Source organism: Trachemys scripta, chromosome 7 (genome assembly GCF_013100865.1).
Source record: "Trachemys scripta elegans isolate TJP31775 chromosome 7, CAS_Tse_1.0, whole genome shotgun sequence".
NCBI classification, from domain to species: Eukaryota; Metazoa; Chordata; order Testudines; family Emydidae; genus Trachemys; species Trachemys scripta.
The window spans coordinates 31,050,957-31,119,881 of NC_048304.1; the positions used below are offsets into that span (position 1 = coordinate 31,050,957).

General features: G+C 51.7%; 4 protein-coding genes and 1 long non-coding RNA gene across 11 annotated transcripts in view; 3 read left to right on the plus strand and 2 right to left on the minus strand.

Moving 5' to 3' along the window:
- The first annotated feature begins 350 nt into the window (after positions 1-350).
- LOC117880007 (phospholipase A and acyltransferase 3-like) lies at positions 351-3,589 on the plus strand. Its single transcript, XM_034775635.1, has 4 exons — positions 351-413; positions 1,368-1,506; positions 2,126-2,394; positions 3,358-3,589. The coding sequence occupies exons 1-4, from the start codon at positions 351-353 to the stop codon at positions 3,454-3,456; spliced, it is 570 nt and encodes a 189-aa protein (XP_034631526.1). The 3' UTR covers positions 3,457-3,589.
- A 4,031-nt stretch (positions 3,590-7,620) lies between these two features.
- Positions 7,621-22,311, plus strand: LOC117880008 (phospholipase A and acyltransferase 3-like). Its single transcript, XM_034775636.1, has 4 exons — positions 7,621-7,746; positions 11,821-11,917; positions 16,980-17,245; positions 22,273-22,311. Exons 1-4 carry the CDS (start codon positions 7,732-7,734, stop codon positions 22,309-22,311), a joined length of 417 nt encoding a protein of 138 aa, XP_034631527.1. The 5' UTR covers positions 7,621-7,731.
- A 12,689-nt stretch (positions 22,312-35,000) lies between these two features.
- Positions 35,001-41,719, minus strand: LOC117881116. Its single transcript, XR_004646695.1, has 3 exons — positions 37,519-41,719; positions 36,179-36,180; positions 35,001-35,500 (listed from the first exon to the last, which is right to left on the minus strand). It is a non-coding gene; the product is annotated as an uncharacterized LOC117881116 (long non-coding RNA).
- A 66-nt stretch (positions 41,720-41,785) lies between these two features.
- Positions 41,786-53,799, minus strand: LGALS12 (galectin 12). Of its 7 annotated transcripts, none has more exons than XM_034777166.1 (9): positions 53,741-53,799; positions 51,753-51,841; positions 47,143-47,353; positions 45,987-46,106; positions 45,489-45,527; positions 44,297-44,323; positions 43,829-43,917; positions 43,243-43,405; positions 41,786-42,437 (listed from the first exon to the last, which is right to left on the minus strand). In XM_034777166.1, exons 2-9 carry the CDS (start codon positions 51,791-51,793, stop codon positions 42,291-42,293), a joined length of 837 nt encoding a protein of 278 aa, XP_034633057.1. In that variant the 5' UTR covers positions 51,794-51,841; positions 53,741-53,799; the 3' UTR covers positions 41,786-42,290. The 7 variants fall into 7 exon arrangements, 5 of the variants coding, with proteins under 5 accessions (XP_034633057.1, XP_034633053.1, XP_034633054.1 ...); XM_034777162.1 differs by having other exon boundaries at positions 53,657-53,797; XM_034777163.1 differs by lacking the exon at positions 44,297-44,323 and having other exon boundaries at positions 53,657-53,797.
- A 7,583-nt stretch (positions 53,800-61,382) lies between these two features.
- The window catches only part of LOC117880009 (solute carrier family 22 member 6-A-like), an 8,220-nt gene continuing 677 nt past the window's right edge, over positions 61,383-68,925 (plus strand). Inside the window, exons 1-4 of the mRNA XM_034775637.1 lie at positions 61,383-62,642; positions 67,441-67,544; positions 68,141-68,295; positions 68,838-68,925. The exon at positions 68,838-68,925 is cut by the window's right edge and continues 81 nt beyond it. Of these exons, the coding sequence (XP_034631528.1) occupies positions 62,241-62,642; positions 67,441-67,544; positions 68,141-68,295; positions 68,838-68,925 (749 nt within the window). The 5' untranslated portion in view covers positions 61,383-62,240. The remainder of the gene's footprint in view (positions 62,643-67,440; positions 67,545-68,140; positions 68,296-68,837) is intronic.

Consider the following 68,925-nt stretch of genomic DNA (forward strand, 5'->3'; position numbering starts at 1 on the left):
TTAGTGGTGGACAATCCAAGGATGGAAGGGGTATATAGCTGAGAAGGAGGATGGCCCAGCGGGACCTAGGTGTCCTGAGCTTTGATCCCTCTCCTGCTGTAGTGCTGGGTAAATTGCTTTGGCCCTGGGTTTTCTATGAGAGGCAGCGTGGTCTATTGGGGGCAGGGAAGTGACACAAGGAAGCACTCAAAGCCACACAGCAGAGCCAGGAATGGCTCCAGGTGTCCTGAGCCTCAGTCCAGCACCCTAGCCACAGGGCCCACCTGCTTCTGCTGTCTTGGGGGTTGTTATCAATGTAGCACATGCCTTTGTTTTAGCTATGCCAATAGGAAGCCCGCAATGCGACCAAGATGAATGATGAGACGCAAAATAATTCCACCTCCTGCATCAGAGTGAAGATCCCCTCCGTCCATGTAAGTGCAGCCACACGCCCAGCCACACTCATGACTTTTGCTCATCATCTGGATAACGGTGAGCCCTGAAGTCAGTGGCACTTTCTGGGTCCTGTGCCCTCTAGTGCCTTCTGCAATGTCTGAGCCATAAAAAGTCACCCAAGGAGAGCCAACCCTCCCCGCCCCTAGCTCCACTGGGATGAAATAAATAAACAGGGTTATGGTTCCCTTGAGCTTAGGTTTCATGGGGTCAAATCCAACCTGCCAGCACCCCATTAAAGAGCATGGGATGCTGCCTTAATATGTCACCTAGCAATGTCTGCAGGGATGGTGCTCTTCATGACCCCCCCCCCCCCAATATTATCTGGCCCTATCAAGGAAACCCAAGTTACAAGACAACAACAAGATCTGCAGGGATGAGAATGGAAGCTGTGGGGAAATTAGGGACATGGGCCAGATATTGATATCAGAGAACCGTGGAGTGACTCTGCTTAAGTCAATGGAGTTAGGGTCAGATTCTCCTCTCAGTGCCGCTGGGGTAGATCCAGAGTCACCTACTGACTGCAATGGGGGTCCAGGCTGGATTCTGATCTCAGCTCCCCCGGGGTCCATCTGGAGTTACCCACTCACTGCAATGGAGTCAGTCCCCCGGATTCTGCTCTCACTTATGTCTGGTGTAAATCCAGAGTAACTCCAGTGCTAGGGCCAGCTTCTGATCTCCTGAACTCTATTTCAAGGTAGCGAAATCCCACTGAAATCAATGAGGTTGGGGCTAGATCTTGCTTTCGTTTAACCTGGTCTAAAACTGGAGTAACTGCAGATTGATAGCAATGGAGGTAAAGTCAGCGTCTTATCCCACTGGAAACCCATGGCATCCAGATTGATAGCACATTCTAGCCCTCCTTGTTCATGTGTTCTTGATGATGCACCTTTCCCCTTTGGAGAGCCCTTTCCTATGTGGCCACGATTCACCAGGACTTCCTAATGGGATCCCCATATCTCCTCTCGCAGGTGGAACTCAAACCCGGTGACCTGATTGAGATCTTCCGCTCATGCTACCAGCACTGGGCCATCTATGTCGGTGATGGCAAAGTCGTCCACCTGGCTCCTCCTTGTAAGTGCCCCCCTTCCCTAAAGGGGGAGGTGTGTTCTGCTGGAGACTGAAGGTGGGTCCCTGCCATGCGAGTGCCACTGCATGGGAACCTCTCTTAGGGGTATCTACCTGCAGAGGAGCCAGTGCTCTGTGCAGGATTTGGGGATCCCATGCCATGGGAGCTGCAGCCCTTGTGTGCCTGCCTTGGAGGCCAGCTGCATGGACGTTCAGCAGTAGTGACTGCCATACAGCAGAGTGTAGTACTGGCTGCTGGCACTGGGGGGAGCTGGAACTGCTACAGCCCTGAAGAGTGTGGTAGGGCCTACTGCCATTGGGGGACTCTGGAGGTTGCACTACCCCTGGCTGTCACCTGCTGGGGGGGAAGGGGACTGCAGGCGGCACAAGGTGAAGGCGCAGCACAGAGATTGGCTGTATGCAAAGCTTCCTGCTGCCTCTGCTCCTGCAGCCACTGGAAGGTGTGGTTGGGTGGGGGATGCCCACGTATCAGCCACTGTCCCCAGCCTCTAGGGATACAGGGAGAGCTTTGGGGAGATGCAATTTTCCCCAGGCACCGTGGAATCTCCCTGCATCATACCCAGCTCAGTGCCGAATCAATGGATCTCGTTATCCCCAACCCAAGGTGAGCACCCCATGGACGGCGTTGCCAGCGTCCTTGCGGCCCTGTCCGACAGAGCCTATGTGAAGAAGGACTGGCTGGAGGACGTGGTGCGCAAGGACCGCTACCGGGTGAACAACAAGCACGACGAGACGCACCCCCCGCTGCCGGTCTCCAAGATCCTCCGGCGGGCCGAGGAGCTGGTGGGGCGTGAGATGCCCTACAACCTGACCAGCCACAACTGTGAGCACTTCGTCATGGAGCTGCGCTACGGCGTGGCCATGAGCGACCAGGTGGGTGTGAGGGGGAAGGACAGGGCCTCACGCCAGCATGGTGACCATGACCCATGCATCGAACCTGGCACCCCCCAAAGCTACGCACCTGAGCCTCCTGGGACAGCAGCTGGTGAATGAGACTCAGCCCCCCCCCCGGGAATGTCATTGCCTTGCAGCGTGGCTGATGTACTGCAGGGTGCAGTTCCACCTGCTGCCCCAGGATCTCCTCAAGTAGCTGCAGACCACTTGTTACCACTGTCATCAATTCCCCACCCTCCCCCAGTGCTAATTACTATTTGGGATTTGTTTTGTGGTGGCGCTTAGGAACCCCGCTCACTGACCAGGACCCCGTTGCAATAGACGCTGTACAAACCCAGTCAAACCCAGCGTCGGTCCCCCTGCAAAATGAATCCAGCAAGTTCCTTCCCCCCAAATCGATTCCACACTGGAGCATCTCAGCGGCTACCTCTGTTCCCCTGCCTTGGTGCCTCTTCACAGCCCCAGTTGGCTGCCGCTGCCTCCTTTCCTTTCCGTATTGCAGCTCTGTGTTAGTAGCGAGAGGCTGTGAGGGCAGGCGGGGGAGAGCAGGATTCATGCCCCTAGGACAGAAGATCTTAACCTATCCTGTGGCTTCCCTGGACTGGGCTTGTGCAGCAAGTGCTGCTTGATGTCTCATGGGCTGGACGGACGTCTCAGCTCCTACCTTCCTTTCCACCTAGGATGACCAGATGTCCTGATAAAATCGGGACTGTCCCGATATTTAGTTGTTTGTCCCCATTTGTCCCGATATTTTGTCCCGGCCTTTTTTTTTTTTTTGTTGCTTCGGTGGCGGCACTCCGGCTTTTTTTTTTTTCTTCCACGTGTCCCTATATTTTGTTCTTGTCATCTGGTCACCCTATTTCCACCTTGCTTGCCCCAAGCCTGTAAATGACCCCACTTGGGAACCCCCGTGTCTGACCGGCACTTCGTTCTGTTCTGCAGGTCACGGAAGCTATAGCCATGGGCACTGTAGGGGTGATGGGCGTGGCGGCGGCTGTGATCAGATCCATGGCTCAGAGACGCAAGCATCGGAAGGAGTAGCGGCAGATGGAGGGAGGGGGGTTCGTAACCGCACTGGCTTGGGGCGATTAACCCGGCTCTCATCCTTTATCATCAGATTTTCAGTGCAAGATGAAAGCTACATGAAATTTCGTGAACAAAGCTGCCCCATAGATGACGCCCAGTTGTATCCCAATAAACTCATCTTGAGACCTCTGCGTCTTGTTGTCTGGGCTGAAAACATACAGAAATGTGTCTCATAGCTTGGTTGCTTTGTGCTGTGGTTCCCATCTTCTCTCCCAAGCTAAGCCGGGTTGGGCTGGCTCAGTGCTTTCACAGATGATCTCCTGGGAAACTGCATTGATTCAAGAGATGTTCTGAATGAGGTGATCCCTTTCTTATGAGGTGTAAAAACCAAGATCATAATCATGAAAGATCCCAAGGCACTTTTTTGAAAGAAGCTGTGGGGTTTTAACTCTGGTGCCTGGTCAAATTCCCACAGGGATCATTTAATTCTGTCTTCTTAAATTCCTCCCTATAGTTTCAAATGGATACAGAACTCACTCGGCTTCCTTAGCTGGCGGGTAGTATTGCTGTTAAACACTTGTAGTGTTCCACTCCAGAAGCAGCTGCATCTCAGTGCCGGATGAGGGATCTCTATAAATAACCCCCATGCCTCACCCCAGAGACGGCTTCATCTCAGCTTTGGGTGGATAAACAGCACCTGCACCCTACCAGAGATAGCCGCATCCCAGTATCAGAAAACAATCCCTGTGTCAACAGCAGTCATGTTGCATCCCAGAGGGGGCTGGATCTCAGCACTGAGAGATCCCTGTATAACCAGCTGCAGCACAAAGCAATGCCATTGAGTTGAGTATAAGAACTCACTTTGCTCATCTGAAAATGTATTATTTAAAAAATAAATCCTGATTTTTGAGCCAATCTCATATCTCTTTCAGGTGCACTCCTGAGGTTGAACATGCAGGGTTGTGGCAATACTGTAACATTTCTGTTTTAAAATTCATTTATATTATTTCTGGCTATTTCCCTGTAGTGAGGCGGTGTGGTCCCCCGCCGCCCCGGAGAGGGATGAGCCTCTTCGGACACCAAAGTGTGCAGAGCCAGTGAGTCCTGCGCCTGCCCCCTAGACGTCAAGGTGTGGGATAGGAAGTATAAAAGTCCATCCTGAGAGCTCACTCGAGAAGCAGCCACCAGAAAGGCCACCCCTCTAGCTTAGCTCCTGGTTGGGTGACCCCGGTGACCTACGGCGGACCCGAGGACTGGCCTGACCTGACCTGCTAATGCCCGATGCTGACCAGAATCCGGAGGAGCTGCTCAGCCTGCCCCTCGCCAGTTACCCAGAGGACCCCCATGGGGCTGGCCCCCCTGGAGAAGCTGCCCAGCCTGCTCCTCACCAGTTACCCAGAGGACCTCGTGGTGCTTGAACACCCCCCACCCGGAGGATACCGTCTGGACCCAGATACCTCCAGAGTGGGAGTTAGGAAGTAGCCTGGGGGCAGTTGACCAGAGTCTGGCTTCAGCACTGCCAGAGCCTGTGTCAGTGTGTTGCGGCCAGGATCCCCACTGACGCAGCAGCGGGTCTTCTGCCACTGCTAGGGCCCTGGGCTGGGACGCAGAGGAGTGGGTGGGCCTGCGTCCCCCTTGCTACCCAACTTGTGGGTGGGAGTCTCACCCTTCCCCCCGGCCGCTCTGAGCTGAGAGCCTGGGCTGGTTTTTTACCTGCTTTGCTCAGCCCCTGCCTGAGGGCCGGAGCCATTGACTCTCTGTTGCCCCACCCTGACCCTGGGCCTGGGCCTGCTAGTTAAATACTGTTGCTCAGCCCCTGCCTAAGGGCCTGGCCTTTACCTCGCTATTGCCTGCTGACCACAGGCCGGGAGCGAATAACTGTCTGTGTTTGCCTCTATTGCTGCCGCGGCGAGAGACTCCCGTGGCCAGGCTAATTCCCTGTCAGCAACTGGATGGAAGTAGCCAGCAGTGTGGTCCACCGCCACCCCAGAGAGGGATGAGCCCCAGCCACCCCTCTACATTCCCCTTACAGCACCCTGAACATTTCCTCTCTGTGATGGGGTTCCTGGGGTGCAGCCTGGCCTGTGGGACTCTGTCCCTCCAACCTGGGGTATCCTCACACACTGTGACGCTGTATCAAGTGTGACAGACCCAGACCAGTGGGGTACAGCAGTCTGGTAGAGGGCAAATATACTGGTCACTGGATGAGTAGTTTTCTATTCCCTGAGTGACCAGAGCAGGGGCTGCACTAGAGTAATCAGGAACCTGCTAGAACCAGTTAAGGCAGGCAGGCTAATTAGGACACCTGGAGCCAATTAAGAAGAAGCTTCTAGAATCAATTAAGACAGGCTAATCAGGGCACCTGGGTTTTAAAAGGAGCTCACTTCAGGTGGTGGTGTGAGTGTGAGGACTGAGAGTATGTACTGCTGGAGGACTGAGGAGCACAAGTGTTATCAGACACCAGGAGGAAGGTGTTTGGAGGAGGCCATGGGGAAGTAGCCCAGGGAGTTGTAGCTGTCATGCAGCTGTTACAGGAGGCACTATAGACAGCAACAGTCCACAGGGCCCTGGGCTGGAACCTGGAGTAGAGGGTGGGCCTGGGTTTCCCCCAAACCTCCCAATTGACCTGGACTGTGGGTTCTTCCAGAGAGGTAGGTCTCTGGGCTGTTCCCCCAACCCACATGGTGAATCTCTAAGGCAAGAAAATCTGCCAATAAGCACAGGACCCACCAAGATAGAGGAGGAACTTTGCCACACAAGTTACAAATCTCTAGCAGGTACTGCACCTATACAGCCATCCACAGACAGGGACACACCCAACAGAGTTACATGAATGCTTCTCCTAGCCATTCATATGCCATTGATAGGGACATAGGCGCTGACTCCATGGGTGCTCTGGGGCTGAAGCACCCATGGGGAAAAAATCAGCGGGTGCTCTACACCCACCAACAGCCAAGCTCCCCCCACCTCCTTTCTCCCCCAAGCATGCTGCATCCCCCACTCCTCCCCCTCCCTCCCAACGCTTCCCATCCCCCTGCCACCTAGCAGCTGTTTGGCGGCACTTAGGACTTTCCGGGATGGAGGGGAAGAAGCAGGAATGCGGCATGTTCAGGGGAGTAGGCGGAGAAGGGGCAGGGAGGGGTCTTGGGGGAAGAGAGTGGAATGGAGCAGTGTCTCACCCTGATAGATGGTATAAGCAGGTCTCAGCTCTTCAATGCACAGGCTGGAATTCTCCCTCCCTTTGACCACCCTCCCCAGGTCAAAGTCTTTGTCCTCCAAACCTTTCTTCCAGATGATGAGTTGTCGGGGGTGGGGTGAGGCCAAGCCATGATGTCACTTCCCCTCTTTATAGTTTCTTCCAGCTTACTGGAAAGATCTGTGACATGGGTGTCTGCCCCCATTGGTCAAGCATTCTCTGTCCTCTATGTGATCTCTCTGAGAAATCTCAGCTCCTGTATACCACTCCTGGGATAGTGGATTCTCTTTAATGGGCCATCAGCGTGTCTGGCTACTCCATTGTTGTACTTGAAAGGCTGGTTGTGGGTGTTCCCAACCTCACAACACATTTCAGTAACACATACATAGCAAAACTTCATAATGTCACATACAATGACAACACATACAATCCAACAGGATATTAATGTTCAACAGATCAAGACCTTTAACGTGATACCTCACAAGGCATACTTTGTGCAAAACATATCAATTATATGACAGGGGTGAGTATGGGGATTCCAGGGTGTGACTTTGAGCTACAGACTGCCACGCTCTCCTTCCTTGATGCTTACGGCAATGAATCTGCTTCACCTCTGGTCTAATTTTAGCTTTCATTTTCCAACAATGAGCTAAACAGGTTCCCCAGGAACCACAACAGTCCAGTGTCCATTCATGCTACTTAGACGCGATGCAACCACCCAAGGGGATGCCTTCACTAGCAATGTTAAAGCATTCTTGTGGCTGCGCTTTAACATGACTGTGTAGTTGCGGCACCTGCGCTGAGAGAGAGTTCTCTCAGCACTGTAAAAAACACTCCCACTGTCTAAACTGCCATTTTACAGCACTGAAACTTGCAGTGCTCAGGGGCTGTTTTTTCACATCCCAAGTGAGAAAGTTGCAGTGCTGTAGTGTGGCAGTGCAATCAAGGCCTACATCTCTTTTATCAGTTTACGTAGGATTTACGTAGGTGACACGTTTGAATTAGTCAAGGGGAAACTGAAACTGAAATCTTAATTTCTTTAAAACACAAACGCTGAGAAAATCAGCTTCAACATCAGAATTACTTAACAAAAAATGCCACTTAAAGGGGTAAGTACTTACTGAAATGGCTTGTATGCAAGTTATTCTGATATTAGCTTTGTCCTTTATGCATAGATTCATAGAACCATAGATTCAGGGCCATCCCTAGACATTGTGGTACCCAGGGGCGGCTCTGTTTTTTGCCGCCTCAAGCACGGCAGTCAGGTGGCCTTTGGTGGCACGCCTGCGGGAGGTCCGCTGGTCCCGCAGATTCGGCGGCGTTTCTGCGGGTGATCTGCCAGTCCTGCGCCGTCATCGTACCCGCCGCTGGAGCCGCAGAACTAGCAGATTACCAACTGAATAGCCGCCGGCAGGCATGCCGCCCTCACAGCGACCGGCAGGCCGCGCCCCTCCTCCCCCGGTGACTTGCCGCCCCAGGCACGTGCTTGCTGCGTTGGTGCCTGGAGCCGTCCCTGGTGGTGCCCTACGCAGCCCCCCCCCCGGGTGAGGGAGAGGCATCCCTAGGCCTCCGTGGAGGGATGGGGGGCTGTGCCCAAGGTTTGTGGTGGGCAGGACTAGGCTTGGGGGGCAGAGTGTAACCGCTTCTAGCACGAGCTGGTGGAGTGTGTTGGGGCCGGGTCACTCCACTTCCTGCCGCCTGATGATTGCAGGGTGGGCCCGACCCCAAACTCATGGGGCGGCGGGAAGTGGAGTGACCCAGCCCACTCCGCTCTGCTCCCCTGACTTCCAGACTTGGGAGGGCAGGAGGGAGGCTCCCCCAAGCACTCACCGGGAGCATGGAGCAAGCTAGGGCCTGGTCGCTCCACTTCCTGCTGCCCGGTGAGTGCAGGGTGTGCCTGACTCCTGCTGCATTCCCCCAAGATGTAGCTCAGGGGAAGGGGTGGAATTGCGCGGGGCAGGGGCAAGAAGAGGCGGGGCGGGGGCAGCTTTCCTGGCTGGCTCAGCAGGCCGGGGGATCGGCCTGGCCTCTGGAGCAGCATGTAGCTGTGTAGTTTGTGTATGGGTAAGGATGGCCCTGATTCCAAGGCCGGAAGGGACAGTTGTGATAATCTAGTCTGACCTCCTGTCTAACAAAGGCCAGCAAACTCCCACAGAATAATTCCTAGAGCAGAACTTTTAGAAAAAACATCTAATCCTGAGTTCAGCATTTTCAGTCATGGAGACTCCACCACGACCCTAGGTAAGTTGTTTCAATACTTAATTACTCACACTGTTAAGAAGGAACATTTCGACTTTGACAAATTGCCATTTGCAGCTGGAAAAACGTTGCATTGAAAAGTTCTGACCAGCTCTATTTCTAAGGAAGCAGACGGTGGCCCGTGTACCTTTTGGAGGGGATGGATTTTCCAGAGACACCAGCTCCCATTTAGGCACCTAAATGAAAGGTTCACGTTTTCAAAAATGCCCAGACAGCCAACAGGAAATGGGTGTTGCTGTGCCCTAGCCCTCTGGACAATCCAACCAGTTAATCTCTTCACCTCATTATATCCAGGTTCTGATGCACTGAAAGACCATGGGTGGGGTTAATTTAATTACTAAATTTTTATTCAAGATAAATTTTTAACAGCATAAGTGATCCATATGAAAAGAGAGAAATACACAGATAAAGGAATTCAATTCAGGCTATGTGTTATATTGGATAAACATTGTCTTCCTAGAGAAGTTTTATCCTTTTCTTTCAGCCCACCTTTTCTCAGTTAGGTGTTCAGTCATTGATCTAATTCAGGGAGTGTGTGGCTCCACTTCTCTTCATTGTTTTATGCTGGTGTGCCACACTTTTGTGGAGTATAGCCACATAGATAAAGATTCTATTAGGATAGGCATTCCATTACACCAGCCTCATAAGTTGGCTGGAGACCAGGAATCTCTGACTCCCAGGGTCATTCTGTTAGAAATCAGAAATGAAGAAAAGGAAAGTGACCAGGACCAATAGAAAAGAAGAGGAGACAGCTCAGGGCAGCGCTTCTCCCCGCAGAGGAATTAGCGCAAAATCATTATCAAAAGTCTTGGGCTGACTCTGGTGTTCTGTGATTATAAACAGCAAATAAGCAATTTTGATTCCTCTGTTTTGCTTCTTGCTGGAATTAGCCAGTGTAGTCATATAGCAACCGATATAAAAACAATCAAACAGCTGGGTGTGACATGGCTAAGTACTATGTAAACACAAATTACTATGAAGGGGCCTGTTTTGGCTCCATAGGGAAGGAGATGTTGAATTTTGCACCTGAAACAACCTGTTACACACAGAGAATATAGGGTGTTCCTGCAAAATGACCAGACCTACCCTTTGAGCCCACAGTGATTTTTCTGCGAACATACAAGGGAATCAGAGTAGCAGCCGTGTTAGTCTGTATCCGCAAAAAGAACAGGAGTACTTGTGGCACCTTAGAGACTAACAAATTTATTAGAGCATAAGCTTTCGTGGACTACAGCCCACTTTGAACTTTAGGGTACAAATGTAGGGGCCTGCATGAAAACTTCTAAGCTTAACTACCAGCTTAGCTCTGGTCCGCTGCCACCATTTCAATGGATTCCCTCCCTGGGAAGCCTTGAAAAACCTTCACCAATTCCCTGGTGAATACAAATCCAACCCCCTTGGATCTTAAAACAAGGAGAAATTAACCATTCCCCTCCTTCCTCCCACCAACTCCTGGTGAATACAGTTCCAACCCCCCTGGGATCTAAAACAAGGAGAAATTAACCATCCCACTCCTTCTTCCCACCAACTCCTGGTGAATCAAGATCCAAAGTTATGCATCCGAAGAAGTGGGCTGTAGTCCACGAAAGCTTATGCTCTAATAAATTTGTTAGTCTCTAAGGTGCCACAAGTACTCCTGTTCTTTGTACAAGGGAATGTGTTTAGTTTATGACTGAAAATTAATTTAATAATGGAACATAGGCTGTAGACTGGGTGGGACCCCCTGGGTCACTGAGTCTCATCCCTACTATCTCCAGCCAGCCCCATTATATCATCCCAGTCAGAAATGTTGCCACCTCCATCTTCAAACTAAGTGGGTTGTGTGTCCCCACTCGTCCGATTGGGAGACTGCTCAGGGTCGATCTTAGGGAAAATGTGCCCTGGTCCAATTTGTATTTTGGTGTCTCTGGACAGCGGAAAACAAAAGTTACTCCATTTTGAAACCCTTCCCTCTCCTCCCCCCCCTTACCTGAAAGCAGGCAGCTCACATAGACATGACGTCAGGGCAGAAAAATAGCAAGCTTGTGGAAAAATTGCAAACAGTGGTAAAGCAGCAGGTCACGGCATTGAGTGCAGCAGCAAGTGCTTAACCACAATGTTGGTGCACGTCCAAAGTCCTAACTATAGAGGTAAGAGCAAGGAAACCATGGAGAGACAGTACTGTTGCCAAAACTGCTAGCAAGAGCTGCTGTCACCAATAATTCTCCCTATCCCCAATGACCCATAGACAACTGGCCATTGGAAGCAGGGCACTGCTCATTCAGCATCACCTTGGATTGTATAGAATTGCGATTCGGGGTGCTTCTAGCTTATTGCAATAGGGATTTGGGGGCTAATAAAAGGCGTTGTGTGTTTGAACTGCTTGTGTCAATCACTTTTTGGATGGAGGTGCCGTGTCCTCAGGGAATTCCTGAGACCATCTCAGCATAGTGGACCCTTGTGGGGAGAGGGGGTAACACCCCTGGGTCCCACTGCCCCCCTGGATCCCCAGCACTCCTGGCCCTTGCTGCCTCCCTGGGCTTCCCCCTCCTTCAGCCCCCGCTGCCTCCCCAGGCTGCCTACCCCACTATCACCTCCAGGCTCCTCTGCCTCCCCGAGCTGCATTGCCCCGAGCTCCCTTCTGTGATCTCATACCCCAGGCCCACTCCGCTCCTTGCCTCTTGACCATGGTGCCCTGGGCGGTCACCTACATCGCCCACCCATAAGGTTGGCCCTGCGGCTGCTCCAGCACCTCCTTCCTCTGATGGGTAGAAACATTCTTATTTCCAGCCTCAGTTGACTACTTCTTTCTCCAGTGAAAGTCCCTTACCGCTAGCTTTTGAGTTACTCCAAGCCCAGGGCCTCTTTTCCTTTTGTCTCTGATCGCTCAGCAGCTACCCTGTCTCTCTGCCATTTTGACTGGATAATAACTTTTTCTCCTGCAGCGGGCACCCGAGGCCGGAGACCTGATTGAGATTGACCGAGGGTTTTACAAGCACTGGAGTGTCTATGTGGGAAATGATTACATTGTCCATATAACAGGTGAGATGGGTGGCTTTGGTTCCTTGTGTGAAGCATCCAGCAGAGAGAGATGGTGAGATACCATGTGGATCAGGCCATGGCAACTGTTCATGCTCTAGATTCTCAAGTACCTGTAACTAGCGCTGGGGGACATTTTTCATCCACACTTTGTGTGTGGGGAAAAAAATGCAGATTTTATGACACAAAAACATTTGGTAAACTTGTGTTAATTTCACCAAATTGTTTTGGTTAAAAAATAAACATTCAAAACTAAACCCTAAACATTTAGATTTTTTTAGTTTCAACATTTCATTTAATTTTATTTTAAAATATTTAAAAAAACATGTAGACATGCTTGGAAACAACCTTTAGTTTGCCCTAAATTAATTTTTTTCCACACAAACTTTGGATTTTCCAAAAATTTTGAGAATTCATTTTTGGGTCAACCCAAAAACCATTTATTTGTCAGAATTGCCAGCTAATTAAAAAATCCATCATTCACCTACATCTTCTTATAGCCCACACATTGTGTCTTTGTGTTCTGCAAAGAGGTTTATTATGAGGTGGCTAGTTAGAGCCTTTGAACTAACAGATATAGGTTCTTAAGCTCGCTTCTTTAACATAGCACTGAAAGGGGCCTCCTGGGTCATCGAGTCCAGACCCCGCTAGCACAGCCAACCCCCTCACAGAATCCTGGTCAGAAACGTATCCGGCTCCATCTTCAAACAAGCTGGGGGTGTTTGCCCCCCTCCTCCAATGGGGAGGCTGCACCAGAACCTCCTTCCTCTGATGGGTAGCAACCTTCTTCTCCTCTCCAACCTTGATTGATTCCTGGTCAGTTTATCCCCAGTCATTCTTGTGCCAACATTGCCCTTTAGCTTCAATTGCTTATCTTGCTGCCTAGTGTTCCCATAACAGTCCCACTGAGTCCCCCTCCTGCCGTTTTTGCGGTTTTACACAATCCCATTTTTCTATTTATAAAATGTGTTTAAAACTTTTTTTTTCCCCTCTCCACTCTGCTTTGATAGACCCTACACACATACGGGGGAAACTGACTACGTTGGGGGAAACAGTGCATGCAATCGTGCCATTTACTGCACAAAAGCAACAGATCGAGACAAGAGATTTTTTTTTTTCTTCTCTCCAGTCTCTTTTGGTTCTAGTCATTTTCAACTGTCATTTGTGACTAGGGCTGGTTGAAAAGTTTCCAATGAAACTTTTTCCCATCCGAAACTGGAATTTTGCCATGGGGGGGGGGGGGGGGGGGAATAGCTTTCAGTGGAAACTTCCAGAAGGAGAATCAAAACAAAGCATATTGTTTCAGGCCAACATTAATCTTTTCCTCCCTTTAATTTGCCAGGATACCTTGTGTGAGTTCTAGTTCTGGGTCTCTCCTGCTTTCCATTTCCTCATGTGCCCTGCTTCCCCAGGAGGGACAATGGCTGGCACTAGGGCTGAGCTGCAGCAGGGCATCACAGGAAGCCCATGAAAGACCTGGAACTACAACTCCCATGAGGCCCACAGCAGCTCAGATATGTAAGCGGGGAATAGTCCCGCTATTGTGGGGAACTTTCCTGGCTATACACTACCCCAACGAAATGGGCTAGTGAAAGGCTCTGAGTCCTCGCTCCCACTTGCTTTACTCAGAGCCAGGCCTGACCTAGAGGATTCCCCTTTCACTCTCCCACGTGACAGAGTCCTTGTAACCCCAACAAAGCTGGGCCCAGGATTCCTGGGGGGGCTCAGCCCCCAACCTTGTTGTGGTCACTTAGGGCAGGGGCTAGGGTGTCCCCACTCTGGGGTGCTCTCTCCGCACTGGATGCTTCCCTGACCCACTGATCACTACATACCGTTCAAAGCTAATACAATTTTTAGTAAACAACAATCAATTTTTAAAAGAAATGGGAAAGGTTAAAGGAAAACATATAACCCCGCTCTATGGCACGGGGACATCACAACCAGCCGTCTCTGGAATGTAAGGGAAGTTCCACCTGTTCCTCACAAGTCTCAGGCCTTGGCTATGCTGCAGGGACACTGCGGGTTGGACACTTGCTCTGGCGATGGCCATACGCTCTCAGGCTCCAGGTGGAAGGACTCTTCTTCTCAGCATTGCCCCTGCTCCATCGGGGTTACGATCCCCATCTAAGTCTAGCTTGCAGGGCCTCTTGGCTGGGGGCGTCTCCCTGCGCTGGGCCCACTGCCCAGGGTCCCCCTCGCTCTCTCCCCAGCTGCTCACTGCACTCAGCTCCGGATTGCTCCAGCTCCATTCTGCCTCAGTATGGTGGCGGTGGCTGCTGCTGCTCTGCCTCCAGCTCCCTGGGCTGCTTCTCTGGCTCTGGTTGCTACAGCTCTGCTCTGCAAGCTGCTTCTGGGACTCTGCTCCCAGCTCTGACCTGCTTCCTGGCTGCTTGTCTGGCCCCTCTGGCTCTGACACAGCTCTGGGTGCTCCCCAGCTCAGCCCGGGCCCCTGCTTTCTGCTTAGCTCGACCCCACTCTGTCTGACCCAGGCAATTCAAGCTCACATGGATGGGACCCCCCCCCGGCCTCCTGATTAGCCTGCCCGCCCTGTCAATCAGGCTGACCTGGAGCATTGGCCTCTCCCCATTGTTCCTGGGGACTGGCAGTCTCAGGCTCCTGATTTCCCCTTTCTTTTGGTACTGGGAGCTAGCCAACCAAAACACCCTCACTGAGTTTTAGTAAGGGGACAACAGTTCCCTTACAGGTAGATGCAGAGATTAACGCTGACCTGAAGTGAAATGTTTCCATTCAGGGATGTTAGAATTGTTTCATTTTGATCAAAAATTGAAACAAAAATATTTTGGGAATTTTTTGTTGCACAAGCAGGTTTCAGACATTTTGACTTTTCGTTCTGATTCAGAAAAGTCTGATATGAAAGCTGAGAGCCCTGTGTAATCACAGGACTCCAGAAGCTGGATATGAAATAGTTGCCAACTCTCACAATACATGTGTACACGTTGCTAGCTGATATTTGGGGCCTGGCAGGGTTGTTTCTGTTAAGGTGAGGAATTGATGATCTGAGTCAGGTGTATTCTTTGGTACAAATTTGTTTATTGAGTGCAGCAGAAATGAAGAAGCAGCTGGCAGTTTCCTTGCTCAGAACTCCCTGAGTTTGCCTGTCCACTGGGCTGTGTACCCAAGAAGCCCTGGCTCTCTGCTTCTGCTCAGTGTCATGCTCATGACTAGGTCCTGCGTGGATACAAAAATGTGGATCCGCATCTGCCAGAATCAATCTGCATCTGACCTGCCATCCACTAGCGGTCTTTTATGTGTACCTGCATCCACACCACACCCGCAGAAGCCTCACAAGGACTAGTAGCGACGGGGGGGGGGGGCAAGGGGGAGAGAGGGATGGAGATGAGTGGGCAGGGTCTTGCAGGGAACAGGTGGTGCCAGTGCAGGGACTGGAGGTAAGGGGTGGCATAGGGGCAGGGTCTCAAGGAGAAGGAGCGGTGCAGGGGCAGCGCAGAGGTGGAGTCTTGAGGAGAAGGGGCGGTGTTGGGGTGGCACATTGCATGCTGCTCCCAGGGGCTCATGAGCGATGACCATGGCAGCAACGGTACATGTTATATCACAGTGGGGCAAAGCCCTGGCACCCCAACCACTTCAATCCCTGTGACTGGGCGTGGGCCCCACCAGGGACAGCAGGTTTGTATAATTTTTGGTGGTGCCTAGAATGGGTCCAAGTCCCACCCCTCCCCACACCTGCCTAAGGCTCTTGGAGGGAGTTTGGGTGCGGGAGGGATGTGGGCTCCGGGATGGAATTTGGGTGCTGGGAGCAGGCTCTGGGCTGGGATAGGGGGTTGGGGTGCAGGAGGTGGTTTGGGGTGCTGGGTGTGGACTCTGGGCTGGGACAGGGGGTTGGGTTATTGGAGGAGGTGCAGCAGGCAGGCTGCCCTGCGGCTGGGGTGGGGGGCCAGAGAGGAGGACTCCCCCCCCCCAGCCCTCTCCCTACTGGCAGCAGCGAGCTCCGGGGGATGGGAGGTCCTTCCCTGCCCCCCCCCCCTCCCGGCATGACACTCACCCAAGTCCCCCTGGCTGCTGCTCAGGCAGTCCAGCCAGGATAAGCCCTCCCACTGCCAAGGGTGGGGGCTGCCGTGTGGCTCCTCCCCTCCTCTTCCACAGGCACAGCAGCTGCCTCAGGGACACTGCTCCCTTGTAACTGGCAGCAGCTGGCGAGGGAATGCAGCACGGAGCTGCAGGGGGCAGCTGCCCAGGGCAGGCAGGGACGCTCAGGGGAGGCATGCCAGGGGCGGCAGGCAGAGCCAGAGGAGAGACTTGGCCGTGAACATTGGTGAAGCCGGGCCCCCCCAGGCCCTGAATTTGCTGGAGCCTGGGCACCATGGGCCCATACAACTCACCGCCCCTGGACCCCACTGCCTAGGAGCTGGCGGGCTGGAAGCGCGGCCAGTGCTGCTGGACCGGGTCATGATTGGGACACTAGCGCTGCAAAAGGGGCCTGAACTGCTGGACAGGAAGCGGTGCGGTGAGCGGATGCTGGAGAGCCCCAACTCCAGCCTGCCTAGCCCCAGCCACTGGCCACTGCTCCTGAGTGCACTGCGCCCCCCCCGGCTGCCCGAGTTGGACGCTTTTGGCCAGGCACTGCCAGTGAGTAGAGCCCTGCATGGTTGTAGCCACAACTGATCCACTATCCACAAAAACGATCCGTGGATCTCTGTGGATTTGCAAGGCTCTACTCATGCCTCCTTCTCTTGGCTTCCTGCTTCCAACACCCATTGCCTAGCCCCTGCTAAGCCACTTGAGTTAGCTCTGGCCTGGCCATGTGGCTTAGCGTCTTGGGTGGAAGTCCCACTGTCTGCAGCTTGTTTAAACCACATTAAGGAGCTTCATTGCGCCTTCACGAGCCAGAAAGAAGGTGCTTGACATCCCCATTGGCTCCAATGTCATTGTCTTTGGGTCTAAGACCTGCCATGATGGCAGCCATTAGCACCATTCACCATGGCAATATGATGTAGTGGGCACTAGCAGGGACATCTGGAAGGTGGCTGTGGGCTCTGGCCATATGAATGACTTCATAGCCTGCCTTCCTGTTTTCAATCTCCAGGTCTGACTGGAATGCCTGACTGGGGCTTTGTTAGCTCTAGCAACAGCAAGGCGATAGTGAAGAAACAGCCCCTCAAATGTGTTGTAGGGGACTGCAACTATAGGGTCAACAACAAGTATGACGGGATCCGGCAGGTGTATCCGGTGACTGAAATCATAGACCGGGCAGACAAGGAGGTTGGGAAGACACGGACATATCATGTCTTCGCTAAGAACTGTGAACACTTTGCTAATGAGATTCGCTACAACGAAGCAAGAAGTGACCAAGTATGTAACTGGCCAGGTGTGGGTTATTGTTCCCTGTGTCTGTGGGGTAGGCAGGTCCACATGCTGATGCCTAGCAAGGCAAACAGGGCTGAGGGAGGAGCAGGGAGGGGACCGCAGCATGAGGCCAGGACTCCTTTGATGCATGTAAGGGACCTTTAGTGGGTAGCAGATTTCTGATGAGGTGATCATCGAGGTTGTTCCTTTGCTGACTGAAATTTCTACCAGGCCTGGCTTAAGACAATTGAGGCTCTAAAAACACTATGACCAGCACTAGCCCTTGTCCCTCTGCAGCATCAGCCTTCATGCCTCCTGCTGCCAGGCCCCAGGCCATCACAGTGACATCACACATGGCTCCCCAGCAGCCCCTGTGCACCTCCCATTGCCATCCTCCACCCCTAGTACCAGTCTTCATGCTCTCCCCCACCTCAACCCCCTGCTCCGCCACAGACTTCCTCTGTGACCTTGGGCAAGTCATTTAGTCTCACTATGCCTCAATTTCCCTAGTTATACCATGGGGATAATGGCACTGCCCTCCCTCCCAGCGGTTTGTGAGGATAAATACACTATTGTGAGGCACTCAGACATGACAGTGAGTGGGGTTGTACAAACACCTAGAAATACCCACTGAGCTTCTCTGAACAAAGCAGACATCTACAACACACACAGCCTGACGGGTGGATATTTTTCCAGCCTTCAGTTGATGCTCCATTTTAGTCTGAGCTGTTTGCCAATATTCAGGGCCTTGCTGGCTTAATTCCATTAGGAGAAGAAATTGGTAACACAAGTCAGTCTTACTCTTTGGTGCAATCCTGTGTCTTTATAAAGAATGCACAAAAAGCCCAGTTTCCCTGAACACAGTAGGAACAAACATAAGCACTGACTTCCTCTGTTCCCGCGTTGTGCTCTACCCCCACTCCACACCAGGCCCTGCCCCATTCCACCCCTTCCCCCAAGACCCCACCCCACTCCTTCCTGTCCCATTCAACCCCCTCCCCTGCCTCTTCCTGCCCCCGCTCCTCCTGCATGCCGCTGAACAGCTGATCACGGCTGGCAGGAGGCGCTATGAGGGAGGGAGAGGAGCTGATCTGCAGGGCTGCCCATGGGTGCTGAGCACCCACTATTTTTTTCCCGTGGGTGCTCCAGCCCCAGACACCAATTCCGTGGGTGCTCTGGGGGAACAAACAACATTTGGCAGTTCCCTTGTTCAGAAATCCAAGCCTGTTTCAAGCAAACTCTGTGCCCAAGAATCCCTATCTCTCTATTCCCTTTTAAGGTCATGCTCCCCCCTGCATCTCTTGGCTTTTGACCTCTCACACACATATGAAACCAATCAAGCTCCCAGCCCTCCGTGTATGCAATCAGTCCTCCTCCAACCACTTAGCTCAACTTCTGATCAGCCCTGCCTTGGACCCTGACTTCCTATTGTTTCAGCTATCACTATCTAAAGGACATTTAATTGCTCCTTCCATTTAGCGCTGCCCCAACCCCACCCGTTCCCTGCCCCCATTCCAACCCCTTCCCAAAGTCTCTGCCCACTCCCTCCCTGCCCCTTTTAGACCCCTTCCCCAAATCCCCACCCCGGCCCCACCTCCTCCCTTGAGCGCGCCGCATTCCCCCTCCTCTCCCCTCCCTCCCAGCCGAGCAAAATAGCTGTTTTGCAGCGCAAGCGCTGGGAGCTAGGGGGAAAAAGCAGGCAGACAGTGCACTCGGGGGAGGAGGTGGAGGCGAGCTGGGCGGGGGGGCAGGGAGCTGCCGGTGGGTGCAGACGCACCAATTTTTCCCCGTGGGTGCTCCAGCCCTGGAGCATCCACAGGGTTGGCGCCGCTGATTGGTCTAAAGCTCAGTGGCAGCATTAACACTTCCTGCATAATGCTGTCTTCAGCCAGCCAGGATTGTTATCTGCAGCATTGACATTCAATAGGAGAAGCCTATTGAGACAAAGTGCCCAGAAACAGGCTTTGAATGAGCAGGCTGCACTCTGGGAGATTCTTGAGTTGTCTGGAGTCTGCCTGACTAATCGGGGATTCTTTTTGTTTCCAGGCTAATACAGCTGTTGCAGTGATAATGGCAATAGGTATTCTGATTTTGTTCCTTTGACAACAGTAGCATCGTTAAACTTCTTCAGCCCAGAAACACTCCACCCTGTACAAAAGATACAGCTCAGGGCCATGCTGTGGAAACCAAAATAAATTTGAGACCTCAGAATTACCTCATTAATGTGTCTTCTGTTACCAGTCAGTGGCCCAGAGTAGATAATAATTGTTGGAGTATTATCCGAGTATCCCCATGCACCAAACTCAGGAGAACTGCTGCAGATGGAAGGAGTGGGGTTCATACCGGCTCTGCCTTGGGGCATTTAAGCCAGTTCTCAGGCTGTTTTCAGTGCCAGACAAACACTAAATGAGATTTCAGGAGTAAAGTTGCTCCACAGACTACGCCCAGTTAGAAGAGTAAATCACTCATTTTGAGACCCAAGCGTCTTGCTGTCTGGGATTAAAAGACAGAGTTACGTGGTTTATAGGTAGCTCATCGTGTACTGAGGTTCCACATCTCTCCAAAGCTAGGCAGGCATGGAGCCAGCCCAAGCCTACATGGGAGACATCCTAGGAAATTGTACTGATTCCACAGGGCGTGTTCTTCTAAAGGAGGCGCTATCTTTTTGATGAGCTCAAGCTTCAAGGTGCAGCATAACTGCACTAATTCCATTGTGTTCAGAGTCTTTACATGGACCTAAGGATTAGCCAGTAGTCTGTGATATAATGTAGTTAAAGTTTTATTCTATAGTTACAACCCTTTATTAGCGATTTACTCTTCTAATTAAAGATGAGTGAGAAGAGGAGGATGTAGCCCACAGCTACCCCAGCCATTTCCTCCTTGGAAGAGGGTCACAGGGTAACTCTGCTGCTATTCTATGCCTTGGGGAGTGAGACGGGGTGGAGCGACCCCATGCAGTGCGGGGTGAGTTCACTCCATCCTTCAAGCTGCCCTCTGTCTCAAGACCATGAGACCTAAGGGCAGAAGTCCATAGAGTTGACTTGATCCGCAGGGCTTTAAGGCCCAATGACTGGAGCCTATGGAATCGCCTTGCTCCACAGGGCAATAGGGTCACATGACATACGTCTGGGGGGAGGGGGAGCCCTAGTGGCCAGAGTCCATAGAGATACCCAGGGTTGCAAGGCAGTAAGGCCCGACGGTCAAAGTCAATAGAGATACCCTGGGCCTACAGGGTAGAAAGGCCTAGCGGCCAGCATCATTAATGATACTTTGGGTTCACCGACCGCAAAGTCTAGCAGCCAGAGTCAATGGAGATACCCCTCTGGGAGTGGCTGTATAGCCTAGCAGCTGGAGTCAATAGGGTTGATCTCTGGGTGGGGCTGTATAGCCTAGCGGCCGGAGTCAAAGTCACCCTCCGGGAGCTCACCCCGTCACACACCCTCCCCATCAAAAGGGCACCCAGTGGGGGCTATTGTTCTCCCCCCTCCCCACCTATCCTCGAAAAAAAAAAAAAAAATTGGCATTGGCATGTGCTTTCCCAGGGCGATGTAGTACCTGAAAGTCATATCATTGTAGAGCAAGATACCAGCGCATGATTCATGGGTTTGTGTCCTTCATACTATTTAACCATTGCAGGGGCGCATGGTCAGTGATCAATCCGAACGTATTTCCTAACAGATAATACTGTAGAGCTTTTATGGCCCACTTAATGACCAAGGCCTTTTTCTCAATAGTGGAGTAGCTTATTTCTCTGGGGAACAGCTTACGATTTAGGTACCGCACAGGGTGTTCTTCCCCAGCTACTTCCTGTGATAATACTGCCCCGAGGCCCACTTCTGAGGCGTCGGTCTGTAAAATTAAGGTTTTCTGAAAATCTGGGTGTATTAAGACCGGTCCGCTGGTCAGTCATTCTTTCAAAGTCCGCAGGGTTGCCTCACACTGGGACCACCATTGGACCCTCTGAGGTCGTGAATTTTTAGTTAGGTCCGTCAGGGGGCTGCAAAGGTAGCAAAGTCTGAGACGAAACGCCGGTAATATCCGGCCAGGCCAAGGAACTGCTGCACCTGCCTCTTCATTGTTGAGTTGGGCCAATCATGCAGGGCCTTTATCTTGTTGAGCAGGGGCTGTAGTTGTCCTCCCCCTACAGTGTACCCTAAGTACGTCACCTCGCTCTGCCCGAGGTGACATTTTATAGGGTTAAGCATGCTGGACCTACGGCCAAGGGCTTGGAGTACCTGGGTTAGGTGTTGGAGATGGTCTTCCCAACTGGTGCTGTACACAACAATGTCATCAATGAAGGCGGTGGCGTATTGCTCCTGGGGTTGTAACTACCGATCCATGAGCTGCTGGAAGGTGGCTGCAGCTCCGTGGTGCCTGAATGGCATCATGATAAACCGATACAAACCAAAAGGTGTCGGGAAGGCTGTGTTAGAGTGAGAGTTCAGCGTCAGGGGGATTTGTCAATATCCTTTAGTCAGGTCTAGAGTTGACAGGAACTTGGCCCCTCCTAGATGTTACAAGAGTTTGTCTATTCATGGAATGGGATAGGTATCGAAACGGGAAATTTCATTCACTTTCTGGAAATCGATTCAGAAGCGCACTGAGCTGTCTGGTTTGGGTACCAGGACTATTGGGCTTCATCATTCGCTGTGCAACTCCTCTATTACCCCCAGGTCCACCATAGTTTCTAATTCCTTCCGCATGACTTCCCACATCTTCTGAGGCAGGAGCCTATGGGGATTGCGGACCTTCTGACCGGGTCTGGTAGCAATAGGATGACTCGTAATCACTGTTCACCCTGGATGGGATGATAAGACATCGGAGAAATCCCGCAGTGTACCCTGCAATTGCTCCCATTGGGCTTCAGTTAGGCCCGCTCCCATTGCCACTGGTGAGGCCTCCAGCGGGTCATCAGCGAGCGGTCCCAGCTCTGGCTCGGGTGGATAGGGATTGATAAATAGGCTCTCTCTAGCCTTCCACACCTTTAGGAGGTTGACATGATATGTGTGAGTTGCCCACTGTTGTCCTGATAGTCGGACCTCATAATCAACCGGCCCGACGAGCGACCTTGAAGGGGACTTGCCATTTAGCCAAGAGCTTGGATTCGGCCGAGGCCAATAGAAGCAGATCCCGGTCTCCGGGATCAAAATCCTGTAAGCGGGTCCCCTTGTTATATTGCTGTGCCTGAGCCTGGGTGATTGCATCAGGTTCTCTTTCACGAAGGTCTCTGCAACTGCAGCACATGATGGGCCAGTCCCTTTGCCGAGTCTCCTGTTCGTCCCATCCCTCCCCGAGGAGGTCAAGGACACCCCAAGGTTGCCTTCCATAGAGGAGTTTGAAGGGAGAGAACCCGGTTGATGCTTGGAGTCTCTCTCCTATGGCGAATAACAAAGTGGGGAGTAGAGCATCCCAGTGGTGGGGATCTTCCTCCACGAATTTCCGTAACATATTTTTTAGTCTTAATAAACCTTCCCACCAAACTATCCATTTGGGGATGGTACATGGAGGTTCAGAGGTCCCTCCGGGTGTGGCTGTATAGCCTAGCGGTCGGAGTTACTAGAGTTGCCCTTCAAGCAGGGCTGTCTGGCCTAGCAGCCGCTTGGTAGATTGTAGGCCACCATCCGGGGGGGGAAGGAGGGTGACGGCCAGGTAGGGGACCTGGGCCCTCCCTGCTCCACTGGGTCCCAGCCCAGGGTCCTTCCAGTGGTGAGTGCGTCCGCCACTAGGTCAGCGGGGATCCGTCTGCAACACGCTGACTGGCCTCGGGATGGCTAGCCTCCCCTCCCCCGGGCTACTTCCTACCTTGTCACTCCTGTTGGTGAGCTGCGCGTCTTCAGGGTCTTTGGGTTCCTCGGCCAGTGCAACTCCCTGTAGTTCAGACCTCCCTGGGGCGTCCATTTGGGTCTCAGTGCCTCTGGCTTCCGTAGTCCGGGGGTTCAGTGGTTCCCGGGCAAGAAGCATCCTTCCTCCAGTGATCAGCCCAGACTGAGCCGGGCTGCTCTATACTGCTGCTACACCTGGAGCATGTCCAGTAGGGATGTGGGTTTGATGTTCCCCTCTGGTGTTATCTGGACCAGAGATCTGCTAGGTCACTCCAATCCCTGACTCTGGGAGCCAGCCTTACCCTGCTCTACTGCGAGAACCCCCACTCCTGGGCTGTTCACGCACAGCCTCTGGCATGTAAGCTGCTCCCAGCTACTTGCAAGCGAATGACACTAGCCACTATCTCCGCTCCCAGACACAACCCTAGGAACCTCCATCTTGAAGTGTCAATTTATACCCTCTGGATGCTGCAAGCTTATATGAGTTCATCAATTTAACAAAGAAATTGATATGTACCAGGCTTGTTATCCCAAGGGGAGCCTCTGACACGCTTCAAACCAAACGCACTGCTTCAGGTAGAATAAACAGACAGATTTATTAACTAGGAAGATAGATTTAAAGTGATTATAAGTCAAAGCATAACAAGTCAGAGTGGTTACCAAAAGAAAAGAAAATATAAGGACGCAGTCTAAACTCTCAACCCTATTAGACTGGGCAGCAACTAGATTAAGCAGCTTTTCTCACCCCTCTGGATATTGCTGTCCTTTATACAGGTTTATTCTTTAAACCTAGGACAATCTCCTCTGTTGGAGTCTTGTCTTCTTCTCAGTGTCTTGGTTTCTTGCAGCATAGGTGGGGGCAGGAGAAGGGCCCAGTATGTGTCTACTCTGTCTGTTTTATACTCTCAGTCCATGTGCTTGTAGAACACAAGTCCAGGCATGTCTGGGGGGCATTGCTGAGTCTCCCCAAGCAAGGTTGAGCAATTCCCCTGTGTGGCCTCATGCAGGTGAGTCATTGCATTATAGCTGTCTTGCTGGAGAATGGCTGTTGATGGGTTGACACTCCACCTGGGTGTTGGTTACTTTCCTTGCTCTTGCCTCTGGGGAGTGAATATCTGATTCCTCAACTTACAGCATGTTTTAGTGACCACCATACAACACAATTCCCATAACTTCATATTCATTAATGATACACATATATGGATAGAGAAATGACTTTCGGCAGATCATGACCTTTCCCCTGATACCTTACAAGGCATGCTTTATATGTAAGATCACAATTATACAAAAATGAGGAATATGGGGCTTACAGTACACTCCCCCAATGTATAGAATGTCACAGTAGGGTCATGGCTTCCTCTGCCCACAGTGCGGCGATAACCCTTCCCTGTCCTGTGTGGGGTAAGTTTACCCTGTCATATGAAGATTCCTGTCCTTCTGGGCCCCTTTGGACCTCTTCCGAGCTAAGCCCATGTTCTGAGACATAGGCTTTGCCCCTGTTACCAGTAATGCTACATTCCAAATCCTTCCTGCGCCGTCAGACTTCCCTTTGGGCTCCGCCATCCCCGTCAATCATGCTGGTTACTAGACGAGCTACCTCGTTGTGTGTCTATAACTTACCTTTTCTCTGAGCATTAGCTGTTGGCCTGTCACTCTGCCCCCAAGCTGGGGGACCAGTGGGCTGTTTTCCGGTCCCTGCCCTTTGACCAGGGGCTTGAGTGGCCCTGCCGCGGGCATAGCTCTCAGGGTCACTGGAACACACACACCTTCTCAGCAGGCCAAGGCACCGGCCCCAGGCAAGGGGTAACTTGGAGTTACATTTGTCCAGCCTCCCAGTCCAAATATTTATACTAGTGTAGCCAGTCTGCCAAGTGTCATTGGCAATAACAAGGACCAGGTTCAACTATCCAGGGCTCCTCTTACAATTAACAAAATACAAGTGCTCACGTGCCCCCCAGAAACCTGAACACCTGCCCTGGTGTCCTTCACAAGCAGTACTTGCCGTCACAAGCTTCCAGTCTGGGTATGGAATCAGGAAAGCTGGAATCAGGCACAGATCTACAGGAGTTTGTTACCCTGGCCTTCACACAGTCTTGGGAGGACCCCTAGTCCTCCACTAAGCCCTAAGGTTAGGCTTTCACAAGGGAGAGCTTCACAGCTCTCCAAATCAGAGACTGGGCCTTCTGGCTTCAGACACACTAGATCACCCGGCGGCAAGTCCAGCTGACTTTAGAGACTGATCCCCCTGCAGGGAGCCTGCAAACAGAGAGAATCTGTAGCCACACCATGCAGCCTTTTCAGAGCAAGAGAGCAATTCTTAGACACGAGGAATCCAGCATCAGCATTGATTCCTTTGGTAAGCATGGAAAAGCCAACCTTAAGAAAATGGCCATATGGGCAGAAGCAACTGGCCCAATATTCCAGGCTTTCCTGGGATCCAGCCTGGCTCCCACTCTGTGCTTTTTTCTCTCTCTCTGTCTGTGTGCGCGCTCCCTTAAAACACAATTACTTGACACCTCCTGTTTGATCCCACTTGCAGCCCTGCTGTTTCCGCATCTCCTCCTGCCGTGACTGCCAGTTGTTAAGATCTCATTGTGACAGGTTGCCCCCCGATGTACTGGGATATCGCTGAGCCCACCTGTCCTGCCAGCCTAGGCACCCTTTTTACCTGTCTTGATGAGCCAGGCTATTAAGCCTCCTCCAGCACACACACAGGCAGGGCCACACCCAACTGCAGAATGACACAGACACTGAGATCAGCTCTGGGAAGACTTCGCTAAAGGGACTTGCCCCAGCACTCCGGTGTCTTCCTCCCTTGGAGTGCAGACCCAAAGGTATATTGTGAAATCCTCCTCCTCCCTCAATGTGGAGGAAGGTATGCACAGCCTCGTTCCCCCCTCCCCCCCACATTACGAATTGCACAAACTGGGTTATATTATAAATAAGAAATAAGTTTATTTACTACAAAAGGTGAATTTTAAGTGGTTAAAGAGAGAGCCCACAGAACAAAGCAGATTACTAAGCAAATAAAACAAAGCACGCAAGCTAAGCTTGTTTCACTAAAGAAATTGGTTACAAATAGTAATTTCTCACCCTAGATATTGTTGCAGGCAGATTACAGAAAGTCTTGAAAAGCAGCTGCACTGGACCACAGCTTGAGACCTCAGGTATTATTACTCACAAGCTAGACGCCCTTCCAGCTTGGGCTCAACCCTTCTCCCCTCCCAGTTCAGTTCTTGCTTCCAGGTGTTTTTCAGTGTCTCTTTGGGTGGGGAAGCAGAGAATTGCGATGATGTCACTCCCCTGCCTTATATAGCGCTTGTGTAAGGTGGGAACCCTTTGACTCCCAGTGGAAAACCACTGCCATTCCAAAAGGGGAATATGAGGAAACTACACAGATGCCATTGGATTCCAAATAACTATATGTACTAGCTATACACAAACACGTAAGACCTAGCTACACATCTATAATGCTGCTCTGGATGGGTTCTGGAATACAGAACATGTCTAAATACACAAAGGAAGGATTATCATCTCCATTTTACAGATGGGGAAAACAACACACAGAGATTAAGTTACTCACTCACGGTTAAAAATCTGTAGTAGACTCAGGAACTGAACTCTGCTCTCCTGAGTCCCACACCTGTGCCATAACCACAAGGCCAGTCTACCTCTGCTGTGACAAGGCTCCCTTACTGCTAACCCTCCACTGGAGCTGGTCAGGAATTTTTAATTTAATTGGAGGCAGGGGGGTTGGTCAAATAAATATCAATCTCTAAAAACCAAAACAGTTCGCAGAACACGACTGGCTTTGATGCATTTCCCAACGTGAAACAATGCCTAGAAACAAAGTTTTGAATTTGCTGAAATGTTTTGCTTTGACATTTGTTAAGCAAAAATGTCCAGTTCTCCGTTTCCAAATGACTTCTTGTTATGAAATCTAAGCGAGATTGAAAACCGGGTGAAAGAAAAGAAGGCTGAAATTGATACTAAAGTTTTGAAATGATTGAAATGAAATGTTTCAATTGACCTGAAACAAAAAAAGTCTAAATTTTCAGCGGGGGATATAAATATTCACTGATCAGCTCTAGTCCTGGGGTCTGACCCAACCCAGGCTCGGTAGATGAGCCGCAAACCCTAATGCAAAATGAGCTGGAGGCATTTTGGAGGGACTGGGGATTGAACTGTTACAGACACTGGCCTTAGAAGAACCTCAGGCTGAAGGTTGGGCTAGGATATTGAGGGAAACTTGTCCTGATGTTGCCTGGCCAGGGAGAATAAATGTGAAGCTGTTGATTATTAATGAATGCACCAAAATCCTCTATTCCCCCCATACAATGAACTCTCCCTTTGCTGACATGCTAGGAACAGGCTCTCAGTGCCAGGAGAAGGGCAGTTGCCCTTCACGGCTGCAGCTGCCTCCCATTCATTCTCTTTTTATGGCCAGAGATAATGGGATTGTGAGGACACCAGCAGGGAGGTCAGGCAGGGAAGATTAGGAAAGGCTGATTATACAGCTCTGGGCCAGAGCCACCCAAGCCCCATAGAGCGGGATGCTGCAGACAGACTGTAGGGATTGTGGGGGTAGAAACTCCACAGAAGGGCAATTCCTGTTGCCCCATCTCCCCACACCCTTTCCCTGCCAGGCCTCTCAGGACATGGGTCATATCCCCTTCCCCTGGATAGCAGGTGCCTGTAGTTACTCAGTCTCTGTAAGAGCCAATATCAAATGCCCCCAATCTCAGCTGAGGTCTCCTACTTGCTTCCCTAGTACATGTAATATTAACAGCTTTGGGGCAGAGGTGCAGGTGCCTCGGAGGTTTGACTTAGAGGCTGGCAGAGAGGAATCATTTCGTTCAGTGCTGGCATGCAGTTGCCTCGGATTTGGGACATGGGTTGTTTTATACAGAGAATCCATTGCCTGGGGCTGGGAGGCAGCCACCTCTGGGACAGGGTGCAGTAGCCATAGGCGCTGACTCCATGGGTGCTCCAGGGCCAGAGCACCCACGGGAAAAAAATTGGTGGGTGCTCTGCATCCACTGGCAGTCAGCTGCCCGCCCTGCCCCAGCTCACCTCCGCCTCCTCCCCTGACCGCGCCGCATCCCCACTTCTCCCCCTAGCTCCCAGCGCTTGCCACCGCAAAACAGCTGTTTTGTGGCGGCAAGTGCTAGGAGGGAGGGAAGAGGAGCGGGAACGTGGCACGCTCAGGGGAGGAGGCGGGGCCAGGGCAGGGATTTGGGGAAGAAGTCCAATGGGGCAGGGAGGGGGCGGAGTTGAGGTGGGGACTTTGGGGAAGGGGTTGGAATGGGGGCAGGGCAGGGCCAGGAGGGGGCGGGGCCGGGTCGAGCACCCACCGGCACCAGGAAAAGTTGGCACCTATGGCAGCAGCTGTTCATATGGAGATTGCTCACCCAGGGCTGAGATGCAGCAGCCTCTGGAGTGGAACCTGGCTGCTGTTTAACAGCAACTCAGCAAGCTCCATGTCAGCCTGAGTTATTGGTAGGGTTGGCAATAGGGTGACCAGATGTCCCGATTTTATAGGGACAGTCCGGATTTTTGGGTCTTTTTCTTATATGGGCTCCTATTACCCCCCAACCCCTGTCCGATTTTTCACACTTTCTGTCTGGTCACCCTAGTTGGCAACGTTGTAATATTTAAAAAACTCCCCACCCCAGAGCCCACACCCCCAGCCAGAGCTCTCACCCCAACCCCCTGCTCAGAGCCCCCTCCTGCACCCTGAAATCCTCATTTCTGGCCCCACCCCAGAGCCCACACCCCCAGCTGAAGCCCTCACCTCCAATTTCATGAGCATTCATGGCCTGCCCTACAATTTCCATACCCAGATGTGGCCCTTAGGCCAAAAAGTTTGCCCGCCCCTGCCCTAAGAACTAGAAATTCCAGATCTGTTATGTTTATATTGCGTCCAGATACTGGTGTCTGAAAGCAATAGCTCCTACTAGCAGTGGTGGAAGGCGGGAGCACTCAAAGCTAGCAGCCACTCACTGTGTGGGCAATTTACCCCTAAAATTTCCAAGCCCCAGCAGGGTACTTGAAATCAGCACATAAGAGTCAAACCCACATGGGGTGCATGTTCTACTCGTGCAATAAGGCCAAAGAGGCAGTGTATTCCCAGGTGAGCATAGCAAATCTCGTTGTATTACAGTAAAACCAAAAGGTCCCAAATGACTTAGAGGTCCTCATTATGACCTGTGCATTATTAATAGTATTATGATAGTGTCTCTAGGCCCCAATTAAGATCGGTGAGCCCATTATGAGTTCTGCATTATGGTAGCGCCTAGAGATCCCAGCTGAGATTGCGGCCCCATTATGCTGGGTGCTGCACAGACACTCAGTGAGATACAGTCAATGAATTTACAATCTAAATAGATGAAGGATTATTATCCCCATTTTACAGATGGGGAAATGGAGGCACAGACTGGCAAAGTAGCTTGTCTAAGATCAGGCAGAAAGCTAGTGGCAGAACCAGGACCAGAGAACTCAGGAGTCCTGACACCCATTGTCCTGTTCCTCCCAGCGCTGGGAATAAAATCCAGGAGTCCCAACTCCCAGCGCAACTTTGCTCTAGCCTCTAGACTTCCCTCCCCTCTCCCCCGGCCCTGGTGCCTATTAAGCATGTAACACGTCTATTTGTGCTCTCTAAGCTTAGATCCAATAACTCAGCAAAACTCAGGTGAATTTTCATGTGTGAGGGGGCCAAAAGCACCTCCATGACCCCAGGGCAACCCCCCCACCTACTCCAAACAGCTTGTCAAGATTGATGCGTCTGTGAATTGCACTTAAATATAGCTATCCTTGAAATGTGCATCGTAGCTGGAGGGATAATACAGCAAGTCTCAGCCAAGCAGAGGTGCGGTCCCCACGTCATAGCCTTTCCCTGCTCTGTGCCTCACTTTCCCCATCTCTCCAATAGTACCAACCCAGCTCCCAGCATGGATGCATGAGTTGACGTCTGTCCAGGACTAGGTACAATGCTATTACGCTGTTGTATCCCATGCACTCTCCTCCCCTCCCCTCCCAAGTGGACGCAGCAATCTGGGACGCAAGTCCTCCGAGCTGGATGGATTTAGCCCGTGTTAATCCGCCTGCTCAATCTGCTGCTGCTACTTGGCTTCTCTGCATCACTGGACTTGAGTCACTGGCTGGAACGGTGTTACTGAGCTGATCGATCGAGGGCCTGGCTTCACACCCCTATAACCCCCTGGGCAGAACCTGAGCCCCGGCACGGACCCAGTCACTCGCCAGCTGCCTGACGATCGGAAAAGCTGGAAAGATTCTTCCAGTTCAACAGCTACTTCAGGCCCAGCAGCCCGGCTGGTGAGTGAGCCCTTCCCTGGGATCCTATGGGATGGGGCAGGTTGTGGGTAGGCATCCCAGAGACCCTGAGCTGCTAGGCTTCCCCAGGTCAGGCCCGGCCCCAGAGCTACTGTTCTGGTATCCTTCCTGGGGTAGAATCCAGGAGTCCTACTTTACAGGACAACCCCTACCCCCGGTCTAACGACTAGATTCAACTCCCTTCCCACAGGTGGGGATAGAACCCAGGAGTCCTTAGTCCCAGCCCCCTCTCTAAACATTAGACCCCACTCCCCTCCTGGAGCTGGGAAATGAACCCAGGAGTCCTACCTCCCAGACCCCACTGGTTCTAGAACCAAAGAGGAAGAAACTCCCACTGGGGCCTCCCCAGGCTGGCTTGTGATTGCAGCAGCTATGGGAGGAGGAGGACAGGGGGTGAGGAGGGCACTGTTAGGGGTAGTTATGTCAGCGCCTCCCTTCCCCATGCCTCCCCGTCCCCTGAAGATTGCCTGATCCCAGCTGGGCCTGGGCAGAGAGGGTGTTTCTGTATTTACAGCAATAGGATGGGGTGGGGTTTTATTGCAAAGGTTTAGAAATTGCTGCCTGTGAGGGGGGCCTGGGCTGGGGTGGGGAGTGGGTTGAAATAGTTGGTGCCAGTTCAGTGATTGGTAGGAGAAGGGGATTATAGAGAACAGGGCCTGCCCAGGAGCCCTGAGGCTCTACAGGCAGTGCAGAGTATATGTACCGTACCTGCAAACACTCACCTGCGCCCCAACACACATGCCATCTGCAGGTGCTCTCTACCCCCACCTATACTTTCTGCACTCACTGTCTACCCCCCACCCACAGAGTTTATGTGTTCACCTACCATACACCCCGTCTGCAAATACACACCTCCCCCGTGCTGCTCCACACACAATACACTGGCCCCACATCCCCCACCCAATACCTTTCCACAATCTACAGAGCATGCAAATATACAATCCACCAGCACACTGCACACACCCATTATATACACACACCCACACTAGTACCCCAACAAATCAGACATACACCAACATGTTACACAGCCCTTCACCACCACCCCATGGAATACACTCACACCCTTTTGCTGGTGGCACATCAATGCATTACACACACGCAACCCCCCCCCCCGACATCATGCAGGGAATGGCTGGTAGGAAGTGTTTAAATGCATCTCCTGCTGCTACTCCAGCTTTGAAAGGGGAGTGGGGGTCTAGCGGTTAGAGCAGCAAGGGGCTGGGAACCACAACTCTTGGGTTCTACCCCTGCCTCTGAGAGGGAAGTGGGATCTAGGGGGCTAGGCAGGGGGCTCTGGGAATCAGGATGCTGGAGGTCTATTCCCACCTCTTACAGTGGAGTGGGGTTGAGTGGTTACTGCCTGGGAGACTAGGAATCAGGAGTGCGCAGTTTTGTTCCCAGCTCTGGGAGGGGAGCGGGTCTGGGTTATTGCAGTGCTTTGAGAACTTAGCTTAAAAGGGGTCAGTGCATTAATGATCATTCTACAGGGCCAAAGTCTGCACGCATGTCAGCCTGTGAATGTCCATTCCCCGGGTGCCTAGGGGAGAACTGGCTACTCCCAGCAGGGCTACTACATGAGAGCATTCCTGGAGCCATCAGTGGCTCCTTAGTTACTCTGAGGTGTGCAGGGGCCAGTGTGGGGAAGCCCTGGCCAAGGGGTTCTCAACCTTTTTCTTTCAGAGCCCCCCAGAACATGCTATAAAAACTCCAGGGCCTGGCCACGGGGAAAAGACTTGGGAAGGGGGGGGAGGAGGGAGAAAGAGGTGTAGCTTGACTTCTATTGGTGGGGCCCAGGACTGGCAGGGCTCAGGCCAGCAACGCACAGAGTGGTCCAGGAACGGAGTACCACCTCCATCCCTGACTCACCTCAGCAGGTTACCCGATAGGGGCTGGCATCCTAGAAACCAGGCAAAATTCTATCGACCACAATTCCACCCTCCCTCAAGCCAGCTTCCTGCTTTCCCAGAATTCCCAGCCCTGGGCTCAGTCAGCTTTCAGGTTTGGACCCTCTGTCCTCATAGCCCTCCCACTGCATTAGTCAGTGTTAAAGCCGTTGTAGCGACCTGCATGGAACTTACAGGGAAGGAGGGAGGAGCGTTTGGAGGAGGCACGGGGAAGTCAGTCTGCGTGCACGTGGCTGGAATGTTAGCTGCAGTTGCAGACAATTCTCTTAACAAACAGAGATCCAGTTCAGTTTTAAAAACACGGAGCTCTCATGTTATTATGCAGCACATGAAACAGCCATAGGTGGAAACTGCACGTTCCAATCCCATTAGCTGTAATGTGCTCTTGGCACACAGAGCCACTGTCCAGCTCCAACGCTTATTAAAGGTCATCTCATCAGGGAACGTCCTGTGACCTTCCAGGGGTTTAAGCGATTGAGCTGGCCATGGAAGGAGGGGCTCAAAAGCAGACCCATACATGTCTTTAAAGCAGACTGGGTTGCAAACAGCAAGAGGAGGGAGGGGAGCCCTAATGGGACAGTTGGAATGGAATCAGCTCTCTCAGGGGGGGTCTAGCACTGGCATGTCTTAGATGGAGGTAGTGCATTAAATCAGTGCTTTTCAAAACTTATTTTCTGGCGACCCAGGTGAAGAAAATTGTTGATGGCCGTGACCCATCGGAGCTGGGGATGAGGGGTTTGGGAGTGGGAGAGGGTCAGGACTGTGGCCAGGGATGAGGGGTTGGGAATGGAGGAGGGGGCTCCAGGTTTGGGGGGCTCAGGGCTGGGACAGGGGATTGGGGTGTAGGCTTACCTCAGGCAGCCCCCAATCAGTGGCACAGTGGGAGTGCTAAGGCAGGCTTCCTGCCTGTCCTAGCACCGTGGACCACACTGCTCCCCGGAAGAGGCCAGCAGCAGGTCCGGCTCCTAGGCAGATGCACCCAAGTGGCTTTGTGTGGCTCTTGCCTGCAGGCGCTGCCCCCTCCCCCTCATGGGAGTTCGGAGCTGGTGCCCGGGACAGGGATAACGCACGGAGCTTGGTGGCTCCCCTGCCTAGGAGCCGGACCTGCTGCTGGCTGCTTCCAGGGTGCAGCGTCAGAACAGGTAGGGATTAGCCTGCCTTAGCCGGGCAGCACCACCAAGGGACTCCTAACGACCTGGTCAGCAGTGCTGACCAAAGCTGCCACAACCCCGTGCCTTACGTTCTGTGACCCAATACTTGGTCACAACCCGCAGTTTGGAAACCACTGCATTGAATCATGTGCATAAAACATCACACACGGAGCTAGTGTAACCCTCTGGCAAGCGTAGGCCAGAGTCTCCCTTCTGTGCGGATTCACTGAGCTGTTACATAGGGTTACCATTCGTCCGGATTCCTCCGGACATGTCCGGCTTTTCTGAGTTAAAAATAGCATCCGGGGGGGGGGGGGGGCATTTGTAAATGTCCGGCCTCCCCCCCCCCCATGCAGAGTGCGTGCGGCTGACAGGGCGGGCAGCCGGCCGGATGGTGCCACTTGCACTGGGCTCCCACAGCCAGAGAGAGCCCCTCCTCCGCTTCCCCTGCAGCTGAAATCACTCCCTCCCTCCCTGCATTCGCAGATCACTGGATGTTCGGGCCTCCGGCAGTCTGGAGCTCCTCCCCCTGCCCAGTGCGCTGCTCCGCAGCACTTTGAGAGGGCGGGAACCGGGCTATGCGCTCCGTGGGGGAGCGCGGCAGCGTGTCGGGCTGTGCATGGAGCCCGACACGCTGTTCTGAGCGGCACAGTAAGGGGGCCAGGGGGGTCGGAGAAGGGGCAGGGAGGTTGTGGAGGGGGCAGTCAAGAGACAGGGAGCAGGGGGAGGGTTGGATGGGTCAGGAGTTCAGGGGGAGCTGTCTGGGGGTGTAAGGTTTTGGGGAGTCAGGGTACAGGTAGGATCCTAGGAGGGGGCAGTCAGGAGCAGGTATCCTAGGAGGGGGCAGTCAGGGGACAGGGAGCAGAGGGGTTTAGATGGAGCGGGAGTTTGGGGGGGCTGTCAGGGGGTTGGGAGTGGTTGGATGGGGCGTGGGAGTCCCTGGTGTCTGTCTGGGGGTGGGGGTGTGGATAAGGGGTGGGGCAGTCAGGGGACAATGAGCAGGGAGGCTTAGGTAGGGGGTGGAGTCCTGGGGGCAGTTAGATAGGGTTACCATACGTCCGGTTTTTCCCAGACATGTCTGGCTTTTTGGTCCTCAAATCCCCGTTCCGGGGCGGGGGGGAATTGCCAAAAAGCCAAACACGTCCGGGAAAATAGCTTTGCCGGCATCCCTGCCCCAGTCCCCTGCTTACCTTGCGGCTCCTGCAGGCTGTGAGCTGCAGGCGGGGTCCCCTGCGGCGGCTGCTGCTGCTCCCCCCAGACACCTCAGCTCTGTGTAGCTGAAGAGCTGAGCTGCCCGAGTGCTACCGGCTTCATGGTTTGCCGGGCAGCCCCCAGACCCTGCGCACCCGGCCGGGTGCTTCCCCAGAGCAGCCGGAGCCCGGGAGGGGAAGCGCCCGGCTGGGGGCGCAGGGTCTGGAGGCTGCCCGGCAAACCGTGAAGCCGGTAGCGCTCGGGCAGCTGTTTCGTAGCTGGGAGGGAGGAGGGGGAATGTGGGGCGCTCAGGGGAGGGGGCAGAGTTGGGGCAGGGAAGGGGGCAGGGCCAGGGCCCCATGGAGTGTCTTCTTTTTTAAAAATGAGGAAATATGGTAACCTTATGTTACAGCCTCTAGTTGTGGAGCTTTGATTCTTTAACTCAAGCTGTAGCAGCTGATGTTTTGGTCTCTAGAAGTCCCTGGTTTGATCCCTGGGGTGCTGCCAAAAAAGGGTGACTGTCAAATTAGCACAAAACATGGCAGCCACCAATCCACTTACCATAATTCTCGGTAGCAGCCCTTTGGTGTGGGGTGGGAGCAGTTTCCAATAAGTTATATCTTCATTCTCAGGCAGGAAGAGGATTTAGCATTATCCTGAAGAGACCTGGTTTTCTGGGCACGCTGGCTAGCTCAGAGATACAGCAGGATGATCGGAAGAAGTGTCACTTTCATGCATATGGGGTAGCTGCTCCTGCTCCAAATACTATCCAATGGCCAGTGGAAACCATGAGGGGAGACCATGGTGCATCATGGGATATGTAGTCTGACCAGGAAACAGCTAATAAAAGGAGATTGGGAGTATGAGGTGCCTGAACTACAATTCCCAGGAGGCACCATGGCAGCTCAGCAAGAAGGAAAACCATGCCTCATGGGAATTGTATCCAATCAGGGAATCTGGCCTCTAAAATCTTGGGAACTTGTAGTATTGCACTAGCATTTTAGAAAAGAAATATTTGGGGTTTTGGATGAATTTTCCATTTTTTTTTTTTAAATCTTGAAATTTTCCATGGAAAACTGACAGACATTCTTGTCTACATTTTCCACAGGAAAATAAAACCCGAACATTTTCCAACCAGCTCTTGTTTCCACATTTCAAAACAAAAAAAGTGTTTCATGGCAGAATGGTTGGATTCAAAACAAAACAAATCTTGGTTTTGAACTGCATTTTGACGTAAAATTGCCATTTTGACTTAAAATGGCATGCCACGTTAAAAAATTTTGTTCAAATCATTGTTTTATTTCAGAACGTTTTGTTTTATTTTATTTATGTTGAATCCAAACATTTTGGTTTTGAGTCCCCCCCCCCACCCCAAAAGGGAATCTTTTTGATGAAATCACGATTTCTGATGGGAAAATACGTTGTTCAAACAAATTTCACCCAACATTAGTTATTGTCTAGTAACTGTTATTTCAGTCCATATAAATGCTGCTACTGTTATACAATGGGCCAGATCACAGCTGGTAGAAAGTGCTACACTGATTTATGGCCACTGAGAATCTGGACCCATGTATTTTAACTATCTGATCACATGTAACAATAATATCTAGCTCTTATTTAGTGCTTTTCATCAGTAGATCTCAAAGCGCTTTACCAGTATCATTATCCCCATTGTACAGAGGGGGAAAATGGAAGCACATAGAGGGGAAGGACTTCCCAAAAGTTACCTCACAGGCCAGCAGCAGAGTAAGGAACAGAACCCAGATCTTCAGAGTCCTCAAGGTTTGTCTGCACTGCAAGGCATAGCTACGCCTCTGCAGCTGAGCCACCATAGTGTAGACACTTTGTACAACAATGGAAGGGGATTTTCCCATCACTGTGGTGATGTTAATCCAGTTCTCTGAGAGCTAGTAGCTAGGTTGATGAAAGAGTTCTTCTATCAACCTACCTGCCTCTAAACTGGAGGTTAGGTTGACCTAACTACAATATTCAGTTGTAAATTTCACACCCCTGAGCAACTTTGCTCTAATTTTTAAGTGCAAACCAGGCCCCACTCCAGTGCTCTATCCATTAGATCACACTGCCTCCATGTAACAAAATAGTAGTTAATATCGCAGACTAGCTGGACAATGATTCCCCTTCCCCCGCCATGGAAAAACCCAAAGCAATAGTCCCCCATCCCCTGACGAGTTCAACTTTCTACTAAAAAAGTGAAGTGAAACTGGAACTATTACCATTTCCTAATTGAACTCGGGTGCCTCATGCTCCCGTTTTCCCTTACGGGCCAGGCTCTCTGGCTGGACTATATTCCCCACAATGCACCATGATATCCCCTCTTGCTGAGGGCAGGCAGTGCATCATGGGATTCCTGGCCATAGTGAATTTTCAGCCAGCTCTTGTCACAGATCCATATGCTCCCACGGTCAGCCCTTTGTAAAGGGGCCAGCACAAGTCTTAGTCTTAAGTAGTACGTAAGATTTGTGCTGGAACATGGAGTAATCCATACCTGTCCCTGATCCACAGAGGCTATGGTTCTATTGCAGCTCTACATCTGAGAGATTCTCTCTTCAGCTCACACTGTAAAGACGTGTGTTTAGCCATAGACGTCCTCAGTTCAACCCTTTGCGTTGGTCAAGGTGGTGGGGCTAATGGCTAAGTGGGGGCTTTAAGGAGTGTGAAATTTCACCTTTAAAGGAGTATATGGAGCTTCAGTATTAACTGCTATAACATTACGTGTCATCCTCTGGAACTTATTGCCACATGATTTCACCAAGGTCAATTTCTTCCTATCCAAGCCACAGTGAAACCAGATTGACTCTGAACTTGGTTCGTATTCATCCTTTCCTGCCATTGCTTACCTCACACGATGCCTTTCCTTCCCGCCCCAGCCATGTCCAGGGAGCAGACCGAGTCAGTGGTGAAGACAGTGGAGACCTTGCTGGCTGAGGCGGAGCAGCTGAAGAACCACTGCCGGCGCCAGAACGAAGACATCAAGCTGATCATGGAGGAGCTGCAGCGGGAGAACAAGGAACTGGCTCAAAACTATGAGCAGGCCGAGCACGAGATGGAGGAGATGCGCAAGGCCCTCAGCGAGCTCATGGACACCAAGATAGCCTTTGAGGCACGTGAGAGGCAAGTGCGCAAGCTCAGCAAACAGCTCTGAGGCAGCAGGACATTTTCACCCCAATGGGAAGCACCATCTCCGTTCCACTCAGGGACATGGATTCCCCCCGACCAATCACACTTGTTTTTTCTGCCTGGTGAGGGCTCATCACCTAGGCCTCAATTCATCCCCAGTGTCTCACAGCCTCCTCATGGGACCATCGCCGGCTTAACTGCCACCCACCCAGTGGCTGACAAGGCCTCAGTTCACCCCCCCCCCCTTGTGTCCATCACCTCAGCGGTTCAGTCTCCCCTTAAGGCTTCCATTGATGTATTGTGTGGCCATAGGAGGCCTCAGTTCAGCCACAGTTGCGTCCATCACTTCTGGCCTCCTAATTGATCCAACCTGTTGTCAATTAGTTGCATTATGTTAGCACGCCCCTACTGAGATCAGCCCCTTCAACCAGCACTGCACACACCCATAGCAAGAGTCGTCCCTGCCGCAGTGTAAACAAGAGAAGGAGTCTTTTACCAGCCCATTTCACAGCTGGGGAAATGGAGGCACAGAATTGGCAGTGACTTGGCCAAGGCTGCACAGGAAGTCTGCAGCAGAGCTGGGAACTGAACCCAGGCATCCTGAATCCCAGCCTATTACCTAGCTAGCAACTAGAGAGGAATGGGGGCTTTAAGTGCAGTGTGGGGTTTGCTTATCTGGTTCTAGGCATGGTGACTAACTCCTCAGCCATTGTAAATCAGATTTGGTGTCAAGGGTGTGTGTGTCAATTTATACCAGCCAATGAGCTGGCCAACGGCCACACAAGCATCCACCCCACACCGAGTCAGGGCGATAACATGGTTTGCTCATGCATGGCTGAGACCAGTCTGTTACAGTATTGAAAATATGAGGATTGTAACAGGGGTTGATCGTGCAGGTACAGACAGGGCCAGCATGCTGCAATGGTATGCTGCAGTCCTTTATAAGGATCAGGGTTACAACTGGATCTTGTGCACATGGATAGGACCAGCTTATTATAGCAACCTCTTATAGCCACGTCTCAAGAGAACGTATATTGATCCCTGTCAAGCTGTCCTGTGGGTCTCAGGAGCATGAGTACCAGCCTTCGGCCAGACTGCTAAGAACCAGGGCACAAATCCCAAACCGGCAAGGGGTTCTGCACTCCGATTTTGCCAACCAGTTATCAAGTGTGCACTCCTCACACACCACGACAGCCTAAACATGGAGTCACAGACAGTCCCCTCGAGTACTCTGGTCTGTCTTGCCATGCACATAAGCTTACCTTTGTGATAGATGGTCCTATACACCAAGAATCACAACAATATTCAGGTCCCCAGGACTAGTCACTTACCCCAGATCCACTGCACTAAAAGACAATACTTGTAGCCAGTCCTATAATAAACTATTATACAGGAAAAGGAAATGAGTGTTATTTACAAAGTTAAAGCAGGAAAACAGATACACACAAGTGAGTTCCAATCTCAAGGTCAAAAAGGTAATAGAAGTATCTACAATAAGCAGGCCCACCCCAGGGCAGAACAGTCAATGGGCCCCCTAGAAAGAGATGGGGGGTGCTGAGCACCCACTGGCAGCCCCCCTACCAAAACCTCCCCCTCGTGCTTTCTGCCTGCCAGCAGGCCCCACCAATCAGCACCTCCCCCTCCCTCCCAGTGCCTACCGCACTGTTTCGTGGCATCTGGAGGGGCTGGGGGGAGTAGCGAGGGCACAGCATGCTCGGGGGAGGAGGCGGAACTGGGTGGGGAAGGGGAAGGAAAGAGGTGGGTCAGTGGCGGAGTCTTGGGAGAAGAGGTGGAGTAGGGGTGGGCCTGGGTGAAGCTGGGGGGGGGTGGGGGAGGCACCCCCCAGCAGATTAGAAACTTGGCACCCCAGGATCTTTTGCTTATGTCTGGTAATTCTTGCCCCCCAGAGTCCAAGCAGTAAGAAGATACAGTTCCTCCTTGTTAGGGCTTTTTATTCCCTTCCCTACTTCTTTGAGCTGCAAGCTCACCTGATGGGAGGAATTCACTTGCAGGATTAATCTTCATGGGGGGAGGGGGAGGGGAGAACCAGAGAGTAAACAACGTTTTTTGTCCTCTTTAAAATGTTCCACTCTAGTCTGACTGGCATGGATGGGCCTTTCTTGTCAGGCAGGACATAACCCCTTCCATGGCCACCAGCATTTCACACTAATTAATCCAACGTCTCTCCCTTGTCTGGTGATTTACCGTTACAGAGGCTTAAACGACAAATGCTTAAACGTGACCTTACAATATGGGATACAGTGGCTCCGAGCGAGATTGCTGTATGCAGCCACTCACAAGCACTCAAAGTCTAAACACTACGCATATTCTTACCAGTCGAATACCTATTTTCACAATACTAACACAGAGGTGAGGCAGATTGACAAATACATGCCTGGAACCAATGTCCACTGAGGCATGGGGACTGTGGCATGAGCTGGCACTTGGTCTGCCAGCATCACAATCCCATCGATACAACCAAGCCCCTGTATTCTTCTGTTCTACCTTCAATTTTGCTGCATACACTCTCCCTGTGTAATTGCAGCAAATTGCAGACTTACAGCAACCACAGTGGAGATGCCACAGCAGCTCAGACCAGTGGGACCAGCTAGCCCCACATCCTGTCTCCAAAAGCTGCTAGACACAGCTGCTTCGGAGGAAGGGGCAAGGAATTTCCATCTTGATTTTTTTTATTCGGTGTCCATTTAACCCCTCAGAGGCCTTCCCCTTTTGTAGGTGATCAGCAAATAAAGAGCCTGGTTTCTCAACTGGAGGCAGGGTTTGCTGCTGCTTGTGTGAGGAAGGTGGCAGATAAGTGGGGGAAACCAGTTCCCAGAGTGCCTCACTCTCCCTGCACTTACTCTGCCTTTAGGCAGCCTGGCTCTAAGAGACCAGATCAGCATGTGGCTCTGGGAGCTAACCTCATGCAAAGCCCCAGTAATGCTTTTCCTGGGGAAGGCAGGGGATTTGTAACACCACCACTTAGGGAGAAGCCAAACTAGTGCTAATCAGGGGGATTAGCTCTGTGTACAAGGCCTGTGTGCTTAAGGAAGGGGGAGGGGACACTAAAGCCCACATCCCCCAGTGTAGAGGCAGGGCCTGATCCACAGCTACACCAAGGCATCTAAGCCCCTCTTGCAGGAAACCAATCCTCTGAGAACAGCTGCTGGTGGAACTGGATGAGAGCTGGACAAAGTTCGGAATTTTCTGATAGAAAATGAATTTTGAGTAAACTGAAACTTAGTGAAGTTGTTTGGATTTTGATGAAACTGATAAAAAAAAAAAAGTTGACTGTCAAAATGTCCTGTCTGCCAAAGAAAAATTTTAGATCTTCTGTTTCACAAATTTGCTTCTTTTTAAAAAATACAAGATTGAAAATAGTGGAAATAGAAACAAAATGTTTCCATGGACAAAAAACCCACCACAACCCCACACAGCACAAAGCTGGTTTTGCAATATCTTTGCAAGTTTTGGCTCTGTCCCAAGGCAGGAGGATTTTTCGCAGGATGGAGAAAACGGTTTCTGACCAGCACTCAACAGGCCATGCCTGAGCTATGCAGCAAGGACCAAACTTGGGATCCCCAAGCAGACACTTCTGCTGCCTGAACTACAAGACCAAACTGAGTTAGCTGAGGCTGTAATAGGTTTGTCAACTTGCCCGTGGCCCGTCCATCACTAGCAGAAGACAGACCACCACCCTAAGTGGGTGCGGGTTACACCTGGGAGGGGGTGGATTGGGGATGTGGCCAGTATGCCCTTCACTATGGCTGGTCTCTGCTTGCCTCAAGGCCCATAGGGCCACAGGGAGCCACCAGGCCCCACAGTACAGGTGGGAAAAGGACAAACATGTCTTAAAGCTACAAGCACAGGAACTGGGAATCAGAGGCCAAGAGGCTCAAGGCACCAAGGTGTTTAACTTTTCACGAGGGACAGCTCCTCATCTCCCTCCCCCTCCCCCCCCACCGGTGGCTCAGCAGAGTCAGGGCATTGCAGAAAAGGGACTTTATTACAATTAAAATAGCAAACAAACTAACCTTGATGAAGAGCAAATATACATGTCAAGGGAGAGCTGGTGTCCAGAGACATTGCCCTTTAGAGCAAGCCATATAGCAGTTGGAGAGAACCAGTTAGTCCCACTAGAACTACTGGGTGCATGCCCAGTGCTGGAACCTGTCACTCCACGCAAGGAAGAGTCCCGTCACCATTTTGTGCCACTCAGGAGGGCACTGGAGGATGCCTCTAGAACTGCCCCATGCTTACCTGCTTCTGCCACCCTGTGCAAGGAAAAGTCCATTCCTTAGCATTCACTGTAATCTTCTAGCCAGCCCAGTCCATGGGGGTTCAGGTAAGTGGAGAGTCAGTCAGAAGGAAGACTGGATTATCTCACTGGGGCAGCCCCACCACCCCATGCAATAGTTCCTTCAAACACACAGGGCCCAGTCCAGTCCATTCAGTTTGAGCAGAGCCCACAAGACTCCTGGCAGTGAAGGGGTCAGGAGAGGACACTGTAGAGTGTGACGTCACCCTCTATCCACAGCTCTGTGATCCGGTCCCAGGAGAGCCAAGGCGTGTCATACTGTCCCAGGGGGATCCCGTTGAGTGCCAGTTTGAAACTCCCCTCCTCACAGACAAGCAGCAACTAGAAAAGGATTGGCAGAGAATGTGATGGCAGGTATGGACCAGATCCCCAGCTGGTGTTAATGAGCATCACTCCCTTGGAGTCAATGGAAACAGGACTACCCAGCTCAGGATGTGAGCCTGTATTTCTGTAGCAGTTACAACCCCCCCACTCTCTCCCCAGTTGGCTTGCTGAGATGCAGCCACCTCTGGAGTGGCACGCCACGCCACTCCCCCTCCCCCCCCCCCACATAGCTCTGCAGAGCTGCAGCCACCTGTAGGGAGGGAGGACAAGAGCCAGGGAACTATAACATGGGGTGGGGGGGGAGAAGATGGAGAGAGGATTCTGATCACAGGCAGACAGCATAGTTCCTTGAAGGACTGAGGTAGCCCAAGGGATGTAAGAAACTGATGCTCTGGGCTCCAGGTTCAACCCACCCTGCTTGAAATTTTTCAGGGGCAGTGGACCTGGGAGGAGGGGGCTTTCAGTCCTACTGATGAGCCGACAGGGCATGCTGACGGCAGCTACCCCAGCGCAGGTGATGGGGCTGCAGAGAACACGTGCAGAAGCCCTGTACTCTGTTCCTCCTCCCTGAGCTACATGCAGCCCCAGGTGACAAACAGGGGGTGCTGGATCTCCAGTGGCTGGACCCCCAGGAGATCCTCCAGGCAGTATTACAGCCATAGCCAAAGCACCCCCAGTGGCAGCAGGCAGTACTGCATCCTGTACTCCAAGTTACACATGATGATGTATTAGTCAGCCTGAGCCTCATCTGCTACCCTTGCAAGAGACAGACCCTGCTCCTTCTGTGCCAATAGAGCGTTACCTCAAAGAAGCGCTGGGGATGAAAGGGGAAGCAGGCTGCCACTTTCTCTGTGTGGCTCAGGGCCCCATCTGGGAAGGAGCTCCACATCAGGGCTCTGGTTCTGAAGCAGGTGCTGAGTCTTAGGGGCACATGGGACGGGTCTTCCCTCAGGCTGAGGCTGAATCTGCAGGGTAGGTTTAGCTCAGAAACATGGTGGTGCTGCCACTGGAAGGGGGGTGGGACTGGGAGTGTGTGTGTCACAGCTGCCCCCTGCTGGGGAGAGCATGTATTTATGGAACATGGTACTTTCCTCTAAGAGCTGCAGCCAAAGATCTTTTCACTGGTGCCACTCACCAGGATTCCCCTTTGCTTCAGCAAGATGGTCATGGGTTCCAGGCCTGCCCAGGACAGCAATTTATGCTTCTGCCTCAGCACAGTTTCCAGAGCTCCCTGAGGAATCCCTGGGCAGATCTCTCTGCACAGCACAAGCCAGAGGTCAGACTGGCTGATCAGAATGGTCCCTGATGAGTCACACTGAGTGCAGCAGATATGGAGCTGGGGGTTAGATGCTGGTCAAGGGGGAAGTGAGGTTTGGACAGATACTTACCCCTCTGGCACTGGGCAAACCAGTCCTCTCACTATAATGGTGTCTCTTGATGCAAGTCCACGGGGGAGCGGGTGGCAGTATGGCACAGCCTGCGGAAGGAAAAATCCAGGTGCCATTATTAGCCTTTAAGCCACAGGAGGGAGGAGTACAAGCCCCAGTGGGATCCTATGTAAGAAGCCATGGCGGGGGGGTGGGGGGAGAAGAGGTCTGGGATTCGGCCTGGGGTACCCCAAATTATCACTGGGACCAATCCAGCAGGCCCCCCACAATACAACCCTCCACGGTTAAAGCACAGCAGTACTGGCATCCTGGGCAGAAGTCCCCCTGCAGCCCCATCCCTCCGCACAGAACTTCTGCTAGCAGCTGCGACTTGCCCTCAAATTTCAGCCACCCTGTCAGATCAAACCCAGCTGCCTCACAGGTGCAGGAACCTGCCCGTTAGAGATCACAGAGGCAGGCTTCACTCACCAGCTTGGAGCTGTTTAGCTGCATTGGCTAAAGAGAGGAAGGAGAGGAGAAAAAGTTAAAACGACAGAGTTGCACTTGTGTGAGGACATGTCTGTTGCATGTGCACACAGTCCTCCGCTACCTGTGTGCACGGTGAGGGGTGAAGAGACCAGCACACCCCCCCATGCCCTCCTCCCCCGGAACGGTCTGTAGCTCAGAACCACCTGCATGGGGCTGCATGGACAATTCAGTGTCGGACAGACTGTTGCACTGCGCCAGCGATGCATTATTAGAGGCTGAAGACATTGGGCCAGATTGGAGGCTCTGGCATCAGTTGCATTCAGAAAATGGCACCAGGCACGGCACAGATCCCTAGATGGGTTGCTACAGGACTCAGGACGGTATGTCATTCCCTCTACGCTAACACCCTCTCCTCCCCTGATCTGTCAGCTAGGAGATGCAAAAGGACCATAGATTGGGAGCTCTTTGAGGCAGGGACTGGATTTTTGCCATGTGTTTGTACAGCACCTAGCACAATGGGGTCCTGGTCTGTGACAGGGGCTCCTATGTGCTACCACAATACGAATAAGGGAAGACAGCAAGTCCCCCCACCCTAGAATTGGCTTTGCCGGGGTGTATGGGGCTGGCCAGCAGTATAGATTGGGGGTGCGGCTGGGGCAGGCCAATGCTCTGGCTATTCTGCCCCCCCCGCAGAGCCCCATGGGGGTCATGGAAGCAGAGACAAGCCCAGATGTGCTGTGATCAGGGAGGGCTGGCTTAAGGACCCCTAAGCTGGCTTCCCTACTCAGCTGACACACCAGGGAATGGATAGTCCTCTGCTGAGCTATCCACAATGGGGCACGTGCTGGGATTTATCAGGGACAGACGCCTAAATTTAAGACCAAGAGTTCCCAGAAGGGCTGGCGATTTGGGGGTGCTTCATATTTCAGGGGTTGCTGCTCAACTCCAGGCACCTGATTTTCAAAGCGACCAGCACTGCCTCAACAATCAGACCTTGATGGGAGTGTCTATGGCCAGGCACCCCCTCAACGTCCCCAGGGGCTTTGGAAAACCTCAGCCATCTGCCCCTGCAAACAGACCATGGTTGTCTCATAGGAGGGAGGCTTGAGCTGGTGCCGATGATGGAGGGAGCACTACAAGGGAACACCCGCCGGCCCACTGGGTTGGTGCTGAGACGTTCAGCTGGACTCACATGAGCAACAGGGTACTCAGTTCGGCTGGCGTCAAAGGGCTGCCCATGCAGGAGAAAGAGAGAGTGTTAAGGACTGGGGTCCTGATCCGCAGCTGGCGTAAATCGGGGATCGCTCCATTGGCGGCCCTGAGGCCAGACCCCCAGCTGGTGTAAGTCGGGGTCTCACACCTCATCGCTTGTTGGCTGAGCTCATTGTGCACATCAGAGCTCTTTGCATCCCTCCATCCCAGCTCCCTGGCTGCCACTTTCCCATCCCTCCCGGCCCTCCCCTGCTCTTTCAGGGACTCCCTGCAACTCCCACCCCCTTTCTCATGCCAGGGGCTCAAGGTGTCCCCAACTGCCCCCATGCTTCTGTGTGCACCCTCATTCCCCCTATACCAGGGGCTCATTCTCCCCCCCCCCCGACAGAAGTTGTGTGCCCCCCTCCCTGCCCACTAACTCCCCTCCCTGATGCAGGTGCCCCATCGCCCTATTGGTTTGCCCCGCGGAGGGGATTACATTGCTGCGCAGGAAGGCCATGCTCTTCACCATGATGTCGCCAAACACCCCTACGGTGTCCACTCGGGCCAGGGGCAGGCGGGAGCGGTACTGGAGGAAGTGCTGCCCATTCACACTCACCTGGAGAGAGCGAGAGGGGAGGAGTTCAGCTCCCTGAATGGGCAAGATCTCAGCAGCCAGCTGGGGTAACCATGGTCACCAGGGCGTCAGAGGGGCCAGTGACACCAGCAGGTGTAATTCAGCTACATCTAGTTACACACGCTGAAGGTCTTGCCCCTTTTCTTTCCCCACCCCTAAGTTACTGGGTTGATGCTGCTCTCAGTCACCCTAGTGTAATTCAGGAGAGCCCCCGTGGAGTCATGCCAGTCAGACCTTGGGCTAAGCCAGCAGAGAGCCAGGCTCACTCCTGTATGTCTCCCCTATTCAGGAGCTGCCAGGGCCAGCATGGGCAGGCTGAGGGGCTGCCCCACCTTTAATGCCCCCCGGGCACAGAATAGCCAGAAGGGAGTCCTGTCCATGTCCTCTCCCTGTGCCAGGGCTGCTGCAGAGGAGCCAGCTCTGTACTTGGGAGCCCCCTGCACACACCAGAGCTTCTCCAAGGGGACCTTCCCCCCGCCCAGCTCCCCTGTGGCCTCCTTTGCACCAGCACTCACTGGTACTAAGGGGCTGCAGGGCAATGTTGGACAGGGCCCCTGGGACCTGAACTCCTGGTTGCGGGGGGGGGGAGGCACTGGGTGCACACCTGCCCCTAGGGGCTGATAACTGGGGTCAGAGACAGCCTGTGGCTGCTCCGTGCTTGGATCTCCATTAGGTGACCATCATCCCACTGCAGCTCCAGGTACCACACTGGAGCTGCTACCACCAGCACACTGAAGGCCAGGGAGGGGGGGGGAGAAGACCTGCCACATAGCCATGGGAACCCCCCAGCCTACCAGAATGGAGGGCTTGTAGCCATGGGAACCCCTAGTCCCCATTGGGGGATGGATGGGGACACATGTAGTAGCCACAGGAATGCCCGAGCACCCCAAGACCCATCCCACAAGGCTGGGGAAAGGGCCTGTAGATATGGGCAGGCTTGTGCCCACCCACTTCCCAGGATTTCCAATAAGGCCCCAACACCCAGCTACAAGCTAGGGCTCCACCCACCACTCCTCACCTGCACCTCATCCTGCCCAAAGAGGAAGAGCAGCTGGAAGGCCTCTCCCCTCTTGAGAGGGAGGTGGGGGAACTTGGTCTCCTCCAGCCAGCGCCCGTTCTGCAGGGTGTTGCAGATTACATGAGGCTGGGAGCGGAAGCGGGGATTGAAGTGGATGGCAATGTCTGGCCGGGGCATCACACTACAGCCACACTGGAAATCCACCTGGAACCTGGGAGACAGAGTACAGAGTACAGAGTGGGAGTGGGGGGGGACACTATATGGACTTCTGGGTTCTCTCCCCAGCTCTAGGCAATGACAAGGCTGACCCTGCTGGAGTCCAGGATATTTGCAAACCTGGGGCCTGAACCTCAAATTTGGGGGAACTAAGGTAGCTGTGAGAGGCACAGATGTACAAATACACCTTGAAAATAGGATGACGAAAACTTATCGCTGCCTTCACCTATCTGATGGCAATAGCTCTTATGCCTACTCCAAACCTTAGCTCCCTCTCGGAGCTAAAGACAATGAGAGTCAAGAGGTGGGACATCTTATCTGGAGAGCATTAATTAAGCTTCTGTTAAAATGCACAGTTCCCAGGGAAGGAGAACTGTGGTGCTGGAGAAGGAACCTTCCAGCTATTGCTAGTTTCTCAGATCTAAGACTCCCAAAATTTATTTACAGAAAAGACTTCATCTCATAGGCCTGCTCAACACTTAAACGTATCAGAGGGGTAGCCGTGTTAGTCTGAATCTGTAAAAAGCAACAGAGGGTCCTGTGGCACCTTTGAGACTTAAACGTAGATCGACCTAGCTACATCACTCAGGGCTGAGACAAGTGTCACACCCTGTGCGCTGTGGGAAAGTTGACCTAGCCCCTGGAGTAGACATGGCTAGGTCAAGAGAAGAATCCTTCCATTGGCCCAGTTACCGCCTCGTGTGGGAGTGGGAGGGTGGGGGTGGATTAGCTGCATCGATGGAAAAAAACCCTTCCCTTGCTGTAAGAAGCGTCTACACTATGGCAGCTGCAGCGTCATAGCTGTGCCATGATAGCACAGACATGCCGTTAGTTTACAGCAGTGGTTCTCAACTTATTGCCCTGGACCCCGCCACGTGCAGTGGGCCGGCTGCCCTGGGCCTGGACCCTGGAGCTCGCAGGGCCAGCCAGGAGCCCTGGACCCTCCCCCGTCGTGTGGCGGCCCGGGACCCCACTGCTTGCAGGACTGGGCAGCTGCCCCAGACCCCTGCTCCCTTGGGGCTAGCCAGGAGCCCTGGACCCCACCGGGTAGCCCGGACCCCTGCACGCCAGGCAGCTGGGAACCTGGCGACCCCGGCACGCTGGCAGCCTGTAGCACACAACTGAGCTGGGCCGCAGCTGTGTGCTAATTGGGCAGCAGGTTGAGAAATGCTGATATATAAAATATGTGCCCCAACTCCAAAACTATAGATCTGATTCACAGGCAAACAGGTCTGATTCATAAGGCAAACAGATCTACATCTGTGAACAATCTGTCGTGTTCCTCTAATGTAGTGTTTCATATCCTAGGATATGCCTTGAAAGATTTGAAATAAGAGTTCATCAAAACTGTACAGAACACATCTACCAGATTTAGACAAGGGGTTTTGTTACCTTTGTAAATGACTGTGAACTATGGGTCATGATCCAGTAGTGGGTCGCGGAATATAAGGCACTGGGTCACGGCAGCTCTGGTCAGCACCACAGATTGGGCTGTTAAAAGTCCCGTCAGCGGTGCTGCCTGGCTAACGCAGGCTAGTCCCTACCTGTTCTGACACAGCCCTGTGCCCCGGAAGTGGCCAGCAGCAGGTCCGGCTCCTAGGTGGCTCCACACACTGCCCCCTCCCCGAGCACTGGCTCTGCACTCCCATTGGCTGGTTCCCAGCCAATGGGAGCTGGGGGAAGGGATGTGCCTGCAGGTGAGAGCTATGCAGAGCCACTTGCGAGCCTCTGCCTAGGAGCTGGGACCTGCTGCTGGCCACTTCCGGGGTGCAGCGCGGTCTGCAGTGCCAGGACAGGCAGGAAGCCTGCCTTACTACCCCTGCTGTGCCACTGACTGGGAGCCGCCGCTGGTAAGCCCACGCCCCATCTACTGGACATGGGCAGAAGCAGCAGAGAAACTGAGAAAGCTGAAAGCCAAGAGCCACTTGGCAAGTGACCAATAGAAATCAGAGGATGGCCCCCTCCAATAAGCCCTGAAATCAGAGTATATAAAATTTAAGTCACCAGGTGGGACCCCGGAGTTTTGATGAATCCCCATGTGGGAAAGACCCCCCCCGCCTCATCCAGGGTCACAGGACTAACAAGAGTTAACTGAACCCACAAAGAATCTGCAGAATCCCCAGTGAAACCAGAGGTTTAACAGAAGCATCAGAAACGAAATCTCGCTGCAAGGATTATATTTCTTTTTCTGTTTTTAGCATTAATACCTGTAGGTTATCCTGCTGAGCCAACGCTCTTTAGCAAGACCTCAAGTAACCATAGTTTAGAGATTGTAACTATTGCTATAGGCATGGCCTCCTTCACAAGTCCAAGCAAACTGACCTAAGAGATTTGAACTATACATTTAAGCAATTGCTTTTGATATTCTAAACCAATCCATCCGAACAGCTGGGCCTGCTTCCTTCAGAGACAAATGCCTCCTTACTCCTTGGAGCGATACTGGAAGGGTGATAGGTGTGTTAGGTACTAAAGAACTGATGACATAAGTAAGTACAAGAAGAAATCTTGGTGATTTTCATTGTCCTTGGGCCTCAGCCATAGTCCGTCATAAGTGCTTGCAAGACAACAGTATGTGATCAGTACGTGCCTTAAACACTGGTGGTCTACACTTGATTAATGAATTATGCTGATATGGTTCTGAGTGAATAACTGAACTGTTGATTGGTTGAGAATAACCAGAGTGTCTCGGTTTAAGAAATATTATTCAAGTTAAAAGTTGACCAGAAAAGAACCCAGCACTGAATTAATTAGCTAATGCTCCCTGGACTCAATAAAAAGGGTTTATTCCATTAAATTCCATTCTAACATTGCCTATAACACATATCCAGTTGGTAAATCTAGTTTGTTAGATTTCAGCTTTAAAACCTACCTGGTACCTCAGCAAATTCATAAAATTAACCCCATTTCATGCTTAAACCACTTGTGTGAAGTGGAGCCACCCAGGGGCGCCTCTATTTATTTTGCCGCCCCAAGCATGGCAGTCAGCTGGCTTTCGGCGGCATGCCTGCGGGAGGTCTGCTGGTAACGCGGATTCGGCGGCATGCCTGCAGGAGGTCTGCTGGTCCTGCGCCTTCGGCGTACCCGCCACTGAATTGCCACCAAAGCCGCAGGACTGGCGGACCTCCCGCAGGCCTGCCGCTGAAGGCAGCCTGACTGCCGCCCCCCGTGGCTTGCCGCCCCAGGCACGCGCTTTGTGCGGTGGTGCCTGGAGCCGCCCCTGGAGCCACCCCAGAGCAGTTCTCACTCATGCTTCCCTGGGAAGAAGGGAATAGCTCAGAGCCCTCTAGCCTCTGGTCAAGGAGGGACGAGAACCCATAACTCCCTGCTTAGAGGCTGACTCTCCTGGAGTCCTGGGATTGCCCCTCCCCATCCCTTGGTAGCTTCAAACTGGAGCTGAGAGAACATTTTTGGCTGAAATTTTGGGTTTTGGGGAGGGAGGGGGAGGAAATGCAGATTTAGCAACACTAGAAGGTTTTGCCAAATTGTTCATTTTGGAAAAAAAAAAAATCAAAATTATTTTTTTGTTTTTTTATATTTTCTGTGATTTTTGGTTGGTTGGTTTGTTTTGAAGTTGCCTCTAATGTTATTAAATTCAAAGATGTTAAAAAAAAAAAAGATCAAAACCCAAACATTTTGTTTTGGCTCCAAGTAAGCATCCCCAAAGTAAGCGTTGACCCAAAACGGGTCATTTTGAAAATCACCAACGAAGTGGAAAAAAGCCCAGCCCTACTTTAAGCCGACTTTGTCTCCAGGAGTAAGTTAGAGCTGCCTCCAGGCTGCTCTAATCCATACCCCTCCCCAATGGCTCCTGTGAAGCAGATACTAGCTGTAGCATAATGCACTCTGACAATGGCTGAGGTGGGAGTATAACCCAGGTCTCCCAAGTCACAGTCCAGTGCTGTACCAACTATGCCATAGTTCCTCTGGCCTTACACCAGTCAGGGATTTCCATATAACAGGAGAGCATTTCCACCTACTTATGCTGCAAGAAAGACCTCAGTGTAGCTAAGAATCAGGCCCATAGAGTGGCATCATAGACAAAGAGATAGCTCAGTGGTTTGAGCATTGGCCTGCTAAACCCAGGGTTGTAAGTTCAATCCTTGAGGAGGCCACTTAGGGAACTGGGGTAAAAATCTGTCTGGGGATTGGTCCTGCTTTGAGCAGGGGGTTGGACTAGATGACCTCCTGAGGTCCCTTCCAACCCTGATATTCTATGATTCTAAAGGAAACTCTAGCTACAGCTCACCTGAGCACTGTAAAATCAGAGCGTTTAACACATTAGCTCTCAGCAGCCACTGAACTAGTGCATTTTCAATCTGACTGCAGGAGGGAGCCATGAATCAAGGCATTCGAGTAGGATGAGAAGCCCAAGCCCCAGGGAAATAGCCTTTTACCTTTCGGCCTCTGCAAGGACCACGCCCTGCACCAGAACCATCTTCCCACGGGTCAAGCCACCGAAGATCGTTGTGATGTACGGGAGCACCTGAAATGGACATGGGGTGGAGGAGAGGGACTCATATTGGTGTTGGAAATGGGAGAGTCTGGGAGCTCTGACTGATAACACTGGACTCTTGGGTTCTCTCTCCAGCTCTGGGAGGAGAATGGGATTTAGAGAGTTTGGAGGCAGGGAGGGGAGTTCTCATCTGTGCTCAGTTGGGGCTGGGAGACAGGACTCCTGGGTTCTATGCCCAGCTTTGGGAGGGGAAGAGAACAGCTAGAGCAGGGGTGCTGTGAATACAGATCTCCTGGATTCTATACCCAGCTTTGGGAGGGGAATAGGGTCTCATGGTGCCTTAAAACAGGAGCAGATTAGCTGGGGCAACAGAGTTAAGACACCCAAGTTCTATCTCCAATTCTGCTGCTGATTCACTGTGTGACCTTGCACAAGAAACCCTCACTTCTTCCCCTTTTTGTGCCTCAGTTTCCCAGGGTATCAGACACCAGTTATTGCTTCAGCTTAATAGCTAGTGGTCAGTGCTGTGATCTGAAATTCCTGGGCTAAGTAGATGGGGGGGGGGGGGGGGAAAACAAAAACAAACAAACAAACAAAAAAACACACACCAACAAAAAAACCCCACTATTCAAACCAAAAGCTATGGGGGTGTGGCAGGGGAGGTGCGATCAGACACACAAGGGTATTAAAATAATACAGACCCTAAGCCCCAGCCCTTCTCCCCATTGGTGACTGGCTAGTTGACCAGAGATGATTAAAAGCCAGAATGTTTTATATGAACCCCACTAAGCTTTGGGGAGACAATGGATTCAGGAGCTAAAAAACCCGCACCTTTTTGTACAGCAGATACCCGGATTTAGCAGAGCCAAAACTGAAACCACAACCCCGACCTCCTGAGCTAGGACTGACTTGATTTAAGGAAACTAGCAACCGCCTGCCTGGTCTCAGCTGAAGTTTCTGCACCTTACAGAGTCTCACATGATCAGTCCAGAAAGGATCAAGAGAAAGACATTTGTACAGAGAACAGCCCCGATGGCTGAAAAGTTTAGTGATAACCTGATTAGTCCCCTCCCCCCAAACAAACACACACAGCTGCACAGAGGAGCTTAAAATGAGATTCCAGCTAAACTAGTCACACATGCAGGCCTTGGGGGTTAACCCTTTAAAAAAAAAAAAAAAAAAAAAAAAAGAGAGTCAGGCTTTCCCTAGACTTAAGATCAAGTCCGAGAGTCCCTACTGCAGCAGGGACTCAAGCCAGCTTGCCAGGAAGTGAGGTCAGCTGTCAGATATTTGATAGCACCCATCTTGAGAGCCGTTGAGAAAACAAAAAAAAAATCCACAAAGTCCCGTTTTAAAGCAAATGGCAAGCACCCACCCTCTGGGCAATCAGAGTCTTTTGAGGGGGCCTTGTGTCAAGCACCCCAAGGTTTGAGACATTCAGAGATCAAATTGCCTCTTTTGGGCAAACAAAACACAACTTGGCCCCTGAGGGAAAGAGAGAGGAGGGTGATATTTAGCTTGGGAGCTCTCTGGGGCAGGGACTGCCTTTTTGTTCTGTTTGTACAGCACCTAGCACTGTGGGATCATGGTCCATAAGTAAGGCTCCTACCTGTTACCACAATACAAACAATGGGAGTGCAGGAGCTATATGCGGCTCTCAGATGCACTCTTTTAAACCTGGCTGGAGCCACTCCTCTTTCAATTCAATACCTTGCCTCTGGACTCTCACCCACCTAACACAGCATGATTCAGCTATAAGAACACAGGCCAGAAGTAGGAGTGAACTGATCTTTGATTTCATTGCATGCTGGCTGCCCCTGGGCACAGGTCACAGAGATTACTCACCGGGTGGAAAACTGGGGGCTGGAGGATGAAATCTACCGGAGAAGTGGGGCCCATGGCTTGAAAATCCTAAAACCCAACAGTTACCTTCAGCTTCCAGCAGGGAACCTTAGAACTTGGAGCAGTCACATGATGCAATCACACTGGGTGGAGAGAAAAATTTTAATAGCAACCCACACCAGCTTCCCTCCTAGGCAGATTTTGGTTCTTTCACACTCCATGCAGGGTCCTAGTGCCCTCTTCAATTATCGGGGAAATGCTGACAAAGATCTTCAGCTGGTGTTGACTGGCTTACAGCCATTGGCACCAGCTGAGGGTCTGACCCACTGAGTGTTTGGGCTGTTGACTCATGCAGTGTCATTAAAACTGAGTGTAAAAAAAATCATGAGTCCGCAATATTGCCCCCCCCGGAGTTCATAAATCATGAATCAGCTCCCTCCAAGAAATCATGAGCTTGGCTTAAAAATCACAAGGTTAGAAAAAAAACACAGTAATAAATGCTGGGTTTATTTAATTTACTTTCTGTTTATTTATTGTTTTTAAGCCCTTAGGGATCAAGCTTCTTTTGGCATTTGTAATATTTTAGAGGGGGTGGGATGACAGATCTCCCATGCAGAGAATTCAGCTGAGACTAGAAAAACTCATTTTACTTGGGATCTGAGGTGGAATGTGATAGCCGTATAGGATCCTAAGTTTGCTTGGAAGTCATGCTGCTTTTGAGTGAGGGTGGCTGGCTTTGCAACTAATGCACTACCTGAGGATGCAGGGCATCTGGTTCAATTCCCAGCTCTGCCACCGTACTCTGTGTGAACTTGGGCAAGTCACTTAATTGCTTGGTGCCTCAGTTTCCCCATCAGTAAAATGGGGGACATAATAATCCTTCCACTGTCTATTTTGACTGGGAGCTCTTTGGGGCAGGGACTGTCTCTCCCTGGGGCTGTGCCTTGCCTAGTATGCCAGAGCCATGATCTTGGCTAATGCTTCTGTGGGCCACTGTAACTAAGTAATATAAGTAATTAACAATAATGTGTCAAGAATAGCTTGCATGATTGGCCTCTCATTTAATTTCTTTGGAGGAGGAAACATGCTCCCAAAGTGCTGCATAAATTTATGTCCTTTTATCAGTCACAACAATAAACTTAAATAAACAAACCTTTTAAAAATTTAATTTCCCTCCACCAGATGGTAGTGTTGTCCCAAAGCTTTTCATGTTATTTTGTGGCTAAGTCCCACCCAAAAGGGATACAACATGACAGGGTCCAATTCTGCAAAGGTTTAAGCCTGTGCATAACTTTACTCACATAAGTAAAGTTGTAATTATTTGTATTAAAGGAGCACAACCGAGAATGGGGCCCACCTCACGCTGGGCATTGCATATACCCTGAAGGAGATCAGGACCCCATTCTGCCAGGCATTGCACAGAGTGAAAGACAGTCCTTGTAACCAGAAGCAGACTGGGGAAGTGAAACTAAGGCAAAATGACTCCCCCAAAGTCATACAAGGAGTCAGTGGCAAAGCCAGGAATAGAACCCAGTTCTTCTAGGATAGGGCCAGGGCCGATGAGAGGGGGCAGGGAAGCCGGTACAAATGACTGGGGCCCGGCGGTCCAGAATGGGGCCCGGGGCCTGGCTTCCCCCCACACTCTTGTCGGCCCTGTTTAGCCAGTCCGCCCTTGCTGGAGGGGTCGAAAAATTTTTTTCACCAGGGCCCGAACCCGCTCTTGGCGGCCCTGGATAGGGCCTTATTAGCCACACAGCCAGCCATCTTCTGAAAATTTCAGCCCAACTCAGGGAGCATTGGGAAACATTTAGTTTACCCAGCAGCACAGCTGGTGCAGGACCTTTGACGCTGGAAATGTTCAACTGTAGGTTAACATTCTATTAGCAGGAGAAAAAAACAGACTCAGCAACTTCCAGGTGGCTTTTGTCCTAGGAGCTGCTTGGAAGGATCGGGGCTGGACTTTGATGCTCATTTGTTTGTTGACTTACCAGACTGAGTTACAACCCGTTTGTGGGGTGATCACAATCTTCCCAAATGGTCTCCAAGCAGGTTCCTTGTTTGGGTCATTCCCTCACGAGCAAATTTGCCCCCAGATCATCTCCCTACCGACTGGCTCGCCAGATGTTGCTCCTTCAGACTCAGCTGTTGCTCCTCAGTTTTACTTGGTCTTGACAGGGGCCATCATATGCAAATGTGCCATGAAACGCCCCACTGCGCTTACACAAAAGTGACATTCTGGGCCCCACAAAGTCAATGGGAGTTTTCCAAATTACCTCAATGGGGGTAGGATTTCACTCACACTCCAGTTCAACCACAAGTCACAGTCACGCTCATAGTAGGGAAGGGAACTCGCTCCATTGCACCAATCGGTGGGGCGGGATTCTCTGGTCCGTGTTACGCTAGATGATCTAATAGTCCTTGCTGGCCTCCAGGACAATGTGTAGATGAATTTGTTTGCTGTCTCCGAGAGGCCAGAGTGAGATCTAGAACTGAGAGAACACTAAGCATTGGGGTCTGTTTGTCATCTCACATAGAAATGGATCGATCTATCCCTCCCTCCCCACACAGCCATCTACAGGTAGTTATCCATTCCGATATACCCATCCTCTCTCAGCATACACACCCCTCAATTGGTCGATAGAAAAATTTTGGCCCCAAACTCTGGAAAGCAGAAAAATTTGCCTGAAAACTGAAAATTTTTCAGTTTGGGTGGTTGGTTTTCAATTTTCTAACAAAAAAATTAAAACTTTTCAAGGAACGCAAACATCATTCATGACAATTTCCATTTGCCAAACTCTAACATTCCATTAAAATAAAAAAGTTCAGATGGAAATTTTTTTTAGCAGCCTCTATTCACAAAACCCCTTTGAGGCTGGGATGTTCATTACGGCCATTTTTACAAAGTAGGAAACTGAGGCACAGAGCATAAGTGAGGTAGTGTGTAGGAATAGGGTAGTATCCCTTTAAATAATTGGTGCTGTAGTTGTGCTCACCATGTTCTATGTTTTAGAACCCAACCAAGGAATGCATCTAGGCCTTGCATGTTTTGTATCCTCAGTAAACACTGTTATTTGTACCCCATTGTGCCCGTGTGGTGGCTTTGTGTTATGTAAAGAGCTATAGATCATTTTCTTAGCCTATCGCTTTGACTCCGGTCTTTACATCCCTCCACTGTCTCTCCCTTCTCTTTCACATCAGACCTAAGCCACTTGCCTTCCCTTTCAAGGTCCTTCACGCTCTATCCCCACCTGACCTATCATTCTCATCCGCTATGGAGGTGATGACTCCTGCCTCCAGCCAGCCTATTATACCGGCCTCCATCGCCCAGTGCCCACTAGTTACATTTTCACACAAACCCCTTCATGCTTTCTCCCCTGTGGCCCCTCACGCTTGGGAGGAGCTCCCCACAAACACTTGCAAAGCCACCTCACTGTCCACCTTCAAACTCTCCTCAAATGCTCCATTGCTGGGAGGCCTACGAAAAACTTGACAACAGTCAGGCCACTGGTGGTCTGAGCCCACTGCCTGTCACGCTGCCTCGGATTGCCTTCTAGTTTCCTTCTGCTCCCCTGTCTGGCTGTATCCAACTGTCATCTCTTGCCTTATCCTTGATTGGCAGCTCGCTGGAGTAAGGGCCATCTTTTTGTGCTGGGCCTAGCACCATCGGGTCCTGCTCCAAGGTGCTATGATAGTGCAAATATCACAAGCAGAACAAGCAACTTGCTCAAATATCTGGACTAGAACAGGGAATGGCGGCGCGATCTCCAGAGTCCTAGGGGAGGGCCCTAGTCATGAGGCCGCCTGTCCTCTCTGGAAACTAGCGTAACACTCTGCCAAGTTCCATCTGACCCACTAACTTTCCTGAGCCAGCTAGAAAAACACCCACCGTGACTCCAGTGCATCATGGGTCCTCGACCTTGGTCAGTGAAGCTTCACCAGGGCTCTGACCAAGCTCAAAAAAGACGACCCAACAAATTCCAGCCTGGTCCAAAGGGTGGCTGCAGTCAGGAGAGTGGTGTAGGAATGAGGTGGAAGGGAAAAGGTCACGTGAGTCGGCAGGCAGTCATGCATGTGATGAACTAGAGATGGGCTGTGGAGCTAAGTGCTCTGAGGTCTAGGCTTGCCCCTGCCACAAGTTGCCTTGGGCAGGTCATTTCCCCTCCCCACCCTGTGAGCTTCACCAGGGCAAGGTCTTTCACCAAAGCCTTGCCTAGACTGAGCAAATCCATTGTGCTGGGGTGATACATGTCATCGTGACCAGCACAGCAGGGCTTGAGCTGGGAACCTCCAGAGCTGAATTCACAAGTCGTTACAGGCAGAACTTTCCAGCTGATACCTGTAACAGCACCACCACCCCTGTGAACCACACCTGAGTTATGCTACACTAGATGGGTGAAACTGAGGCACGGAGCGAGTGGAAGCTACTTGCCCAAGGTCACACAGGGAATTGGGCCCAGGTCTCTGCCTTAGCTCAGTGCCTCAACCACAAGACTGGCCTCCTTTGCCCTACAGGAAGCCTCCAGCCTTATATTCACCTATGCAGCAGCCACCAGGGCTCAGGAGCAATGGTTTGGCCACATCAGACAGTAGGGGTCGCCCACTTTGTAGATTCTGCTGGTGGAGCACACTGCAAACACTAGGGGCTCCTTGCATCCCTCCATAGCTTCCTGGGTGCTACCATCCCATCCCCCTCTAGTTCAGGGACTCACTGCAACTCCGACTGCACCCCTTCCTCATGCCCTCCCAGCCCCTCATGCCCCCTCCCTGCATGGCAGGCTCTCTGTGTGCACCCCCCTCCTCCATGGCAGGGGCTCTGTGATCCATTTGACTCTGGCACTGGTGAGATGGCTCTGTGCTGAAAACCTAACCACGTGGCATCAGCCTCTGCATCACCTTAGTGCCTATCCCAGTGAATTCAGCAGCTGAACCTTCCAGAGCTAGTCAGTTGGCTGCATGGGCTGGGTGGGTCTTTCCTGAACTAGCTTGGTGGTCTAGTTGTTACACTAAGGGAACGGTAACTAGGGTCCTTCTCACTGGGATCTAAGGACTAGGACTCCTGGGTTCTAATCCCAGCTGTGGGAGGGCAGTGAGGTCTAGTGGTGACAAAGTGGATTAGGAGTCAGGTCTCCTGATTTTTGTTCTCTGGAAGCCTGGCGGGTTAGAGCAGGGGTGGGGTCAGGACTCCTGGGTTTTATGCCCTGTGATAGGAGGAGAGAGTGTTCTTTCTGCTCTGCACAGCAGTAAAGAGTTGGCAGATCAGTTCGTCAATGGCCACATTCTTGCTGTCTAATGCTTGTGCCAAGCTTCTAATAAGCCAGCAACTTACAGCGTGACTAAATGGTTCAGCCATCTGCAAATCTGCTTTGCTGGCCCTGCCATGAGAAAGGCTGCTGCTTTCTCCCATCATGCAGCAAGACGGGGTGTGCTGGAGCTGACACCATCATGGACGGGGTCTTTGGGGGTGGGGCAGTGGGTTCATGCCATAGCTTCTGCCCCACCCTGACTCAACTCCCAAATCAAATTCCCCCAGTGCATCCCCCTTGCAACGAGCTGCAGCTGAGAAACTGGCCTTCGGCCCCCTCCATAAAGCAGTGCAGAACTGAGCGGGGTATCCAAGTTCAGTTAGTTTGGCTTTCTTTGAGTTGGGTTATGACACTGCATTGAGACTTAGGAAATTCGGGGTCAATTCCTAGCTCTGACACAGACTTCCTGTGTGACCTTGGGCAAGTCACTGCATCACTCTGGGCCTCAGTTTCAGCTCATCTGTGAAATGGGGAGAATGATCCTTCCCTTGTCAATTTAGTGTGTAAGATCTTTGGCGCAAGGGCTGTTTCGCACCATACATCGGTGCAGCACCTGGCAGGATGGGGCCTTGATCTCGGTCAGGTGGTCTGTGCAGCACTTGGCAGGATGGGGCCCTGATCTCAGCCAAAGTCTGTGCAGCGCCAGGCACGATGGGGCCCTGATTTTGGTCAGGGTCTGTACAACACCTGGCATGACAGGGCCCTGATCTCGATCAGGGGGCCTGTGCAGCGCCTGGCCCAACAAGGGCCCTGATCTCTGTTGAGCCCTGGGAGTGCTTCCGTAACAAATAAATATCAAAGATCGAAGAGGCAGAAGAGGACAGACTGCAGCTGCAATAGGCCGGTGTGCCTGTTTCCTTCTTACAAAGCACCAGTCACCAGTTGGGACAAATCCTGCAGCTCTTACTAGGGCTAAACTCCAAGGCCCGATGTGGTCTTTGTACCAGGACAGGGTCCCTTTAACTAGTGACTGGCACTTGCCAGTTTAGCAACCTGCAACACTGTCCAAACTCTGTTCAGTGGGACCATCTAATCTAGCCCTCGTAGTTGGACCGGCTTTGAATAATGAGGAGTAGCCATGAAACATTATGTGGTGAATTAACGAGGCTCTGAATAAAGTCAGTTGCCTGGGGCATGTGGCTCTATAGAGATGCATTGATTGGCAGGTCAACTGGTGATGCAGCTGGGAGGTAAATGCCAACATCTTCATGGCCTTTGAATTTGGGGGGCCAAACCATGGCCTGGTTTTCAGTCGCAGCTGAAGCCAGTGGGAACTGTGGTGGTGTACAGATAGGGACTGAGGTACTATGGTGATAGGAAGGCAGATAGGAACCTCCATAGAACAGAATCTGCATAGACCTCACCCGAGATTGGAGCCCCATTGTGTCTGGCGCTGCACAGACCTTGGTCCCATTGTGTGACACACAGCGATAGACTGACCCTGCCCCAAAGAGCTCACAGTCTAAACAGACAGCTGGGGAAACTGAGGTATGGGGAGTTTTACATCTGGGATTTTTTCCTGAGTCATGGCCCAGTGCCTTACCCACAACACCATCCTTCCAACACAGAACTAAGGCCATGCAATTATCCGTCCAACCCCCGGGACCGGCCTATAGTGGGTGTTTTGCCAGGCTAAGGAGCTCAGGCTTTGAATGGAGCAGCTCCACCCCCAGGTCTTGACATGCAGTCCCCAGCATCTGCTACCTCCTCTGCTTCTGGTGTAACTACATTTGGCTTCGACCTGCTACCACTGGCTCTGCTGAACCGATGCACAGGTTGTCATTCCTATCCAGCAGATGAACAATGGCCTTGTGGGAAAGAATTGGGATCCAGGAGATCCCTTGAGCAAATCACATCATCGCTCTGTGCCTCCGTTTCCCTGTTTGTAAAATGGGGGAGAATTATCTTTCTTTGGTTGCCTAGACTGAGCTCATCAGGGTAGGGACTGTCTCTCGCTGTGTGTCTGTGCGGTGCCTGCCACAACAGGCTCTGTGCAGCACCTGGCACAAGAAGGGGACCCTGATCTCAGTCAGGATCTGTAGAACACCCAGCACAAGAGGAGGGCCCTGATCTCGGTAGGATCTGTGGAGCGCCCGGCACAAGAGGGGGGACCTGATCTCGGTCAGGATCCGTGGAGCATCCTTCATGACTGGAGGGGGCGAGAGCACTAATCGCAGTGCCTTAACTGCAGGGCCATCTTAGATTTAATTTTTCCTCCACTTTCCCAGATCAATGTGCTCATGCAGCCGTCTCTGATGGCTGAAGCCAGGCAAATGTGTCACAAGCCACCCGCAACGCTCCCGAATGGGAGAGACCAGACCTGGGCACTTTGACATCTAAAACCCACAGGCCTTTTACCCAGCCACCCAGAGCCCTGTACATTTCTGAACACAGTCCCTCCAGCAGAGAGCACTGGTGCATTTCCCTTCTCAGCCCCTCTCGGATTCCAGAAGGCTGGCTTTCCCTGACTTTGCTCTGTGGGAATGTCACAATTCTCAGCCCCAAGCCTTAGACTGAACCTGTCCTCCAGCAAGACCCAGGGCACTTTCCTCTGCTGCATTTTTCTCCATTTGCCCCTTAATTTTTTTCAGATTTTTTCCCTTTTAATTTTAATGAATCCCTTAAAACAGGAGTAAAACCTTAACCAAATGAGCTGATTAAAGCTTATATAATCCTCTCAAGGATCCTTAAATCAGGATCTCTTTGTCGCAAGGCGGAAAACAGGAATCTAGGAAGGTTTCACCACCCTTAGCAAAGGTGCCTAGTGACATTTGCAAAGCAGGTGACTGATGGTGCATTTTAACAAGCCCTGTTTTGTTTGCCATAGAAGGGACACCAGTTCTGCTGGGCTACCTGGAAGATTCACAGACACAGGGACTCTAATCTCAAGCCACAGGTGAAAATCCATGGCAGACGCACCTCGATCAAACTAAAAAGCTCTTTTGCCAGCTCTCCTGTGGATTTTTCAGCACTGGGAGCAACTCCGCAGCAGCGTCTTAGGTAAACGCCAAATCTCTCCAGGGCTCCAAGGACTCTTCCATCAGCCTTCTAAAGCCCCAATCTGTTGCACACCAGATTCCCCTTGAGGGGAGTGTCCTCCGGACCATTGGATCTAGGAGCGTGACATTCAATTAAAGAAGGAGACGCATTAGCTCAGAGGCAGCAGCAGCCCCTTAATCACCGTTCTGGTTTGAGATCCATGCAGCTCTGGAAGTATTTTGAATCCTGAAGTATTTTTTGTAGCCTGGTGTTATTTCTGAGGGCAAGGTGCTTCCAGCGGGACCATGTCTTTTGCCGAATTCTTACACCAGGTGGGCGGTATGGGACGTTTTCAAATTATCCACACAATGTTGCTTACCATCCCCATCGTGCTGATGGCCAGCCACAACCTCCTGCAGAACTTCACTGCCGCCATCCCAGGGCACCACTGCCAAGTCCATATCGATGCCAACAACACCCGCTACCCTAATGCCACCCTGCACCTGGACTCCCAGGACCTGCTCCGGGTCGCCATCCCCATGGACAGGAACCGGCAGCCAGAGAAGTGCCGCCGCTTTGTCACTGCTCAGTGGCAGCTCCTAGACCCCAATGTCACCGAGCCCAATGGAACTCAGCTGGACACAGAGCCCTGCACAGAGGGATGGACCTATGATAGGAGCATGTTCACCTCCACCATCATTACTGAGGTGAGACATACTCCGCTGCTAGGGACTAGTTGGAACGGGCAGTTGGGGGCACCGGGCGCCATTAATATTGAGGTGCTCTGGGATCAGAGAGAGGAGGACCGCATAAATAAATAGGTAGACAATGGGATGTGAATGGGACAGGGAGACACAGGGGTTTGTATGGGGATACAAATACAGCAAAACACAAAATCTTCAATAAGTTGTTGGAATGTGTTGGAGACAACTTGTTTCAAAACGTGTGTGTGTGTGTGTGAGGGGGGGTGTCAGCTGTTTTAGACTTGATTCTGACTAGCCGAGGAATTGGTTGAGAATCTGAAGATGGAAGGCAATTTGAGTGAAAGTGATCATGAAATGAGAGATTTCATGATTCAAAGGAAAGGAAGGAGTGAGAGCAGTAGAATAAGGACAATGGCCTTCAAAAAAGCCAATTTTAACAAACTCAGAGAACTGGCAGGTGGGTACCCAGGGGAAGAAAATCTAAGGGAAAAAGGAGTTCAGGAGGGCTGGCAGTTTCTTAAAGAGACAATATTAAAGGCACAACAGCAAACCATCCAGTTACACAGGAAAGACAGTAAGAAAGGTCAGAGGCCAATATGGCCCATCAGGAGATCTTTAATGACCTGAAAATCAAAAAGGAAACCTACAAAAAATGGAAACATGGACTAATGGCTAAGGATGAGTACAAAAGAATAGTGCAAGTATGAAGGGACAAGATAAGAAAGACTAAGGCACAAAATGAGTTACACCTAGCAAGGGATATAAAAGCTGAATATATAAGTGAATATTCTATAAATACATCAGGAGCAAGAGAAAAGCAAAGGAAAATGTAGGTCCTTTACTTAGCAGGGAAGGAGAGCTACTAATGGATGACATTAAGAAGACTGAAGAGTTTAATGCTCATTTTGCTTCAGTCTTCACTGAAAAGGATAATTGTGACAAGATGTTTAACAGATTTAACATTAAGAACCAGAGGGAAGGAACACAAGCCAGAATAGGGAAAGAACAGATTCAAGAATATTTAGACAAGTTAGATGTATTCAAGTTGGCAAGGCCAGATGAAATTCACCCTGGGGTACTTAAGGAACTACCTGCAACAATCTTGAAACCATTAGTGTTTATCCTTGAGAACTCAAGGAGGATGGGTGAGGTCTCAGAGGACTGGAGAAGGGTAAATGTACCTATTTCTAAAAAGGGAAACAAAGAAGGCCTGGGGAATCATAGATCAGTCGGCCCACTACCATACTGGAACATATTATTTAACAATCAGTTTGTAAGCACCTAGAGCAGGGGTTCTCAAACTGGGGGTCGGGACCCCTCAGGGGGTCGCGAGGTTATTACCTGGGGGGTCACAAGCTGTCAGCCTCCACCCCAAACCGCACTTTGCCTCCAGCATTTATAATGGTGTTAAATATATTAAAAAGTATTTTTAATTTATAAAGGGGATCACACTCAGAGGTTTGTTGTGTGAAAGGGGTCACCAGTAAAAAAGTTTGAGAGCCTCTGACCTAGAGAATAATAGCGTTGTAAATAATAGCCAACATGGATTTGTCAAGAACAAATCATGCCAAACCAACCTAATTTCCTTCTTTGACAGAGTAACTGGCTAGTGGATGTGGGGAAGCAGTAGATGTGATAGGTCTTGATTTTAGTAAGGCTTTTGACACAGTCCCCCATGATATGCAAATTAGGGAAATGTGGTCTAGATGAAACTACTATAAGGGGGGTGCATATCTGGCTGAAAGACCATTTTCAGAATGGTAATCAATGGTTCGCTGTCACATTGGGAGGATATATCTAGTGGGGTTCCCCAGGGTCTGGTACTATTTGACATTTTCATTTAGTGACTCGGATCATGCTGCGGAAAGTATGTTTATCAATTCTGCAGGTGACACCATGATGGGAGGGGTTGCAAGCACTTCGAAGGGCAGGATTAGAAATCAAAAGGACCGTGGCAAGTTGGAGAAATGTCTATATCACAGGGTGACATTGGTTCTCTGAGAGGGAGCAGGGCCAGTGCACCTGTGCTTGGTCAGCGTATCACGATTGGGCTTTAGAGGGGGGACGCCTGGGTGCATCAGGCCTCGTCAGTTAGGAAAGAGAGAGTAGACATGGGGAGCTGCTGCTGGCTCCCTGGGAACAGGAACACAGGCCAGAAGCAGGAAGTTCTGTGGGATGGGAGAGACTTGGTGAGACAGAGCCAGGGAGCTGCAAGAATCAGGGAGTTGCTAAGAGATCTCTGGGAGGGGAGGCAGTGGAAACCTGCTGGGGAAAAAGGACCTTCCAAGGAGAAAGCTCTGGGAGGTGGTGCTCAGGGAACAGAGCATGGAAGACTCCTGCAGGAACCACTGAAAGGTAAAGGGGAAAAAACCCTGGAATTAGGGTGACCATATTTCTTAAAGTAAAAACAGGATGGCCCAGAGCTCCCCCGAGCCACTCCCCCCATCCCTCTGCGCATAAGGCTCGCCAAAGCTGCCTTCCCTATGCCACCCAGGGCTGAAACTGACTCGCTGAGCTCCGTGCCACCCGCAGCGAGGTTGGGGCTGACCCCCCCAAGCTCTGCGGCTCCTGGGGCTGGGGCTGACCCACCGAGTTCCACGCCGCCCAGGGGGTCAGCTCTGAAGAAGGCAGCACTGCCCACTAGCAGCAAATTTCTCTGCCTTCCTGCTGGCGGGAGCATTGGCTTCAGTTGAGCCCCTGGACAGCAGCCCTCACTCTCCGCTCTGCCTTGCAGCCGGGACAAATGCCCAGTTTTGGCAAAAAAGTAGGGATAGCCAGGACAGAGCTGAAAAATGGGACTGTCACGGCCAAACTGGGACATGGTCACCCTACCTGGAAGCTGTAGCCCAGGGTGGGCTGAGGAACTGTTTGTGTTGTGTTTGCCCAACACCTGGAGAGGTAAAAGTGCCTGAGAAGAGACTCTGGGTGTGGCAGTGGGGTCTCTGGGAGCTGGGAAGCAGGGCACCTTGTTACAGTCTGAAATCAACACAATGAAATTCAGTAAAGGCAAGTGCAAAGTACTGCACTTAGGAAGGAAATATCCAATGCACAGCTACAGAAAGAAGACTAACTGGCAAAGCAGTCGTACTGCTGGGAATGAGCTGAGGGTTATGACAGACAGGGCCAGCTCCAGGCACCAGCCGAGCAAGCTCGTGCTTGGGGCGGCAGATTCCCTTTTCTGTTCTTTTTCTTTTTCTTTTTGGTTTGCCACTCCGGCCACCCTGTAGGAGTCAGCGGCGCAGAGGAGGGGAGTGCCCTGCAGCAAACTCGGCAGGGCAGCCTGCATCCTTCCCTCCCAGCCGACCGGAGCAGTGCAGAGCCCTCCCGGCAGGCAGCACAGCGGGAGGGACCACGTGGCGAGCGTCCCGCTGAAGCCCTGGCCGCCCCCATTCTCTCTCTCCCACCACTCCCTCCCCCTCCCCACTGCTAGACTGGGCGTGCACTCCGCTGCACGTCTGCAGCACAGGGTGTCCCCCTGCACCCTGGCTCCGGCCGCCCTGCAGGTTTTTTTTTTTTTTCTTCCTGCTTTGCTGCTCTGGCCACCCCGCAGGTGTTTTGTGTGTGTGTGTGTGTATGTGTGTGTGTGCTTTGCCGCTCCGGCCGCCCCGCAGGTGTTTTGTGTGTGTGTGCTTTGCCGCTCCGGCCGTCCCGCAGGTGTTTTTTTTTACTTGAGTTCAGCACCTGCAGCTCTGCTTACCCAGGGCCCCGCCAGCCATTAGAAAGCAAAGTACGATTTATTCAGAATGAAAGCATTATAGAAAACCATCCCTTGAAAACAATCAACAGTTTATACATGTGCCTGTCTTATCTGGCAGTCACCCATCTTCCAAATGGGGGTAGGAACACAATACTTCAAACCCTTCCCGTTCCTTTTGGGCACAGCATTAGGTCAGTTCTTGGATTAGGTGAGAATGATCACTTCATACCTTTCTCAGTCCTCTGTGTGGTCACCTTTGTCCACCAGTTCAAACCAGGGTTATGCAATTTCCCCCAAGGGCTGAGGCTTCTCCAGATTTGTTTAACCCCGTTACTCACCCAGGAACCCGGAATACCAACCCTAGCCCATACAGCTAACAGACAGCATTTATACAGGTGAGATAGTAGTGAAAGACATTCCATGTGTCTGTAATATCTATCCCAAGACACACCCATCATCTATCACCATACAAACCCCTCTCTGTTTCTCACAGGCCTATTACTATGGTGTTTGTTACTCTAACTGCTTTTGCAAAATCAGCATCACCAATGCATCTTTTGGGAGGGGAAAATGGTCAGGGCAGGGATGGCAGCCAGGGACAAGAACCCCTGGGCTGCTCTAACACATGTCCTGCTTCCCATGGCCCCTGGGAGGAAGAGAATAGCCAGAGTGCCGTGCATTCTGGCCAGGTGCCCATTCTCCCCCTGCATCAGCCCTTATTCCAGCTCCACACCAGCCAGGGAGGCACTTAGCTCAGTGGGGATTCCTAGGGGGCCACACCCACCCACTTTAAGGCTCCTTTACATTGCCAGAGAGGCACAGAGGGGCCTGAGCATGAGTGAGAATCAGCCCCTGTGATTCCAGTGGGAGTTGCACCAGGGGAGTGAGAACAGAGCACCAGAGACTGTGTTGCACAGCCCAGCATGTGTAATGACAGCAACCACTGTTGTACATGGACATCAGACACCGAGGACACTTTGTGAGCTCACAGCCCACAGGCTGTGACTTGTTGCAATGCTCCAGTGCTTCAGGATCTGACCACCAGCCACTGGGCCTCTGCAGAAATTACTGACTTGCTCTCTGTCTCCCTTCCCCCACCTGCAGTGGGACCTGGTGTGTAACTTGCGGAAGTTCCGGCAGATGGCTCAGTCAATCTACATGGCTGGGGTGCTGCTGGGAGCTCTCGTGCTAGGCGGTCTCTCTGACAGGTAAGCACAGGACAGCACAGGACATGGACTCAGGAGACCTGCGTTCTATTCCCTGCTCTGTTGTGTGATCTGGGGAAAATCCCCCCCACCTCTCTCTGCCCCACCTTTCCTTCTGGTACTCTGTCTGTTTGGGGCAAGCTCTCTGGGATGGTCTCTCACTACAGCTCCGGGCAGTGTCCAGCGCAATGGGGCCCTGATCTCAGTCAGGGGCGGAGCAGTGCTGTCATAATAGAGCTCTGTTCTCACTGGGTCTGTGCAGCATCTGGCGCAATGGAGCCCCAGTTTCAGTTGGGACCTCCCGGTCCTAGTGAATTAGCCCAATGATCTGTGTTATACAGGAAGTGAGACTGGACAATCTAATGCTCCCATCTAGCCTTAAAATCTGTCAACCATCACTCCACATTGTCCCCATCTGGTTCATGGTCAATTGTCCATGGCAACCCAGCTGGACATGCCAGCTGGAAGCCAATGGTCCTATCAGCCCCGAGAATCACCTCCTCTCCAATCACATCACAACCCATTTGACCCACAGCCGAGCCCTGACCACTACCTCAATGCCTGTTACTTATTCCCTTCTCTGTCCCCCTTTGCCATAGGTTTGGACGCAAGGCAATGCTGATCTGGTCCTTTCTGCAGCTGGCTGTGATGGGAACCTGCACGGCCTTCTCCCCCAGTTACATCTCCTACTGTATCTTCCGCTTCCTGGGTGGGATGGCACTGTCTGGCTTTGGGCTCAGCATCGCCTGCCTGAGTAAGCCCTGCCTCTTTGGCAGCTAGGTCTTAAGCTTCTCACCTCAACCCTTAACAGATACTGTGACTGATGTACTAAAAGGTGCAGTACCACTTGCTGGCACTGGGGATCTCCTGGTGGCTCAGTACACCTGCATGACCCAGGGGCCTGCAGGTAGCAGAGAGAGGAAGTGCAGAGCATGCAAGCAGGCTCCCATGGGGTATTGGGCTGTTTGCACATTCTCCTTGCTACCTCTGCAGCTGCCCGGGGCTATGGGCTGAAGCAGCTCCAGCCTCACAGGGTGTAATACCACCTGCTACCACTGGGGGAGCTGCAGCTCTGGAGGCTGCAATATCCCTGGCTACCACTGGGGGTCTTAAGGTAGCAGGGGCAAGAGTTGCTGTCTCCAGTATGGCTATTTCAGCTCAAAGTACAGAGCTGTACATTCCCTCTGCTGCAGCCCTGCAGGGTGCAGTAACAGGTGGTGCCAGTGGGTCCGAGGAGAGTCAGGGCTAGCAGTATCCTGCCCATGGACAGGTTAAACAAGGTTCCTTTCCTTGCAGTTGTGGAGTGGATCCCCACTGAGTTCCGCACCATCACCATTGCCATCACAGGATTCGTCTACACCCTGGGCCAGATCCTACTGGCGGG

What these genes read in the sequence shown, in the direction of transcription:
- LOC117880007 (XM_034775635.1), top strand. Translation starts at nt 351, where the DNA reads ATGAATGATGAGACGCAAAATAATTCCACCTCCTGCATCAGAGTGAAG. An exon ending in TGAAGATCCCCTCCGTCCAT is followed by an intron (nt 414 to 1,367) that starts GTAAGTGCAGCC and finishes ACGATTCACCAG; the next exon opens with GACTTCCTAATGGGATCCCC. An exon ending in GCGTGGCCATGAGCGACCAG is followed by an intron (nt 2,395 to 3,357) that starts GTGGGTGTGAGG and finishes TCTGTTCTGCAG; the next exon opens with GTCACGGAAGCTATAGCCAT.
- LOC117880008 (XM_034775636.1), top strand. An exon ending in TTACATTGTCCATATAACAG is followed by an intron (nt 11,918 to 16,979) that starts GTGAGATGGGTG and finishes TTCAATCTCCAG; the next exon opens with GTCTGACTGGAATGCCTGAC. An exon ending in ACGAAGCAAGAAGTGACCAA is followed by an intron (nt 17,246 to 22,272) that starts GTATGTAACTGG and finishes TTGTCCTGATAG; the next exon opens with TCGGACCTCATAATCAACCG.
- LGALS12 (XM_034777162.1), bottom strand. Translation starts at nt 53,710, where the DNA reads ATGGGCCCCACTTCTCCGGTAGATTTCATCCTCCAGCCCCCAGTTTTC. An exon ending in TTGGGCAGGATGAGGTGCAG is followed by an intron (nt 46,107 to 47,142) that starts GTGAGGAGTGGT and finishes CGCTCTCTCCAG; the next exon opens with GTGAGTGTGAATGGGCAGCA. An exon ending in AGCTAAACAGCTCCAAGCTG is followed by an intron (nt 43,918 to 44,296) that starts GTGAGTGAAGCC and finishes TTCCTTCCGCAG; the next exon opens with GCTGTGCCATACTGCCACCC.